The sequence below is a fragment of the Delphinus delphis genome, chromosome 2 (genome assembly GCF_949987515.2).
Source record: "Delphinus delphis chromosome 2, mDelDel1.2, whole genome shotgun sequence".
Classification (NCBI taxonomy): Eukaryota; Metazoa; Chordata; class Mammalia; order Artiodactyla; family Delphinidae; genus Delphinus; species Delphinus delphis.
Genome location: NC_082684.1, coordinates 69,604,102 through 69,665,049, shown reverse-complemented (window position 1 = coordinate 69,665,049; position 60,948 = coordinate 69,604,102). Strand labels below are relative to the sequence as shown.

Below are 60,948 nucleotides of genomic sequence, written 5' to 3'. Positions count from 1 at the left end.
TGGAACCAAATATACACAAATGGGAAATGGACCAAAATAGACCGAGACAGCTAGTTTAATTATCTCCTTTAAGCAGACTGGACATAATTTTATTTTCTTCGTATGAGAGCAGTTTCACCAGAGGTCCAAGTTTCTTGAAATTTAACAATTCTTTAGAGTGAAGCATGAAAGAAAATTCCACAAATAAATTAAATTGTTTTAGAAGCCAAATGTATGGCTGATATTTAAAATAGTAATAGAGTCCAAGTGAATACGGTTAGGCAAAGGAAATCCCCATTACACATTTGTAATCCAAAACAGCTCACAAGCATGTGTTTAGACTGAAAAAGGTGATGGTGTATTGTTCCCTTTTACCATGGATTTTATTAGTGGAATAAGAATATACTGGGACAAAAGAAATATAGTCTTTTGACTATCAAAAGTTAAAAAGAGAGTTGGACTCATATTGAGGTAAGGGGACATAGATATAGAAGAAAGATTTCCCCCTTGAGTATTTTTTTCTGTCCATATTAAATAACCATACTTACTTGTGATTGTTTGTTGCATGATTGAGAAATAGAATTTCAATGGCAAAATGTTTTGAGGTTGGGAGTAAAATTGACTTCTTTGAATTCATTAGGAACTAAGGACTGGAGTGGAAAAGTTCTACTTGGATACATGTCCAAGTTACATATATAACGATGTGATTAGAAGTAAGAATAGTTTGTTTAATACGCATACTAGATAGGAAGGGGGATATACAGAGAGAAAGAACCGTGTGAAGGCCTCCTGAAGCCCAATGTGAACGTTTCATTTATCTCAATCAATCCTATCATCCCTCAAGTTATCGTCTTCAAAAACACAGAAATCTAGCTTGGCATTTAATTGGTTTTTTTTTTTTTTTGCAACAAATTGGTTGTAATGTTGTGTTGATATTTGTTTTCCCCAACCTTTGCCAGTTAAAATTAGCTTATGCCAGAAAAACACTTTGAAACTTTTTGAAGCTTTTCTTCTTTCATACTTATAATTGTTTTTAATGAGATGAAGTTTGCTCTTTTTGAGATTTGGAACTGAAAGTGCTCAGTGATCACAACTTAAAACTTGAAATCCCAAATTACAATTTATTTCCAGGTTTAAAGTATTTTATTTGAGTTTGTCTGATACAAGTTAATACAAATTATTAATCTATAAAACATTGAGAAAACGACTTACTTAAGCTAGAGCAGTGAAAGGATTCTTCCAAATATGTTTCTTCCACTTTTTTCAAAATTGGAAATCAAGTGAACATGAAGTCCAGAACTAACAAGATTTAATACAGATATCTTTATGGTCATGGAAGATTTCATGTGGTTTCTATAACTCGCATAAAATCGAGGGTAGAGAGATAAAAAATGAGACTTGTAGTGTTGTGATTTAATTATGTATATGTAAATTGGTGGTTATTTCACCCAAGTAGGTGGATAAACCCAAAATATTTAGAACTCTAAATATATAAATGTGGTCTTTTAAAAGTGTGTTTTCTACAACATCGTTGAAGACTTTGCATGCATTGAAATAACTTTGCTTTTGAGAAATTAATTTTATGAATAGCTAAAGTGGCTGGTTGTGTTTGGGACTAAACGCCTGTTTGAGAAACAGGCTAACAAAGGGTGAAGGTGAAGACCATTAGAGGTTTTAGAACTGGCTGGGACGGGTTGCTGGGCTTGTGTAACCGTGCCTAGAGGGCGGGGTTCCTGTACATTCCCACTTCACCAGATAACCTGCCCCCAACACCACTCCAGCTTCTGCCAGACAGATGGAACTCTCCAACATGAAAATCTGCGCAGCCATTCCAACAAGCAGGGTAGGTGAAACTGGAATTAAAATTCTCCCTTCTTTTTTTTATTTTCCCCCCTACTCGAGGCCAGATCCTGGAGATATGGAAAGAATTGGGGTCGTCTAGATTCTCCTTTCGCGCATACACACGTCTGCATTCTTCCTAAGAGCTACCAACCTGTAAGAGTTCAAAGGCGCTATCTTTCACAGTACTTCATGCTTGATTTTCTTTTGCGTGCTTTTTTAAAAAAAATTTTTTTTAAGGCTTTCTTTTCTCATCCCAATCATTTCCCCTTCCCTACCCTCCCTCCAGGGTCTCCCCTCCCCCCAACCACGAGTAGTTAAAATAATCCACCTCTTAGTTTTCGGCCCCCAAACCGACCTTTTCCCCACTCCAGCGGTCAGTTCACCGGGACCGTTTCCCAAGGATGCAGGCCAAGGTGGCTCAGGGGAATAGATGAGGTAGTGTTATGTTTTGAGTCTCTTTTCTGCCTTCCGATTTCTGCTTTTTTTCCCCCCTCCATCCAAGACTGTGCCTGAGGTTGCCCGAAGGATGCCGAGGAAAAAAGACTTAAGGACTGAGAGCGCTCTTACCCCAAGATCGGTAAGTGAAAGTGCTTTACGGTGGGTGGGGTGCGGTGGGGTCTGTGCCCGACAGTCTCCTTTTGACTAAGGCTTAAACCGCGACTTTCAGGTCCAGAGCTAAAGACGCCTCTTTTTTTTTGAAAAATTTTCTTAGAGGGCGCGCTATCAGCAGAAGTAGCTGAAAGAATGCATGATTTTTTCCCAAGGCGGCAGTAAGTCAAGGTGGATCCCTAAGTAAAGAGGATGTAGATATGGCAAAAAGGGATGGAGAAGAAAGGAGATGAATTTATATGGAGCAGGGGTAGTGGGAAACTGAAATAGGTTACAAAGTGCAAAATAATTTATTTCGTGGAAGTAGGATTTCCTAGTCTTACAGAAACTGCGAGAATACACTAACGAGACTTAGGGTTCAAACCCGTAGGTATTTGCTCTCCCTATTTGAGACAAAGGTCTTTGCTCCAGAGCCAAGGACTTGCCTCATTCTAGAGTTTTCTTTTCTTCTCTTTTCTTTTTTTCTTTTTTGGTGGACTGCCCCTCCTCCCCTATTTTCGCACGAACATTGCCAACCTCCCCAGAGCTGGCCGTCCGCCCCCAGCTCCTTGGCCTGGGTCGGGCGAGGGTCCCTGCGGGATTTAGCGGAGCTGCTCCAAGTAGAGAGCGGCACGGGTCGGAGGTTGGAGGCTCTTCTTCCCTTATTCGAAGGCGTAGGGAAATGAGCTCCGTTCTGGCCTTGACTTCGTCCCTGCTGGGAATATCCCAGTTCCCGGCCTTGGGATCTCAGGCAAATAATTGATTCTTAATGCACACTTACGAGACGGCGGTGTAAGCTCCAGAGCCCGGCTGTCCCGAGAGGGCTGCGAGCGCGCCAGACAGATAGGTTGGTTCGGCCCGATGCGCGTTTGGGGCCCCCGCCGCGGTTTCCTGTTAGACTTTCCGACACCTCAGGGACTTCAGGCTTAAGTTGGAGAGGGGCACGATGGCGGGACTTGAAGTCGCGTGGTAGGGACCCGGCGGCGTGGTTTTCTCGGATTTTGGAATCGTGTAGAAAGGGGACTTAGGCTGCCGAGTCGCGGCGGCGCTAGCGGCGAGGTGGCCGCGGTGGAGAGGCGCTCCCGGGACGTTGCGGCCGAGATGCCCGCAGAGGGGGAGCCGGGCGCTGAGCAGAGAGCAGCAAGGTGAGGGCGCTCTTGCCCAGGACAAGCAGAGCTTAAGATTTTGGTAGCTCACACTGGCTGATGCCAGGAAAATTGACTCCAGAAGCTTGGCCGGCGCGCTTCCCCACCTTTTTCCTTTCTTCTTCACTCATCTCCACCCGCCCTCTTCCCCCTGAAAGTTGTTTCTTTTTGTTTACCTGGTGTGGTTTCAGACCTCAGCACTTATCTGCTAGTTGATAGAACTGGTTTCTCTGTAGTAGACATCTTTTTCCCTTTCCAATCTCTACTCTTCTTCTATTTCGCTTTCTACCCCATGTTCCTTTTCTGCCCAAACCTGTGGTCCAAGCTGAAGGATTCTTAGAGGAAAAGAGATAGCCTTGGGGTAGGAATTCCCTCAACACTTTATAAAGCTGGCCTTTATAAAGGGCAACCCTTTCCTGGGCTGGGGAAAGGGAGGCAGGGGGTTAGGTGGGCAGAGCAATCTGCCTGTGTGTGGGTTTCTCAGGCAATGATCTTCAGCCTTGGAAAGACAACAGGAAGGAAAGGACCATACAGAATAGAGCTCATCCTTTTCCGACTGCCCCTTTCCACATCCTGCATAGGACAATTTCCATGCTTCAACACCATCCTCACCTGGCCCTCTATCAAAACTTGAGGTAGGCAGAAATTCCAGAATTTTTTTGATCAGAAAAAGGCATTTAAAATAGCAAGTAACTCTCAAAATTATGTTTGTGAGAGTGGGAGGGGAGATAAGATGTCCCATGTCCTTTCTGTGGCGTGTGCCTGTGCCCTTGTCTTTGGCCTTTCGGAAAAGCTGCATGGGAGGAAGGCACATTGCACATTGCAAAGATTTGGAGATCAGTGTCCGAATGAAAGAGAGTGTTCGCCAGACTGAATGTTTGGGACATTCATTTTCCATTTAGGTTGAATTTTCCTACACAGCCAGCACTCCCTGAATTAGGGCCTTTTTCCTTAGTTTTATTCCCCCTTTTCTCCTCCTTTTATTATTTCATCCTTTGAATCAGAATGCATTTAAGGTGTAAACCTATCTTGCTCCCCACCTCTATGACAAGACATTGTTGATTCCGTTGATTAAGCAGGAAGACTAAAAACTGTAGTGGGGTTAGGGAGAGCTATCTCTCAGTTCTTTCATTTTCTCACTGCTCTGAAATTTAATGACCTGATCATTGTTGTTTGAAGTTAAATTATCTGTTAAATTAGCCCTAAACAATAACTGATGATATTTTCCTTTCGGGTCCGGTTGCCCCTGAATTCTTTTCTCTGGACGGAGAGGAGAGGAGTCACAGAGAATGCTTGGTCACATAATAATATAAAGATAATCAAAATTGATATTTATGTGCTGGTGATATGTAAGAAAAAAATCACTTTCAAAGAAGCTGAATTTCATAAATAAAAAAAAAAATTTAGAGTCCTGTGCTTCAGAAGGACCACACCAATTCAAGGATGAATGTAAATAAGCATCTTTGTTGATTAAGAAAAAAATATGAACACCATATTTTCATTACTCTACAGAACCTAAATACTTAAACTCATCATACACCGGTGCTAATCTAAATTAATTCTGCCCTCCATAAATATTCTCAAAAAGGAAATTTAACTTTAAGCAAAATCTGAAACGTTTCAGATGTGAATTTCTAGAAATCCAAAGTATATTTATTTCTTTGAGTCAGACACTTGTTTGTTTTGCAATCACTTTATGAAACAATTTTGGAATAACGCAGATGCTTTTCCCTCCTTCCTTGTTTCAGATTGCTTGCATATGCAGGCATAGGCATGAGAACTTCCAGGGTATATTGAGGAAATAACATTTTTTTCTCATTTATTTTAACAAAAGGCCCAAAGAACCTTTAAAGCCAAAGGTACTATAGTAGTTGAAAAAAATCTTTAAAAATAATGAGTACTTTGTGTGTTTTTCCCCCATTAAAATGTGCTGAATAATTAGAGGCTATGATGAAGGTTGAAAATTCAGAACATGAATAAGGTGGTAATTTTATTATTTAATACTTTTATAATTTTTATAATTAATGATGTAGTTTTAAGTTTGGCAAAGCTTTCTTAGAAAAAGTAGAGTACGCCTCCCACCCCATCAAAAATACTCTAGAAGAAATAAAGTAGAATCAGGTAGAAGTGGCAGCTGGGCTTATTTATTTATCTATCTATCTATCTATCTATCTATTTATTTATTTATTTCCAGTAGTAGTAGTAGTAGTAGTAGTAGTAGTAGTAGTAGTAGTAGTGGAGTTGAAAAATATACTTTTAATTATACATTGGTAGCTCTGATTGCAGGTTGGAAGACTAAAATCGATCATTCCTGCATCGATAGTGTTGTCTATTACTGCATTGATTTGTGTTTATTTATGCAGAGACTTTCAGTTATTTACTTACATATTTCAGCATCTGCCTCTTGATTATTATCGCAGGTTGGTTTTAATGAAAGAGCTTATATAGGAAACACATTTGACAGATGAATTTTATGTAAACTTGGTAGTGAATTGTGGTAATCCAAAGAGCTTATGAAATTACTTATTTGTACTTGCTTTTTAGCAATTAGGAACCTGTCTCTGATTAAAATCTCGCGCTACTCAAAAGCTTCCATTCTTCTCTTCAAACATTGTACTTACGTGTTTTAATAAACTAGGAAAACATGACTTTATGATGTTAGATATGATAGAATGAAACTGATGAACGCATATTTTTCCGTTAACATGACTAGGTTACCCTCATGACAATAAGGTGGCCATTGGGTTTACTAATGCTATCTTATGAAAAATCAAGGAGCAACGGGTTTTGAATATAGAAATGGCAATGTTTTCAAACATCTATTACCTCTAAGTTATGCCAGGGGTACTTATACTGAACAGGATATTCTAGGGTTCTTCACTACATATTATATGCATATATACACTCATATATTCTATTATTAAGTGTACATATACGATTATACCTTATGAAGATTGGCATTTCTCTTGAACTAACAGCTCACATGTGAATGTTATGGCATCAGGATTCTTTTGAACAAATACAACAACTGAAGACCACGGGTGTGCCTTTTATATGTACAAGGCAATAGTGGGAGATTGAGATGCATGTGTGTTTGTGCTTCTCTTACTGTCATTACAAAATGTTGAAAGATGATTTGGAAATAGAAAAACAAAAGTGGCTGAATTCATCGAGGGCTATTTACTTCTGGCTTTATAGGTCTTTTATTGCAATTCGGAGGATGAATCTTTCTTCACTAATAATTTGCAATTCATCTACCAAATACGGTTAACAGTTCTATTCTTCATCTCCCACGTTTCCCCCCTCCCCTGTATCTGCAAAGAATATAGAGAGGGAAATCAACCGAATTCTTTCTTAAGAACGAAAGGGCCTTGAGAAATGGAATTACTCTCCTCATCCTGGCGAGTTTTCCTGAAACTACTTATCCTCAGCATCCGCACTATGAGAGGTGGAGCCTGGCAGTCAGGCGGCTGCAGGCAGAAGGTGGGCGAGCTCCGGCTCCTTAAGCTTTGCAGAAGGTTGAAGGGAGGAGCAGAGGGACAGCTTTGAGTTTATTTGGTCTATTTTATTTTTCCGTCCCGTGCCAAGCCCTCTAAGTTAACACAGCGATATGGCCCGTTAGAACCAAGCACTCTCGGCATTCTTGCGAGACTGAGATTCCGGAGCAGCAGATGAACGGGACTGGGACTTAGAGCGAAGCATGCTCACCGACCCCTCCCTCCATCTTTTTACGCACGCACCAGCTCGTCTTCACGTGCATCAGGGTAGTGGACAGTGTTGACTTGAATTGCTCTCGCTCACTCCAAGCCTTTCCTGTGAATGAACCCGAAAACACTCGACAGGTCGTGAATAATCGTTTTAATGAGTGTGCAAAGCGTGTGACGGGGTGCACCGAGCTGTCGGGTTAAACAAACAACTTGTACCCTGACCAAATCCGATTGTTAAAGTGCAAAGTGATGTCAGTACCATTTCCATTGCCCTTCAGAAAACCACAGGTCTGACACGCGGGAGTCCAATTTTCTCCATTAAAGAAAAATAACAATATTTTCCAACCGTGTATGTGATCTTCTTTAATATTAATCTGAGCCAAACAAAACCTCATTTGCGAATCAGAGAAGTAGTCGTGTCACTGCCTCAAAAACAAATCGAAAGAAAGAAAACAAGGAAGAAATCAGAACAAATCTAAAAAGTCTGACGGAAGATTTCTTTTTGATAGGTCACACATCATTGCTGATCAGTGTTGTATAAATCTCACACACACACACACACACACACACACACAGAAACTCACTAGAGGCAAATATCAAGTTAACTGCATCTAAACAATTGGGATTGATAATTTAGTCCTGTATTAAGATGGAAGCTCCCAACCTGTAAAGACTCTTTTCTATTGAAAATTTAACTGAAATATTTGCTGTTTATATGTTAGCCTGAGAGGGAATGAAGGGATAAGTAGTTCCCACATTTGCTTTCAAGGAAAACGGTTTGGAGAAAACAATACTAAAGGAAACTTGATGGGCCACCACCCTCTAAAACAATAACACAAAGCACAGTGAGCTCGTCACAAATCACACTCTCCCCTTTTTTTGCACAACTGTATTGGGGAAATAGTTTTGTTTCTTTCGCATCTAGTAAAAAGATCTACTTACTTGAAATCAGCCACATGTGCTCCTTTCCTTGTTCATTCTTTTACCTTCTTTCACAATTCCAAACATCAAATACCACATGAAGAGTTAGACAATAAAACCTCAAAAGATTTTTTAAAAAATTCCTTTTACATATCCTCTCTGAAAATTTTGTGGAGAAGAGAAAATGTGTAAAATTTTCCCCCTGCCAGCACCTCATATACATTCACAAATCAAACAAAATAGCCCAGATGCTTGGAAATCAGTGAATCAGTTCCAAATAACTAGCTCCTTCAACTCAGTAACAATATAGGGAGATTAAGGTTTATATTTTCATTGGATTAAATATTATAGATTACATATTTTTCTTCAAAGACTGAAAACATATCATGTCCTACACTCTGAAAGTTTATTTGTCCTCTTATAGTTTTAGTCAGCTGGTAGAAATAAAATGTTAGGGATATTGTACATTTGAATATGGGAGTTCAGCAGCATTTGCTCACTTAACTGCTATTGGATATGTTGTCATCTACCTGTCTTTCTGACCATCTATTTCACATACGAATATGTCAATATACAACTGACTGCAATTAAATGAATTTACCCACCTAAAACATATAACTGAGGTATTTGACAGAGTAAGCAATTCCTTATGGAAGTCGTTGCAGTTTTGTTATTATGGTTGCTAGTTTTTATACATCTCTGTCAGTTTAGTCCCAGTTGGGTAAATGGAAGGTATTGAAATTCAGTTTCCATCATCAAAACTTGGAAAAGACAACCAGTAGTTTAGGACAGTGTTTTTGTTGATTTTGACTGTTATCTGGTGAATGTCTATATCAGAATATCAATTCAGAATATCCTTTAATTACTAGGAAATTTGACAAAAATGACTATCAAAAACTAGGGGCTTGCATTTTTTAATTGTTTTAAATATTTTTGGACACACAACAGACTGTGCAGTTATTACCTAAACAGATTTCTTCTCTGTGGGCTGACTGAGTTGAGGAATTTTTGTAGTGACTGAAAGAGCCACATCCATTTCTGTCTTAGATTCAAAAACAGCAAAGCTAGAGGGTATGTCTGTTTTTGTGTGTATATATGTAGTTAAAGAACTACACTATCAAAACATTAATTATATTTGAAAGAGAGCAGAGAGCTATTTGTGGAGAGAATTGCATTATTGAATTTATATTCCATGGAATGTGTCTGTGGAGAGGGCTGAAACTGTATACCTGTCTTATATGATGCACCCTCTTCAGTGAGGTGTGTAACAAGAGCAAAGAGATGAAGGAGGCAAACTTGGAGGGGAGGGATCTTAGACATTTGGATAGTCCTGGGCAGAGGAAATTCATGTGCAAATGCAAATCACATGAAGAACAAGCCTGGGGTCTTTGTTCTTTGTCAACAAAAACAAATATAATTTTTTCCTTCTATCAAACAAATCACAGAATGATCTTAGCTGAATTTGGAGCAGGGCAGGGAGAGAGATGGAGTGACTAAGAATATTCCAATTATCATGGTTCTGATCCCCAAGTCCTGTTTATTTCACAGCTGCCAAATTTTATATCCAAAATTTAGATTCTCTTCCTCCCAAATCCTGCATTGGTATGAATCATCCCTGATCATTTTTAGTTTTTGGCTTAATTACTAGTTTTCTACTTTAAATTACCAATAAACTAATTAATCTGACTAATCTTTCTAAACTTCTGTTGAGTAGTATAATAGCAGCAACAACAACAAAAATAAAAAAAACTGCAGCAATAATGACAAAAATAAAATGTTAACAATAATGCACACAATAATAGCAGAAACAATTTAAAAATAATTTCTCTGGCCAACAGGATGAAGATGGAATCCATTTCAGTCTGAAATTTGTGTTTCACGGCTGCAGTTGGGACATTCCTCTGATTTCTTGTTTCACTGTTAGATGGATGATCTGTTCCTGTCCAACTCGTGTTCTAATAGAGACTCCCTTGGTCTAATATGGTAGGTCTTTTTAATGTCATTGAGTACTTTTGTGCCCACTCCTCTTCATTGCTATGGGCATGTTCCCCTTGGACACTGTTCCCAAGTAAATCAACCTGGGAAGGAGGCTGGGAGCAGAGGCAGACATGTGAAGGGATTCTTGAGTAGAAGGACCTGGTGCCTTCTGTCTGGAGTTCTGCTGGTGAATAGGCAAGTTGTCGTATTTGGGAGTCACGTTCACAAAGCTAAGGAGTTTGAGAGGGGCAAAGTAACTTAGGTTTCATGAATCCAAAGAGAACACTGGCCCTGAGGAACTCGGGTCATTGGGCAAGAAACAAAACTTAGAAATTAGGGCCCCCTGGATGAACTCTTGATTCCTTTAGGGATGGAGGGATGGAAAGGGGACAATAAAGTGTAGGGAGTAGAAGTGGAGGGAGGAGACCAGGTTGAAGATGTTAGCAGCCAGTGGGACGCTAGCTGGTAAAGCTGACCCATCTCCTTAGGAGGAGGGAGATGTGTTTTTGTCAATTGTAAACTTGCCAAGGTTTACTGTTCTGGGTTCAAGAACAGCCACCAGTTCCTGAGACTAGGCTGGAAAGAATCTGCCAGTGAGTCTGTACTTGCAGGCATCTAACTCTCCTGTCAGCCCAATGTTCTCCCCATCTCCTGAGCCCCCTGTGCACCCCACCCCCAAGAAAAAGGAAATGAAAGAAAATAAAAAGTAGATGGGGAGGGAATTAGACTCATTTTTTTTTTTTCAGGCAGATGTTGGGGTTAAAGCAGGTTGTTTGGTAACTGCTTTCATTTTGAAGGGGAAAGAAAGCTGGTTAGGAGAGAAAGGGTGGTTGTGGGAGAGAAGAGCAGAGAATGAGATAGAAATTCCTCGGCAGCCCAGCAGCTAGGGCCAAATGGAAAACAACCTTAGCAACAGAAGGACAGTTTGAGAGGAAGGAAGGGTGATCATAAAACGTTTTTGCATTGTTCTGTTCCTGCAAATTAATGTAGCCCTGAAAATTTATAAGAAAATGAGATCTTCATACCTTGTTAAAAAACAATTACAAAAAGAAAGGCATAACTATCAATAGCCACTTTGTCCTCAAAAAAACTTTTTTCTTTAGATATTGCTGTATACACACAATCCATAACTAAACCAAGCGGTAGTTGAAGGAAGAAAGGGAGGGGGAAAAAAAGAAGGACGCAACTTCCCTGCTGGTTGTACTGTGCATCTATCTCTTCACCTTTCATAGCAGGGAGGTTGAACAATCTTTTTTCATTTCCGTCTAGTCTTTTCACTTAAAAATGTATGAAAATATTCCAGTTCATGAGATTGTTTTTCACGAAAGATCAGCAGAGAATGAGGAGCTTTCATTTCTAGGGATAAATTCACTGAGGTGATGCTCAGTCTGCAATAGAGAAAGGCAGCTTTGGCTGGAACTGTATATTGCTCTGCTCTTCAGTGGTACCCCCAGGCTTTCTCTGTGCACTAAAAATAACTAATAACTACTAAGTTCACTTCAATTCTTCTGGAAGTACAACTCTGCAACTTGAAATCAAACTGGTGATTTCCATATAAAATCCAACTCTAATTAAAATAATATTTTATGGAAAATGTTCTCAGTTACTGTTTTTTATTCATTTGAATTGTTCCTTTGATTAAAAGGCAATTATCATTTGTTTCAGTAAGAAAATTAAAAGAAATCAACATCACCAGTAAAAGTAGCCCTCAATCCTGTTATGTACACCCCCAAAGTATGGCTTTTAAGAAGTTTCAAACAATTTGGATTTAATTGTATGTAACTGAGAACCTCTGAGTCACTGAAGACATGCCTAACTAGAAGAAACTAAGTCAATACATTTGTAATGGGAATATTTGACAGAAAGTAAAGAAACAATAAAAGCAGATATTTCACAAAGTAGTAAAAGTCATGCAGACATTCACCTGCATTCCGTTTATGCACCCATTTAACAAAATTAGTAGGCTTCTGTATCCCAGTTTCGTAAAAACATCTTTAGCCAACCTATATTAATGCTTATGCATATGTATTTTATATACCATGCTACATATGGCTCAAATATACATTTATTTTTAAGTAGAAACTAAGAACTAAACAAATATTAGCATTTCTAACTTTTTAACCACCCATAATTGGTGTTTATTTGTGATCTGTACACACCGAAGGAAAGCCAGAACCACGACATTCTGCTTAGGCTGTATTATGAAGCAAATATAAGTTTCTTTCTGTTTTGGGGTGTGCAAGAGCGAGGAATTTTGGACTGAGTGGCACTAAGATCTATATATGTTTTCAGTAAGCCAAGATGTAGTAATTTCATTCTTTAAACATTCACATTCTATAATTAAATAAAAGAAATATACAGTTTCAAAGACAGGAGAGGTAAGTCCAAGTCAAGCTATTATATCTCACAAAAGGAATGGTTTCAAATGATGCTAACATTTTTTTCCAGCAAAGAATTTTTCAAGGCAGATACAGCCAGATCTGTTGCACAAGTGGCAAAACAAATATTTTAAAAATGGTCTGTGGGGGGGATTTAATGGACTGATACTCTTTGAATGTTTATGATGAGTAATACTCCTTTGAAGAGTGTTGTGTGACTATCACACTCCTTAAAAATGGGGGAGGGGGGAGAAGTTTGGGGGGATGGACGTGTCCAAGCCTCCTAACTATTGCTAATGGTGGAAGGATGTGACCTGTGTAGAAAAGGAAAGGATTCCACGCCAAGAGGGGAGCTGCAAAAGTCTATTGGTCCTATCATGTTTATTTTCTTTTGGGTACACATTTCAAAAACATAGCCTTTATATTAGGCTCTCATTTGCAGTTATGGCTTCACAGACAGTAGCCAGCTTGTATTAAAGTGCAATCCAATGCATCAGTCCAGTTTTGAAAAGAAGACGATGGACAGAAAAAATAAAGTGACAGTCTTATCAATGAAAGTCTCATTGGCAGTTGGAAACTAGGGAAGAAGGAAGCTTCAAAACAGGGTAGTGGGAGGAGAGCAATACTCTTTAGGTGAGTTTTGGGAAGATGCTAAGTAAAATACTGTTCAGAAATTGGGATTAATCGAGCAGTTTAAATACAAATCTGCCGGAAATCGTGCTCTGTGCAAATGAAAATGAAGAAATTTATGCATATTCTAATTTTCCCTCTTTGGCTGCTATTTTGGAGGAAAAGACTTCTTTTGCTGATGGTGGGACTTTTTTGTTCTGCACAGGAAATGTGTAAATGAACACAAATGTGTGTTTCTCCCTTTCCATTTCTCTCCTCCGTCCCTCCTCCCCCTTTTAGCAATCAGGAGTTGTTAGGGTCCTACAGATCCCAGGGTTTCTCCCCATTCCCAGGATGACCGAGAGCAGGCAGGGCAGGGAGGGGAGTCAGGGCTCCTCTGGGTCACTAACCTTTGGAAATTAACCTAGAGTTTCCGTTCCATCTTTGGACGTTCAAAGAGAGTAGAGAGTGAGGAGGAGTCCTACATTTAATGCGATGAAAAATCATCTCGAAAGCTATTTCTTCCCAGTGACGACTTGGTTGGGGAGATCTCAAAATTGAACTTACAAGCCATGTTGTGCAGATCCATTAACCATCAGCGCCGAGTTCAAACACTTTCCCTCTCGCGCCTTTGGGAATACAGAGGGCTGGTGCATTTTAATTATATTAAGACCAGCAAGAAACTCTCTAGCTCTCTTATTCTGATGTAAGTCGCCCAGGGCTGGGAACGAGTGCAGTGGAGCGCTCTAGTCGTTCTGTGTTCTGTGGAATATGTCAGGGATTCCTGAGACGGTCCAATGAAGTGTGTGGGATGAAGGCAGGGGCGGGGGTGAGCCGGTCCCTGGAGAGAGGGAGGACGGGCCGGGGGCTGGGGGTGGGGAATGGAGAGGGAGGAAAAGAGAGGTGCTCCCTGTCCTACCCCTCCGCCTTTGCAGGCCAGGCCGAGAGCTTCAGAATTAATTCGGGGTCGAGAAAGACCAACAGAGACAGACTCCGAGTTTCTATCTTCTTTTCCATATCCCGGATAAAAACCCTAGAGCCAACTTTCTTCTTAACAATTTAGTTTGAAAAGGGCCCCACGGTGCCCCCTCCGCCCCCACCGCCGCTCGCAAAGCGCCGCGCGAGCCCGGGGCGTTCGCCGAGGCCCGAGTCGGTCCTCTGCCGGGTCCATCAGCCGCTCCGCCGCCCCGGCCGGGGGCCTCAGAAAAGAGGGCGGCCAGAACAAAGCCCCCGCTACGAGCCCTGCCTCAGACACATTTTCAGTGGCCCCGTTGGAACCCCGGACCCCCAGAGGGCCAGCTTTCTAACACCCACCCCGCCGCCCACTCCAGTGTTCCTCCCCCTCGGGAAGGGGGCGCCGCGCGGGCGACGCCAGACAGGACCGCACCCCAACCCCGCCCGCGCGACTGGGGGCCCAGTGCGTCCGCTCCCCTCCGCGTACCGGTGTCGGGGGAGCTGATTTGCCCAGGAAAAAGCTGGGAGAGGAGCGCGGACCCTCGCTGCAGACCTCACGTCAAGGTTACCGCCACCTCTAGGAACCTCTTCGGAAAAGCTCCAAAATGCCTATTTTGCAGAAAGCCTGCTGTGCCGCGATGAGGCCTGGTGGTCAGAGAACCCCCTGAGAGGCCTCGTAAGGTCTCGGTGCTTGAGTCAAGCCCTGCCCAGGCCCATTTCTCCCGCGCCCTCCAGGTCCTGCACTTCCGGTTCCCCCGGGGGCCCTGAACCTCCTCTCCCCAGCACTTCCGTCCCGTGGGCTTCTGCGCTCCCGCCTAGTCACCGGGCTGAGGGACACCCCTGAGAGCTGTTTTCTATAACTTTCCCGTAGCTGTTGGGAAGTTTACCTGTTCCATTCATTTCTTTTTATTTTGACTTTAATTCTTTGCTTCCTTAAACTTGGGGGTGTGGGAGGGGGGCACAGTGGAGGAGGGCCAGAGGTTGAGAGAAAAAGCCCATTGAAGATTTTTTTTTTTTTTGTCTTTTCAGATCACCACCCCCCGCCCCCCTCCCCCCCTTTCTGAATTCCCTGCACCCGTTCACATCAGCTACTGAGATTTAGGCCAGTTTTCCCGAAGGGCCTAGGGCAGTGTCCGCACTTAGTAGGCTTGCAATAAATGCTGAAAGAATTACTGAATAAATGATGCTGCTCCGCTAGGTACATGGTGCTTAGGGATAGTAGGTATCCTCAGAAAGCAGCTGACTTTTGCCTTCCGGTGTTTTGTTAAATTCAGTTGAGAGGTTGATAAATAAATGGTTTTTACGGGCATTTTGATGTTTTTTAGGGACTCCCCCAAACAGTGGGAGGAAATCTCTTAAGATATTGAAAGTGTTTTCTTGAACTTTTTCATACGTAAGAGATAAAATGCTGTGATTTTTAGAATGTGGGGTTTATCAGCCCTTCTGTGGCTTTTCCTTTCCATTTTGCTTTCTTTTTTTAAGTTTTACTTTCTGTGGTAAGAGGTCAAGGCCTTATGAAGTTAATCTCTTATAGCTAATTTGAGGCAGAAACTAAGATTTCTCTTTTGCTTTCCTGCTATGTTATAGTTTAATCCTTGCCAAACAATTCAATCCTATGTTGTATCTTCTGCATCATTCAACTGTTCTTGTTCTTTACGATAACATTTTCTAAAAAATGCTATAAGAACTTTATGTAACCAGGAGAGAAATTTCATAGTTGTGAACTTGTGAGACTGGATTCAATCAGTCAACATATATTAAATGCATATTCTGCTAAGCACCAGTTGTGTAATCTATAGACTAGTCCCTAGGGCATTTAATGTCCCACTCTCATTGACTGTAAAATAGTGAAAATATATAACCAATAAGCTAATAACCATGAAAGTAATTTGAAAGGTTATAATTGCTAATCAAAGTTAAAGTGTATTTAGCATCATTATTAATAGGCATCTGAGGGATACAAATAAGACCTGTTCTTCTCATCTGGGAACTTACAATCTAGCTGGGCATAAATAATGTGAATGTAAATTGATAGAAACAGCTACTAAGCAGTATTCAGTGTCTGGAATATTGAAAACATTCAGTAAACAATTGCCTCACAAATTAATTTGCAGTCGTGTCATTCTTTTAACAGAAATATGATACTGATAAGAAATACAGGAAGGATTAATTAGGAAAACTTTCATGGAGAAAATGAATTTGTCCTTAATGTGCCACATAGAAAGATTGGAAATGCAAGCTGTTTGTGTTCAAGGGGGGTAAAGGTGGCATAAATGGAGAATGAGAAAGATATTTGATGAGATGGAGTTTGGTGGTAATTTGTAGGAAACCTTAAAGATCATGCAGAGGAGTTTGTATTTGATAGTAGAGGTGATGGAGACCTGTGGTGGCCCTGTGAGCAGAGGATGGCATGATTAAAATGGAGATTTATATTTAAAATGATTCTAGCCAGCAACTGAGCATAGTGAAAATTGAGGGAGAAAGAGTATGAGAAAAGATTTTGGTGCAGTTCTGGAATGGGACATTACTACAGAGTGACTGTAGACAGTCATCATTAAGCCCTTTCTCCCAAGTTTTTATACAATGGAAATTACATTTAAATGATAAAATCAGTAATGAGTCTTGAATAAAGTAAGAGCCCCAGACCACTGGAATAAGCATTACCACTTTAATCTTCATTGTTGGTAGTGCTAGGGGATGTTAGGTGTTGACTGATGGTGACTAATTTCAGGATATCTTCATCACCAGTTAAAGCTCAAGATATCTTTCTCATTTAACATATTTACCCACTATTCAGTTTCAGTGGTTCTCAACTGGGTGTGATTTTGACACACCTTCCCCACCCCCAGCAGGCACATTTGGCAATGTCTGGAGACATTTTTAGTTGTAACAACTGTGGGGCTACTACTGTCATCTAGTAAGTAGAGACCAGGGATAGATGTTACTAAATATCTTACAATTCAGAGGAGAGACCCCCATGACAGTGAATTAGCGGGTCCCAAATATCAATTGTACTGAGATTGAGAAACCTTCAGTTGTGGGAGTGAAGCCTGAGCTCTAACTCTGGAGAACTACACAAGGAGTCCCAGAACCTAACTTCTATTATAGTAACGATTTCGATTGAAGAAATGTTTTGTTTAGTGAGTCAAATGTACCTCTGAAAATGGCAGTGTCTCTTCTTAGCCTTGAGGCCTTAGAAATAGGAAAATCAGAAGGGTAACTGCTTGGATTTTCTACTTTTTATAAAATGGAGTTAAAAATCTTCCTTAAGGATTTGTCATCTAAATGTTATTTATTAAATTAACAAAATGTGCCTTTGAAGTTGCTTAGCAACTTACAGAAAGCTTGCTTTTTAGAAGTTCATTTGTTTGTTTAAAACGAGGGTAGGTTGGGCTTCCCTGGTGGCGCAGTGGTTGAGAGTCCGCCTGCCGATGCAGGGGACACGGGTTCGTGCCCCGGTCCGGGAAGATCCCACATGCCGCGGAGCGGCTGGGCCCGTGAGCCATGGCCGCTGAGCCTGCGCGTCCGGAGCCTGTGCTCCGCAACGGGAGAGGCCACCACAACAGTGAGAGGCCCGCATACCGCAAAAAAAAAAAAAAAAAAAAAAAAAAAAAAAAAAAAAACTAGGGTACGTTGCGTATTATTAGCTACATTACATAAATCAACAAAGAAATGTACACTGAAAATGGAATAAGATGTTTCAACACATTTTCTGCTCTCGTGTTTGGCAATTAAAACACTCTAATTGTCTCATAAAATTGCATCAAGTATTCGACAAACATTATTTATGTATGAAACTTCAAAATAATATTGAGTCTGTAAGAGAACCAAAGGGGGAAAATTCAGCAGGTTTGTCATAAAGTATGTGTTTATCTTAACCTTTCTTCTTCAAAAATCTTATCTACTAAGTACTTTTATCAGACACTAATTATACTCTTTCTGAAAAGAATTTCTCCAACACCCTTCAGTGCCTGCACTCTTTAATCATACCTCATTACATCTACCTAATCCATATCTTTTTCACATTTCCAGGGCTCATTAACAGTTTTAAAAGCTAATCTTAATCTTGGACATTATTATTCCTTGTAATCGAGATGAAAATAATGCCAATAATATTTTATTTCTAAAATGTAATGGATCATTTAAAATTTGTTCTGAAGCCATTTCTTCTTTAAATATTAATGAGAAATTAACTTTCATACATGCATTAAACTATCAGGAACAGTGAGATGTGTCTGAAAACCCTGAAGCACCTTTTCGAAGGAGAAGTTATTTTTATAAGCTGTTTTAACAGTGGATCATCAGTCACTTTGAAGGGAAGTGATCCTTGATTAACAGTTGGCTGATACTGTGCTTCCACAGATGTGTGGCAGTAATACAGGTGCTACCTATGAAACAGGACAGGTAATTCATAGTATCTGACGGTTTCTTTTCTGATTGAAAAAAAAAATCGTAAAGCCTTCATCTTTGTGTATAACCCCATTAAATTATTGTAGACAAGACAAACCAAGTGTCCCACTCAAATAATGAACAGTAGGCACCATGTTTCCCATAAATTTAAAGAAAAGATTGTGAGAATGGCTAGTACCTTATTCCTTTTGAAAAGATAATGGAAAAGAAAATGGATCAAATGTGCTGTTACATGACTAAAGTAGAGCCTCACGATGATGACTTTTTAGGACTTGAAAGTCAAATCCTGCCTCTCAAGAGTACAACTACATAGGACTAACATGTTATTCTCAATGGAAGATTCCTCCACTATTATAATTGAGATTGTTTCTTGAAAGTAATCTTTAAGCGTCTTAGGAAAAGTTTAATGGTCTGTTATTTATTTATGCACATACCATTTAGCTATAGTGTTTTTAAAAAACCACAAAAGTCATTGTCCAAAAGAAAAATTTTTGGACAAGTACCTCAAGTTATGATTCAGTGGTAGTGAAGATGTAATAAAACTTTAAATCGGCTCTGATTTTTTTCCCCATTCATTAGTTCTGCCAGACAGTACAGTAATTATCTCTTATTTCAGGTGTTTAATTAGATATTTCTTTCATTTTTTTCCTTTGCAATATATTTCTTTTTCCTTATAGAATTTTTGATTTCTGATTTCTCTCCATTTATATGGTTCAGGTTGTTGTTACCTATAGGAAAGTGTTATTAAGCAGAATCAAGTGACAGCTAGTGAGTTTGCTGTGTCTTATCTTTGGCAGTGGCTAAGCACTGAACTGAGTAAGATTTTTAGGATCTGTAAGATAATGTTTTTAAAATCACTCTTTTGACATTTTTTTCTTTTAATCTCCTTACTCATCATTTTTGGGAGGGTAACTTTGCATATGTTCAATTAAACACAGCAAGTTTTCACGTGTTCTTTTTTGCTTTACTGAAATAGCTTGAATATTCAGATCTTATCAAATTTTTACAATGACACCATAGACAATGCTTACTTTAATGGAATTTCCCTCCTTTCATTATGAATGCAATTAGTTCTACTAATAAAAATAAAATTTGGTATACAGTATACTATAACACCACAACAATTTTTAAAATTACAAATAAAGGATTAATATTGTTTAAAATTGTTTTTGCTTTTGTAAATTAACTTTTATCTTTGTCTATTTCTCTCTTATTATTAAGAAGTTTTGCCTTTTTTGTACTGATCATCTATTTTCTTGTCCTTTCCATGTTGTTATTTTCAGAGGTTTCTCATGGGTCAGTACAATGAAGGTTGATGGCACAATTGTTCACTTTGAATCAAAGGATATCTATTTATTGGTGTGCTGTTATCAATCAGAAGTTTCCAAATACGTGTTCTCCAATTCAATTCAAAGAAAAGTAGCTGGATCCAGGCAAAAATGCGTCTGGGACTCCCTGCACATGATGCATCTCCGGAGAAAGTTGCTTCAGCATTCTTTTTTGTTTTTGTTTTTGGAACACTTCTTTCTACAGTATACGCCAACTACTAGATAGGTTCCTAAGTTCATCCAGATCTGTCCCATGTCTGAATTCTTGGTCCTCTTCCCACCCTCTGACTCCACAGATAAAGAAGAAATAATAATAAAGGAATAAAAATCGTTTGTTTCTGTCTGACTGAATCATTCCAGTCTTGAAGCACCCTGGTAGGTTAATTAGCCTTATTACTGTATTTACTATCTCCCACACACTTATTTGTGGGAAACTGCTCCTCTTGGCATTTGCCTAGGTGGATAAGGGAACAGTAGGAATGCGGCACTGGACTTTGCTCTTGAAATGCATGGCACCATAGCAGCATAAAGCTTGAACGAGCTTAGTTTTTCATTGACAGGGTACAGGTGGCATAGCATCATCTTTCACTGACATTGTATGCCAGTTATGATTTATTCTGGGCCACACTTCCTCCCAGAGCTAAAGTTCTTAGTATGGGGTTTGGTACCATCATAAAGAGAAAAATGGTGCCTCTTGCAGGAAGAGTTTGGAGAGCTTTACCCCAGTAATCAAGGTGGTTAAGATGATTAACTGAATCCTGTGGATATACTGCTTCTACCCTAAGTGAAAGAAGAAGAGAACAGCTGCTATTATTTATTCTCACTCATTTCTCACAAATAGCCATGATTTTTCAGTGAGCATTATCTTATCCTGGAATTAATTCTTTCAACTCTTGTCATGGTGCTTTGTTCTTATAGATTATGATAGAGAGGTATTAGCAAGAAATCTGAAATAAAGGACACAAGATGAGATTGCCTTTCGATTGTTAAATTTCAAGATCAACACAAAACAAATCAGCATGAGTGTGTGCAAAGTTATCTTAAAAGAACAGACAAATTCCTGTGCAGCAGGGTTTGACATAAACTAATTGAAGGTATTGACATATCTGCAGAAAGAATTTTAGCCATGAAAGCAGATAAAGGAAAGCCAGAAGCAAAGTAGGCAAAGCCTATGCAAGTACGGTTCAGAGATGAGGGAGTGGATTCAATTCCATTGGACTTCAATCCCAATGAAAGGCCATTCCTGTTGTGAATGTGTATCAGGCTCTTTAAACTTGATGCTGTTAAACATTCTATCCACAAAAATATCTTCTTTCTGAATCCATGTCTTCCAAGCAATATTTGGATTATTATTTGGCTTCCGAAGTATCTTTGTTCTTAGAATATACACTAATCACATGAATTTCAAATATTTCACTTATAACAGCAGTTACCTTTAGGTGAGTAATTATATCCCAGGCCTTCAATGAAGATCTATTCATTTAAGTTATTCATCATAAGTGAATAATTTGATTTCTGGGTCAAAACATTAGTGTTTTGATTTGATGATTACTGTATATCTACCTTTGATAGATGAATACATTTTTGGCATGTTGATAAAATCAGAGTGTAAGGTTTCTACTATGAGGGGCAGATCCAGAATTATACCTTCTAAGGTCAATCCTTCCTGTCAGTCTTTCCTGTGACCTACAAAATGAACATATTCAATACAACTATCTGATTCTCTTTGTGTGAAGGATAGTAGTTGAAGTAAATTACAGTTGATCAAACAATAATTGGTTTGGACCAAATATTACCTTCAAAGTAATATTATATATTAATAGGAGTCAAAAAGACTTTTTGAGTCCTCACTTACTAGCTGTGAGATCATCTTTACTTTTATGGACATCAGTTTCCTCTGTAAAATGAGTATATTGTCAAAACTCCCTCATACAGTCACTCTGAAATTAAATGAGATAATTCATATAAAGTGCTTAGCACTCAGCCCGGAGTATGGTGTGAAATGAATGGTAGCTAATGCTTTAAGCATTTATCATTAAGAGTAATAATAATATCATAAAAAGATGACATAAGTTCAGCACACGATTGGGGAAGCAAGACGTTGACAGGGACCAATTGCAGAATACTTGAAATCATATAGTTTCTAAGAACTATGCTTACTCTAATATTCAGATCCAGTACAGTTACCACTTTTGCTTTCCTCTGAAGTACGAAATTTTATTTTGATCCCCTTTAATTCTTTATTATTCATAATATTTGAGAAACAGATTAAAAAATGAATGAATAATCTTCTAGCCTTTCTCAGGTCTCTGTGGCTTAATACCATCAAGATTTATTACTCCTTTATGTCATATTCCTTGCGGGTCGGGTAGAGAGCAGGAGTGGTTCTTTGTTCCATCCAGTTTCATTCAGTCATTCAGGGACCCATGAATGGCTCTGCCATCTTCTAGAGCCCTGGAGTCCTCCACTGGTACTCTGCATTGGGTAGGGAGGGAGGAAAGCTTTTGAGGATTCTAAAAGATAATACCTATTCCATTGGCCTGAAGTCAGTCATGTTAGGCCCAACCTAATTGCAGGGAAGGTTTGAGAATATAAGTTAGTATTGTGTTTAGGAGGAATAAGAAATGGGTTTGCTGAACACATAGCATTATCTCTGCCTTACCAACCAACCAAACATTTCCACCAACAAAACTAAGTCTTAGGATTCTTCTCTAATTTTTCATCAGTTAGTTAAAAATGGAGAGGAGCTCTTTGCCTACAAAATTTATTTGAGCATAATTTTATAGAGCTATGTATCTCCATTAGAAAGCCTTTATCAACAGGGATTGGTGTCTAGGAAGGCTTTCTACCACTTTTTGATAAATTTTGTTCTATAGGAATTCTCTGGGTTAACTTTTTGTGGAGCATTTATCCTACTTTATTTTTACTTAAAGCTTGTATATGTGAAAGAGATTATCCTCAAATGAGCATTTTCCTTGCTTTTATCATCTTGTGTCATTATCCCAACATTCTTTTATTATAGTTGTTATTGAGAGCATACTTTCAGATTTAGCATGGAGATTAACTGTAAAATAAGTAAATAGTAAATTGTTTTGTTAGAATGAAGTATAAAAGTCAATGCTTTTAAGAGGTTATTTTGTTAACTGCTATTTCTATGTGACTATGGTACTCAAAAAACAGCAGATTGACAACCTTAGATTTTAGAATTTTCCCTATGAAGAATTGCTGTGACAGTAACCTACGCACAGGGCAAACTTTGCTATGATACTCCAAAATATGCCTTTTTCTGAAGTTCCACTTTACTGATGAGAGGCTTCCTTATATTAAAACGCATTTAGCACGTGGATTCCTAGGCACTCTCCGAAAGACAGACTTTTAATGTTTTCATGATGGTGTTTTTCATCCTGGTTAAATAAATAGATTCAAACTTCCTGCTTACTTTACACTTTATCCAACAAGTCACAAATGATAGCAACTAGCACTCAACACTCACATTTTAGTAATACCAATAATCTGTTAGAGATTGGCTGTGTATATTAATGGGTTCGTTTCCAATAAGAGTACTTTTGATTATACTGATACCATTTTGGAAGGCATAAATATTTTACACATTTTCTCATAACTAATATGCATATATGAAATCGGTCTTATATTTTGCTATTTTTATTAGATATCAAACTATCCCTTATTATTCATGTTTAATCAAAGGATATGTTTGTGAGACATCCTTTTTTTTTTTTTGAGACATTCTTAAATGACCATTTTACTAATTAAATGAAGTTAGACGGACATTCTTTAGGTGATTATATATTCATGCACATACTTCTGTTTTTAGTGGTTATAACACTAATTAATAATTATTTCATGAAATATTTGTTGTTTTCCAACTGCTTTTTTAGTGTATCCTACAATTTTTCGTATAATTACCTGTTTGCAAATTGTATAAGGTTACAGAGTTCAAAATAACATCATAATTTTTGTTTCCATGCTAGCCTGACCAACTTTAGCCTTTATTAAATAAATAAATGTTGAAAAATGAATATCCATAAATACATTAGTTCTTTAACTGGAAATGCATATTATTTAATTGAACAATTCTGTGAGAGAAAATGTTTGCAACTACACATTAAAAAAGTAAAAAAAGCAGCTTTATTATTTTATTAAATAGAAATAAATTATTGTGTGTAGTCATATAAAGCCATGATTAAATATTTTAAGTATTATGCATTAAAAACTCAGTTGTCTTGCATTATCTACCTTTGCATATAACATTTCATTGATTATATTGTGTTATATAAATCATTTTCTTCATACTTTAGAATAATGATTGATGAATATGAGGAAGCATTTACTAAGAAAGTAACTTGAGTTATTTTAACCTTTACACAAACATCCTAAAGCTTTCATTTAATTTACTCTATTGAATGTGAGCCTCTTGAAGAATTTCTAAGTTTTCAGTCTACTTGGACATGCAGGTTATTGAATATTTATATCAGAAATTATTACCTTGAGTACTACATATTCTTTATGAGACTTCATACAATGTATTAAGTATTAAAAGGGTTTAAGTGCTCTAGACTTCAAACTATTTTGCTCCTTTTTCATAACTTAAATTGATATTACAAATTCTGCGTTTGTATCGCTAAACTTTTATATTATAGAATGTAGATATTTTAAGATTTTATGCATATTTGACAGAAATATTTTCAACCCTATAATAGTTAGGCAGAAATTGTTTAGCATTTGCAGTTGTAACATAAATGCTAATTATAATTCATTGTCAAACCATTAAAGATTTTATGTAAGTTGACTTCAAGACATTTTCTTCCAAAACATTTGTTACATTTCCCCATGTTTCCTGCATGGTGGATTTTGAATTTAGCATCTGACATGTTTTCTCAACTACTGGTTTATAATGAAAACATGTAGGTACTCGAGGGAATGTGTTAAAAGCAAAAGTTCTATGATCCTTGAAAGGTAAATGACAGCGGTGAGATTGTCACATCTGGATCAGAAAAGTTTCATCTGTTTATCTATCTAAACAAACACAAATAAGATAATTAAGATTCTAACAATTCATGTTTTAAAAAACAATTTATGGCTTTGATTAGGTCAGAACCCAGTGATTTTTTATTTTTCTTTGTTTGTACAAATGAGTAAAAATGGATTGACCTTCAGCATCAAATGCCTGTGAATGATTACAGCAAATCTACTATTTAATATTTTGAAATTTGAAGGCAAAATTAATCCTTGGCTTTCAAAAATTATAGATATATATTAAATATATATATTTATATACACACACATAAACACACATGCATATGCACATATGTAATCATGTACATTATAGTATGCCTAGTTATTCAGCTAAATTTACCTCACCATATTTTCATTCTTGTTAGAACAGAGATAGTATATTTCAGAATTGCTAACCTGCAGCTGTGAAAAAATCAATCCTATAGAAAAGTATCAATAAAATGAATCCCTTGGAAAATCACAATTGTTTATATTTAAAATGAGTTTTTAGCATCATAGTAAACTATCAATTGACTTTTAAATTTATTAGTAAGTTACAGAAGAAATTTTAATGTAAACTAAAATCTTCTAAACCATGTTAGTTTTAACTTTTAGAAGAAAACTCTTGATATCCTGAAGACAGGAACTTAAAATATTTTGTTTACATTCCAATTACGTGTCTTGATTTTAAATTAGTATAATCATATATTCTTGCTGAATTAAAAATGGTTTCTTTAAATTCTAGTCACATGGCTTTCTATTAAATTAATATAATCATACTCTCTTGTTCAGTTAGTAGTAAAGTAGTTGTTTAATTAAACATGCCATTTGTTTACAATGCAGTGTTTCAGAAATGCTAGTTCAAAAGGTAGGATAAGAATTTATATCAAACATTTCAATCTGACAAGTAAATTACATTTCTTCCACCATAAAGAGGTAAGCAGAAAACTGTAGCAGTGATGAAAAGACATATTCTTATTACTCAGAGATATGATATGGGCCAGCCTACAAAATATGACCTTTTCCACTTTCAAGATTAAGACAAAATCTCTACAAACACTAAAATAAGGATTTGTCTTGACTTTGGTATTTTAATATTTTATTAAAATTGCCACTCCTTTCATTAGTCAACCCAGAGGGTGAAAAAAAGCAGGATGGCTTTTAATATAAAAATCTGGATAAGATGAAATCTGTAAGTTATTGAACACATATGAAAAATTACAAGTCAGTAAATGCTATACTCAGGAGTAAAACATACAACATGTCTTCCTTTTGCCAAAGCAGAATTAGGAGGATTGTGCAAACTTTTTATATTTTGTTATTTTGTTAAGTAGTCTTTGTTGTAATTTCTCCTTTACACAAAGCTTTTGTTATTATAGCAATTACTATTGCTTTTACTACAGTGAAGGCATTCTCCTAACTTTTTGGTTAAACTTATGAAGTGAAAAACAATAACACAATAATAATTATATATGTAAAGTAAACATTTTCTATAATGCTCAATTTGCAAGGAAGTTTGAATAATTTTTTAAAGTCCTATAGAGCCAGAAGACAGGTTTTATATGTTGGTTATTTTTGCCATAACTAAAGTATAATACTTATTTTTGAGAAAACATATCTGGTTTTGATTTTCCCATCAGAACTAAAACATATGGGAAAGCTAAGATGGCTAATAGTTATGCCTCAACTTGTAGTTTGTCAGAAGAATGAAAACTGATGGTACTATGTCACAAAACATAATATGATTTTCTGTTATTTACTCAAAATTCAGCTACCATGAGCTTGTTAAATGTTTTCAAAATTACTGAAATATTACCTCTTTAGCCTATGAATTACAATTATAAACGTCTATTTCCTCAGTTTCTAATTGATTCTTTGTGCATCCCTCTGTTAACGTTTTAAAAATTATGATAGGAATATTGATAATAGCTAATAATTATTGAGTGATTATTCTGTGCAAGACACTTTACACGTGTTTATTATTTGCATAAATTTGGCCGCCTCAACATACACATACACACACATGCACACACTGTTATCCTCACAATATACTTACCTTTTATTGAGTAGATTAAAATTATATATGAAAGAGAAATTAGGAACCACTCTTTTATAAGTAGGTGAATGAAAAGGGATGTTAAAGTGTGGTAAACCAATCTGGTAATTATTTTATTTTGACAGTTATATTTTTTTTCTCCCCTCAGTGAACCACAAAGAAAGAAGATGGGTATGATTTTTACAGGGGTGAAATAAGTTGTCTGTCAGTTGGGTTTAGGCGACAGTCTGTCTGCAAGCCGTAAGATGATCTGCAGAGCGCCAGAGGAAAGCAGGCAGGATTCCTGGCTTGCAAGAATAGATATTGATCTACCTTAGCCACCTAAACAATGCCTCACCTGTTTGCCTTGTCCATACCTTATTTTACGTAGTCTAATGCTTGTTTTGTTTGACTTTTCTTTTATTTCTCTGGATCTGAGCTTTGATACACTTTGGGGAGTACATAAACATAGTGTTGTACTTGAACATCACCATACTTCTGAGTCCTCTGGTGGTTTAGGACCACCCCTCCCTCTTGAATAGCTCTGTTATTGAAAATTATGAGCCAGAGCTAAATTACTAGGCCTCATAGAGAAGTGGTTGATCCAGCAGCCTAGTGTCCAATAACACTGAATGTGAGATGCTGCTAATTACTGCCCTATGGACCTCGTTTAAAATTTCTTAAATTTCAACTTGTAAAAGGCTTTATTATTATTAATTCTTTCTCTTCCCAGCAGATAGTTGATAAGTTACTATAGTATTTAGAATTCTATTCACTTATTTTGGAGCACAACTATGTTACTATGTATTGCTTCGAGCACTAATGAAATACAAAACTACATTCAGCTTCCTAGTAAACTATAATATAAATATTTTACCAGCACTTATTATTAGTTTGCCATTTCCTGCTGACAGCTATTCCAACTTTGCCAGCAGGCACTGGGTCTCACAATTGTATTATGTTTTGAACAAATAGTGACAAACAAAACTTCTTGCAAAATAAATGAACAAGATTTCCTGGGGAAAGAAAACCTCTTCCAATGTTAAATGAATATTTCTTTCAAACTCTGACATGTAATATTATTTAATTTGCATATTGCACATTTCACTTTTACTGGAAAACAATTAAGTTAATGAGGAACTAAATAATGTGCGTTCAGGGATAATTTAACATTACTGTTTCTTTAATTTTAATTTTTTTTAACGTTTTGCTGTTCTAGAGAAGCCCACATCCTAATACATTTATTGATAATAAAGGACTGTGGTTTTCAAATGTTGCAGTTTAAACACTAGCAGAGCATAAAAGCACCTTTTCTAGAACCACAAAAGGAAAAGGTTCACATAAAACTTTGTGTTTTTACTGTCCTGCTAGGGAATACCATAAAACTTAGAATCGATGAAATCTAAAAATGCTAAATATATGTCTTATCTTTAAGCTGGTATGACATTCTAAAGCCCTTCTAACGATCAGTGATAATCTCTCACTAGCAGATACCATCCACTCCTTTGTCCCAGTCTTGATTCATTATGATCAGTTGGATAAAGCACCACCTATGTTAAATCAAACTCTAACCTGCTCAGTGTTTGCCCACTTGCAACTGAATGCAGCTAGAGAAAAAAAATCCAAATCAATGCTGACTAATTTCACCTTAAATTTAGGATCACTTTTCACTAGCAGGTCCTTCATACTGTCTAGAAATCATACTACATTTTCCTAGTTCATTAATAAGACTAAAAGGATTATTCTAAATCTTCTTGCCTCAAATCTCCAACACTTCTTTCCTCATACTCATCTTAAGCTGTTGACTGTGATTTCTACTCCACTAAGAAAACTGAAGCAAGTGGAAGGGACTTTCCCCTACCTCTACATCTCTTGACCTAACTCTCTGTGCAAATTTACTTGACCTTTAATTACCATACTCCTAAAGGCTAGCCCTCAACTGCTGTACTAGATTCTATCCCTTTCCCACTGACTCTGTGATGTGGGACTAATCATTCTCTCTTCTCTTTTCTGCGCCATATATATTTCCTTCGATACTGGATGTTTCACGTTGGCACATACACATGCTGCTATTTCTTGCTTTCCTAAAAAAAAAAACCTCACTTTTGACTCTACTTCCCCTTACAACCTTTCCTTTTCTCTCATTCCTTTTAAAACAAAACTTGTAAAAGAGGTTTCTACATGTGTTTCCCAATTTCTCCCCCCTCTTCTTTCTTTAATCCATTCCAAACAGATTTTTAGCCACAGAACTCTAGTGAAATTGCTTTTATCAAGGTCAACCATGAACTCCATGTTGCTAAATCCAGTGGTCAATTCTCAGGCCTCATCTTACTTGGACTCTCATTAACATTTGACCAAATTGATCACTATTGCCTTCTTATTTCACATACAATATCCAATTTTTGAGTAATTTATGTTGGTGCTATTTTCAAATTGTATCCAAAATTCACCCACTTCTTGCCACCCTCATGGCCACAGCTCAGGTCTAAGCCACTCTCCATATCTCCTTTGGTTTATCACAACAGCCTCTGCTTCTGCCCTTGTCTCTCTTTAGTTTTTATTCAACCAGTAGCAAGGAAGGAAATGTTCAAATCTAACTCATATAATTTCATTTTTCTGCTCAGCCTCCTCCTGTGTTCTTATTTTAGTCAGGCTAAAAGCCAAAATTTTCACAACGATATACAGGGCTCCGCATTACCTGTGCGCTTCCTTACCTTGTGACTTCCAGCCGTTTACTCTCTTCCCCCATCATTCTCTCTGTGCACACTAGTCTCCCAACTGTTTCTCAGTTATACCAAAACTGCTCCTGTCACAGGACCTTTGCATTTCCTGTTCCATCTGCTGGGAAAGCTTCCCTTCCCCCCCAGCCACACACACATATGCACATGGCTCACTCCTCACTTCCTTTACATAGATGTCAATGAGTCCTTACAGACTATAAGATCAAAAATTTCAACCCTTCCCCCATGATTCCTATGACTCTTCCCTGTTTTATTTTCCTCCTTACTATTTAACAAGTGCATTATATATTATTTTGCTTATTCATTGTTTGACTTTCCCACTAGAAAGCTCCATGATGCCAGGGCTTTGTCTTTTTTATCTTATTTTGTCTGTGATAATTTCCAGTGCTTATAACAAGGCCTAAGATAAGCTGATAAGTATCTTAGGTGATATAGTAAATATATCACTATATATTGAATATAAGTGAATAGATGGATGAATGAATGAATAAATAAAGATTTAAGGAGGGCTGTGTAAAGAAAACATTGTATTAAATTTTAATATTTTTAAATTGTTTACTAGTTGTATGGTGTCTGATGGATTGAGGAAATAATGTATTTTCCTCTCTGATTCTTCTGGGCTGTCCTATCAGTGTTATTGGGCAGTGAAAAAAAAATGAAGTCCTGATGCATGCTAACGTATGGATGAATATTGAACGCTTTATGCTAAATTAAAGAAGTCAGTCACAAAAGACCACATATTGTATAACTCCGTTTATAAAAACTGTCTAGAATAGGTAAATCTATAGAGATACTAAGTAGATTATTGGCTGCCAGGGTTGGGGAAGGAAGGAATAGGGAGTGACTGCAAATGCATATGGGGCTTCATCTAAATTTAGATAGTAGTGATGGTTGCACAAGTCTGTGAATATACTAAAAACTGAATTGTATACTTTGGAAGACTGAATTTTACGGTATGTGAATTATATCTCAATAAAGCTATTAAAAACAGTATTCTGTTTTTACATGTTTCTGACAACGTAAATTTTGTTCATGGTTTAGGTGTTCTTTTCCTTTGATTACATTAACTTTCTTGTACAACTTTTTCTTAGTTTGGTTCATAATTACATTGCTTTACATTTGTTTGTTACACCATTGTCTCAGAGCCAATTTTGTACCAAAACTGTAAAACTTGTTTCCATATATTCAAACACATCAGGCAACATATTCATTTCTTTTCTTTATATTTTATTTTCTTGGATATGTCTATTCTTCTGATCTAGCCTGTACAATCAGCAGTTTAGGACTACTGCATAGTTGTTTTCCTGGAAGATTTTTCATCACCTTGAAAATTACCTTGTTTCTTTCCTGAGTTTGATTTCCTGTTTGCTGAATTGCTGGACTCCATTTCATTGCTTACTTCTTGGAGTTGGTGGAGTGCATCTTTAATAGCTTCCTAAGAAAGGTTGACTAGAAGGTAAATTATTTTAGAAATTATCTAAAAAGTCTACACTTTACTTTCACACTTGATTGATAGTGTGGTTGGAAATAATTTTCTCTTGGAATTTTAAAGTTATTTCTCCATTGTTTTCCACTTTCTATTGAATGATGCTACTGAGTTGTTGAATCTTGCCTGTAATTTTGACTGGGTTTGTTTGTTTGTTTACTTGTTTAGACTTCAAAATGTAATTAATGCTCCTAATTTGTCTAAGGCAAGTCTACTCATTCAACATGAAGTGGAACGTTTCTACAATGATGAGGAACATAGGACAGTTTAGAATTCAATTTATTAATCTAGTCAATGTATAATCCTCAATGAATTCATCTAATAAGACTAATCTAACTTTTTAAAATTTTGCTAAGTTTACTGGAATTCCATTTAGAATAGTGGTTAGATGGTGGATCATCAACTAAAATGATGAAATCCTCTTCTGTAAAACTTTTTTTCTTTAAAATTATGACAAAGTCATTCTATAGAGAAACAAGCTTTCAGTCACCAAAGTATTGATCAGGAAACAAGCGACTAGAGCAAATACTACAAAGAGAAGATAATTTTTGAACTGACAACCCATTTATTTATATTCACCAGATAATCACTTCACCTCCTTCAACACTTTGATCATGAAATAAAGGACTGAGGAAATTAACTGGATTAATTCGGTCAAAAAAATTGTCAGTTTTTATTTAAATTGTTTCCAGCGGTTTTCAATCAGTTGGGAGGGTGGGCATGTGAAAAAATATTCTCTATCCACCTGCCCTGGGCATATATCAGAATCCCAGCAATGGGAGCTGGGAATATAGGGCTATGTGAAGAAGGGGAGAAGGGAGATGCCCCTGTTTTGCAAGAGTTTCCCCCTAGGGAATTCAGATATATCTCCATCCTGGTTTAACCAATGTAGGCTTGTATTTGCACTTTAGCCACTTTGCTGAGTCTCTCAATTGCCTTTTCTCTACCTAGCACTGCTACTCCTCCCTCCTCTCCATTTTTGGAAGGGTAGCTAATTGTGATAAAGTGAGACGTTTTGTGGTAAAGAGGATACAGTTTTAATACCATTAAAGCATTTCAAAAAGCAATACAATTAGCTAAGCACTTATGTTTTATTAGTAATAGCAAGCAAAATTAATAAGTAAATTCAACTAAAAATGATTATGTGTCAGAGTGTATAGTTTTTACATTGACATTTCACATAATCTGACTTTGCTTAGAAGAGAAATCACTCGGCTGTTAAAATTACTTTTAAAGAGCTGTCAAAATTGGAAAAACTGCTGTCAAAAATGTGATAAGAAAAGTTTAAAAATGGTAAAGTATGTTGACTTAGACAAAAAATATTATCTTCATAGAGGAAAACTTGAATATTTATCATTATCTTCAAAAGGGATGATTTTTTTCCCCCTGAAATTGGACATCATTGTTTTAGGATTTGTATTCTGACACATGATTTTTCACTTTAATAGCAAAATGAATGAAACCATTTATATTTGTTCCACAATGAGAACATCTCCAGGTCCTAGAAAATGCTAAAATATTGATGTCATCCCTACACCTTCTTACTACTATTTATTTTGTTCTATTTTTAATTGAAGAGGAATTTTATTTTATTTTAAAAATTTTTTTATTTTTATTTTTTTGCGGTACGCGGGCCTCTCACTGCTGTGGCCTCTCCCGTTGCGGAGCACAGGCTCCAGACGCGCAGGCTCAGCGGCCATGGCTCTCGGGCCCAGCCGCCCCGCGGCGTGTGGGATCTTCCCAGACAGGGGCACGAACCCGTGTCCCCTGCATCGGCAGGCGGACTCTCAATCACTGCGCCACCAGGGAAGCCCCCAATTTTTATAGTTTTATTCTACCTATTCAAATTGTAAACAAATCATATTATCTCCCACATGTCAGATACTTCATTATGTGTCTCAGTCAAGTGCCACAGAGAGTTTGAATTCCAGAATGGTTTAATTTTGAGACTTCACACTAACCTTCACTTAATGATTGATCCTTCTGTCTCTATCATAATGTAATTCAAAAGACAAATATTTGAGGACATTCAAATTGAGGATGGATAGATTGGTAAAACTAACACCTCTTTTAACTTGTTTCCATTTTACAATGAGCAAAATCTGTCAATAATTCAAACCTTGAAAAGTTGACTTCTCTTTGAAATAAAGAGCCACTAGGATTCTCCAGAATATTCTAAGCATTTGATTGAGTCTTAATAAAAATGAATAAGGATTTATATCTAGATGAATAAAATATGTAAATATGAAATAAAATACACGATTTTTCTCCTAGTTACTTCCACTTTCCATTCATATATACATATATAATATGTAAATTTTAAAGTTGTTTATGCTGAGTAACTATAGTATTTGCTCTTACTGTGTGATCTTGGGTTTTTGTCTCTTTTTCCATACATAAAATACAAGTAATTGTAGTTACCACCCAACTGGCACATTCACAAAAATTTTATGAGAATTAGTATACAAGTGACTGTATAAACTTTGTAAATGTAAATTTAAACAGTCCTGTTTTATTTTATAAAGAAGAAAAACAAAGTAAAGACAGCTATAATGGAATGGATTATTTGAGTGAGAATTGTAGAAGAAAAAAATTTTCCTTGAAGAAAGAGTATTAATACAATTGTCCATGTTGAGCAAAGAATACCATTTTATGGTATCTACTATTTTATTGCTGTGTGAAATAATTTAGGGCTAGCTATTATATTTCCTAATATTTATATAATCTTATATTTTAACACCACTACATTTAATCATCAAAGTTTCTAAAACACACCACAAAATATATGCATCCGAACACATGCAAGCTTAAATAATAAAGGTACTTACAAACATTACCACAAATGAGATAAATGTAATTTCATGACATTAACCTGAAATGCCACCATAAGTTTAGGGGATGTCAACTGTAAAGAAAACTAAGTGTGAAGCTTGCAAATTTAAACACATCTAAATTTGAATATATAAATCTTATTGTTCTCAGAACCATGTTGACATACCCTTATTACTCACCTGCATAAGAAACTACAAATTTAGAACTCTAACTGGTAATCCAAAATACAGTATGTGTACACTGGAGAAAAGTTTGTGTTGCTATGGGAACTTTGGCTTTTGTTTACATTATGTTGCAAACTATATTATGTGCCTTGGTTCACCTTAATGACTACCTTCATATATTGCTAATTATACTATCTTCCCTCATTCACTCTGATGATTAACTCCTTAAGGTTAACATTGCTCATCTTTATTGAGTTAGTTCATATTTTTCTTGAATACAGAAATACGAACTTAACGTTTACCTTCATTTGTGAAAATTGCATTATGCATGTCACCATCACCTGTTCATTACATTAAGTAAAACGAGTTCTGGCTTTTATAAAATTTGCAAAATTACATTTATGAAAATTATAAGCTTGACCTTGTTTGCCTATAGGAGTAACATATTCCAAATTGTAGAAAATAAAATTTGTGAACATTTTTTGTTTTGGATGTAAAAATATATAACTTCTTTATTCAAAATTTCTTGCAGCATTGTAAAAGAGGAAATCTAAGCTATTAAAAAATTGTTCACACTTTCAATACACAGGCAAAGATATGATGAAATATTCATTATGGTTATGCAGAATCCCCTCTGTGTTATTAGGACTCTATAGAGCTAAGTGAATGTGTTAAATTATAAATATGCCTATAGAACAGATATTGAATCTCAAAGTTTTAGTTATCTTTCTATATTTTTCAATTAAAAACCTTGAAAAATCAGAAAAATTTCAGAATGAAAACTATGTATTGGTTATTTTAATTAGGATAAACTGGTATTAATATATTTATTCCAAAATGGTCATTGGGTTCCTACTATTGCTAGGTATGTGCTGGGCATGGGTATTCATGATAAGACAGGTAAGCTCTCATGAGGTTATAAACATGTAAAGAAGTAATTACAATATGGTTTTTCAGATCCTATATTTTGTAGAGCTGCTGTAAAAACCCTTAATTTTTTTTTTTGCCTTCAGAAGCATATTTATTGTATTTGAGATGATATGTCAGGTGCTCTCTGAGCTACAAAAGGGTAAAAGAAAATCCTCTAATTACAAATTGATGAAAGTAAAACGTAAGACGTTTTTTCACAACAGTGTGAACCACATACTCAGAAATTGACATGGGTTTACTACAAATGATCTAATTCCTATATGGCTACTTTTATAACTTCATACAGATAATGGGTTAAGGCAAAATGCACTATAATATTTGGTAGAAATCAAGACCAGTATCTTTAGTGTATTACAAAATGCATTTTAATATCCCAAAGAAGCAAGACTTGCGAGTAGGTGTTTAAACATAAATTATCTACAGTTACAAAGTTCTATTCTTGACAGCATTTGCCCTTTGGGGCAGTCTCCCACTTTCCAGAGGATAAAGGCCCAGAGTAGAATCAGCAGCATAACACATACACAGAAGTCCATATTGTAAAGGCTATAAAGATTTGCTGCGCAGCGAGAAGATGCCTCTGCTCTTTCTCACTGCATACAAATTATGTGAATTGTGTTGCCTATCTCTTGTCATGTTCTTCTTTGTTGGTCAAATACTGAGCAGCTATGCTTCCAACCGGAGGATCTACAGAGTTGCAGTCTGTCAATGTCAAAGGGAACAAATTGACCACAAAATCTTTGAAATAGTAAAGCAGGACTCTAGCTGTCTTTGAGGATACCCAAACAGATGACTCCTTGACTGTTGATGTTGCAGTGATAGATTGTGGTGTGAAAAGTAACGTTTGGCAGCTTAAATGAATAACTGGATGAACATGTGATATTTAGAAAAAATACACCACTTTCATACACAGGACCTGATGGACCAAGTATAGTCAGTCTCTATTCATAGGTGCTATCTCTTTTAGGTCCAGCACTTCGGTTAGGAGGAGGGTCAAAGGTGATTTCAGCTGGCTCCTTCCGAATTCTTTTTGCACTACTGTAGTGGAAAATTTGCAGTGGTTTTGCTGGGGAGTTCAGACTTTTTCTTTTGCTGTGTGGTAAAAGGTTTTTCTCTCTCACGTTTTTGGGGTATGTATGTATGTAATGATTTATATTCTATGCTTTCACTCCACTTACAGTTATAAAATATTTGCTATATTCTCCATATTGTACAATATACCCTTGTATATTATTTTATACCTAATAGTTTGTACTTCTTAATCCACTCCCCCCTTTTCTCTCCCCACAGGTAACCATATATAGTTTGTTTTCTATATATAAGTCTGCTTCTGTTTTGTTATATTTGTTCATTTGTTTTATTTTTTAGATTCCACAGATAAGTGATACCATACAGTATTTGTCTTTCTCTGTCTGACTCATTTCACTTAGCATATTGCCTTCCAAGTCCATCCATGTTGTTGCAAATGGCTAAATTTCATTCTTTTTTTATGCCTGAGTAGTATTCCATTGTGTGCGTGCGTGCGTGCGTGCGTGTGTGTGTGTGTGTGTGTGTGTATATATATATATATATGCCACATCTTCTTTATCCATTCGTCTGTTGATGGACACTTAGGTTGCTTCCATATCTTAGCTACTATGAATAATGCTGCTATCAACATTGGGATGCACATATCTTTTTGAATTAGTGTTTTTGTTTTTTCTGGATATATACCCACGAGTGGAATTGCTGGATCATATAGTAGTTCTAATTTTAGTTTTTTGAGAAACCTCCAAACAGTTTTCTACAGTGGCTGCACCAATTTACATTCCCACCAACTTCCCATTTCTCCACATGCTCACCAACATTTCTTATCTGTATTCTTCTTGATGACAGCCATTCTGGCAGGTGTGAGGTGGTATTTCATTGTGGTTTTGATTTGCATTTCCCTGACGATTAGCGATATTGAGCATCTTTTCATGTGTCTGTTGGCCATCTGCATTTCCTCTTTGGAAAAATGTCTATTCAGTTCTTCTACCCATTTTTTAATCGGTTGTTTGTTTTTTTGATGTTGAGTTGTAAGAGCTATTTATATATGTTGGATATTAACCCCTTATCAGTCATATCATTTGCAAATATTTTCTCCCATTTGGTAGGTTGTCTGTTCATTTTATCAATGGTCTAATTAGGCCTCATTTGTTTACTTTTGCTTTCATCCCTTTGTCTTAGGAGACAGATCCAAAAAAACGTTGCTACAATTTATGTCAAAGAGTGTTTTTTCTTGTTCTTAAAGCTCTGGAGCAGCAGTGTCTTTATGGTCTGCATCTGAACTACCTCTCCTGGTTCTGGGGTTCTTATCATTCAATCTTTGCCTATCATTGGAAATCTTGTGAAGTTATTTCTTGAAAAATGTGATTGTGCACCTGGGCCTGCTCATGCACTCCTACAATGTGAGGGTGAGAGAGAGAGAAAAAACCCTTCCTTAGGTAATGGAGGTAGCTGGGGGAGGGAAGGGGAGGGAGCAGGGGGGAAAAAAGCCAAGGAGGCTTGTGCTGGGGAGTGTGGAACATTGAAAGTAGGAGGAGATTGTGCCCCTTAAGATTTCTTTCCAGAGGAGTTACTATTTTTTTGAGGGCATGGCTCAAAAAACTGACTGTGTTTGGGGGCAGGTTGGTTTGGGTTGAGGCAGGGGTTTGTGGAGATAAGTATTATGTATGATACTGGAGTGATGAATACATGACACTCTGCCTTTGTCAAAATCCATGGCACAAGAATGAACTTTAATGTATGCAAGTAAAAAAATCATTTAGAAGGTTGGTAGATTCCAGAATGTAATGTATACTGTGACAAAACAATCTAATTGTATAACATCTATAAAACAACCTCACTGAAGGAATGGGGAGAAAATTTCTGGGTTAAGTAGTTTTGGAAACGAGTGGAGACATTAGACTAAAGGCAAAGGAAGAAACTGCACATAAGCAGTGTACTTTAATTTTGATTCCCATGGGGCTATGGGTTAACAATTCTGAAGCCACTATGCATATATACTAGAATTGAATAGTGAGGTAGATGAATGGTGGATCATGGGAGGCAAGTTTCTCAGTGTTCGAGCTGGAGGATACAGACAAACAAAAAAAAGGTTTGTTTGGTAATAGAATATAGTTGGAGATATCAGCATAAACTCATTTTTAGCTTACTATAGATGCAGACAGAAACACAGAGAAATATTTATAAGTACAGGCATACCTTGTTTTATCGTGCTTCACTCTACTGTGCTTCATAGATACTGCTTTTTTACAAATTGAAGGTTTGTGGCAACCCTGTGTCCAGCAAGTCTATCAGCACCATTTTTCTAACAGCATTCGTTCACTTTGTGTCTCTGTGTCACATTTTGGTAATTTTCGCAGTATTACAAACTTTTTCATTATTATATAACTTGTTATGGTAATCTGTGATCAGATATCTTTGATGTCACTACCACGACTTGCTGAAGGCTCAGATGATGGTTAAATTATTTAGCAATAAAGTATTATTCCATTAAGATACATATTTATTGTTTTTTAGATATGTTATTGTACATTTAACAGACTATAGAATAGTATAAACATGACTTTTATGTGCATTGGAAACCCCCAAATTCATGTGACTTAGTGTATTTTGATATTTGCTTTAATGCAGTGTTCTGGAACTGAACTTGCAATATCTCCAAGGTATGTGACTGTCTGTCGGTCTCTGTCTCTTTCTCTCTCTCTCTCTCTCTCTCTCTCTATCTATCTATATATACATATATATACACACACAAAGGTTAACATACATCCACATATTTTCCTATTCTGTTAGCTGAGAGAGCCTAGAAGCAAGGACACCCAGTAGCAACAAGTACACTTAGCACCCAGATCTTGGTTTCTAGAACCCTTCTTTAATTAAAGGAACTAAGGCTCCTTGGAGAAATGGCTGATTCTAAGCCTGGGGCAGGAAATATACAAGATAATCTGGGAGAACCTTGTAGTGTTAAGAAAGAAAGTGCTCAACACACACACACACACACACACACACACACACACACACAGTGATGTGAGTATGTCAAAGGGACACAGAAGCCAAGTGAAAGACCCCCCAATAGACAGAGCTGGAATGATTTGAGCAACAAAATAAAATAGTATTGAATTATAACCCAAAGTACAAGATATATATTCATGAGTCCAAACTGATATAAATAATTAAGTAAATAAACAAATGGGAGAGAACAGACACATTTCCTGTGCAGTAGAATTTTAAATAATTTATTTGGATACTCTACCCTCAAGAAGATGGAGCCTAACTCCTCACTTCTTAAGTGTGGGCTATGCATAGGGACTTCCTTCCAAAGGGTATGGAATGGAAAGGGGGAAAAAAAGAGTAACTTTACAGTGGAGAAACCTGACACGCTACCTCAACCAAGTGACCAAGATTAATATCAACAGTGACAAGTCACCTTGATAATATGTATTCTCGATGTGATGTGATGAGAATGACACTTTACCTCTATGATCTTTCTCTCCAAAACACACAACACCAGTGTAATCATGAGAAAAACATCAGAAAAATCTCAATAGAAGTACATTGACCAATATACCTGACCAGTACTCCTACAGTCTGTCATGGTCACCAAAAACAAGGAAAGTCTGAGTAACTATCACAGCTAAGAGGAGCTTAAGGAGAATTGACAACCAAATTAATGTGATATCTTGGATGGGACTGTGGAAGAGAAAAGAGCATTTGGTAAACACCAAGGGTATCTGAATAAGATGTGGACTTTAGTTAATAATAATGTATCAATATTTGTTCATTAATTGTGACAAATGTACCACACAAATATGTTTATAATAGGAGAAATGGTATATGGTGTATGGGATTCTCTGTACTACATCTGAAACTTCTCAGTAAATCTAAAACTATTACAAAATAAAAACTTTATTTAGATAAACCCTTACTAAACACTCTACTGGATCCCCTTTCTGCATTCTACCAAGCCAGACTGAATTTTCTAATTTTTATTTCCAGTGAACCCTCTAAGTCTGCAGGTCTGGCTCAGTCAGAATAACTCTCACCAAGGGTAAGAGGAATGTGAAAGCAACTTAAGCTGACAGAGTCAACATAGATGGACCTTGAGGATATTATGCCAAGTGAAATAAGTCAGATGGAGAAAGACAAATACCTTATGATTTTATTCATATGCTGAATATAAAAAAAAATCAAAGAAACAAAATAAATGTACAAACCAAACCAAGCAAAACCAAACACTTAGATACAGAGAATAGAGTAGTGTTAACCAGAGGGAAAAGGGGTCAGGGAGGGAAAATGGGTAAAAGGGTGTCAACTGGATGGTGATGGATGGAAACTAAATTTTTGGTGATAAGCAGGCTGTAGTGTATACAGAGGTAGAAATATAATGTTATCTACATGAAACTTATTTAATGTTATAAACCAGTGCTATCTCAGTAAAAATAAGTAAGTATATAAATAAAATCAATCTCCTTCTTACCTCTCTGCATAACACCCACTTCTACCAATTCTGAATACTTTATTCTGATCCTTCTCATCTCAACCTCACCAAACACACTTTTATCATTCTATGTCTTGATATAAAATAACACAGTAATTTTTTAAACTCTTGATATGAAAGAGAAGGGATTTAGTGTAAGTACTCTACACCCCAATCATTGCCTCACTTTATGTTATATTTTTAGTTTTATTATAAAGGATGATTGTTGTCATCATAGTATTATTTGCTATATTAACTATTAAATTATTTGCTACATACTTGCCAATGTCATACTTAAACTAATATATTTTTTTCTTTTTTCTTTTTTTTTGGCTGCACCGCCTGGCTTGTGGGATCCTAGGTTCCACAAGGAATTGAACCTGGGCCCTCTGTGGTGAAAGCGCAGAGTCCTAAAACTGGACTGCCAGGGAATTCCCTATTTTTTCATTTTGAAATAACTTCAAACTTAAAGAAGTGTTGCAAGAATAGTACAGAAAACTCCTAGATATTCTTTTCTAAGATTTATTGATTTTTATTTTATTATTTATATATTTATTTTTTTGACCACACAGCATGTGGGATCTTAGTTCCCTGACCAGTGATCAAACCCGTGTCCACTACAGTCCTGCAGTGGAAGTGTGGAGTCCTAACCACTGGACCACCAGGGAATTCCCTACTGGTTTTTAAATGAACACTTACCACACTTTCTATATCACCTCTCTCTGTCTCTCTGTCTCTCCCTCTGTTTCACCCTCTCAGCCTCTCTCTGTCTTTCTCTCTCTATATAGTTTATATGTAAAAACTATATATATCTACGTATGTATATGTAGTTTATTTTTCTAATCCATTTGAGAGTTGGTTGAGTACATTAAGCATTTTCCTCCTTTAAAACTTGAGTAAGATTTTTCAAAATACAAGGGAGCAATAACTTAAGTAAGGTGAATGTCTATAAGATCCTGGAAGATATGTGTCCATAATTTAGGAGGCCAAGACACTTTTCAAAGAAGGAAATAAAACACTATAGCTTGAAGTTCAGAAGCTTCAGGAAGAAAGTCTATAATTGCAGTGTGATTCCCTAATAATAGTATTTTAGAGGACAAGTTTACAGCTACCTTTAGACAGTGGGGAAGAAGCTCACAAGTAATCTTCTCCCAAGAGATGACATTGAATGGAGTGGGGCACCAACAAAGATGTTGTGACTCTAATGAGTTTAAGTATTATATCTATTCATATTTAAGCTGTTAATCTTTTAAAAATAACATGATAAAATAGAGCATAATAGGAAAATAAGTCTTATTTTAGAAGTATAGCAAAGCGGGCTGTCCGATGCAAAATTGTGAGTGAGATAATTTGAAGCAGAGAAAACATAAATACAGTATAAGCCCACATACCATGAAAAGCTAATAAATAGGGAAGGGAAGCAGCGGGGGAAATCCCAGAGCTTTTAATCTTATTTTATGGTGGCATTCATGCACTGAAGAGAGTGAAAGAACAGCCCCCCACACTTCCAGAAATGAGTCAGTTTCATGTCTCAAGCTGATTATAAAGCATTCAAGGGTGGCGGCCTCCCACAGCTGACATTAACTGTGATTGGAATAAGAGATGGCCTTTAGTTTGGGCTTACCCTTCGTACCCTGAAGCCTTAAAACCTGATTAACAGGTAAACTTGGAACTTCTTTAGGACCAAAACATTGGCTTACAAATAACTTTTCATTTATGTATTCTGAAAAAGACAGCTCAACAACAGGCCAGTTATGTATGCTTAAACCATGCTCCATGGCATTCGGCATACATTTGGCACACTAGACCGATTTTATAAGTTTAGGAACTCCATCTTAATTTTAAATGCTTTCACTTCTCCATTCCCATTCCCATCACAAAGAAAACCACTCCATCTGATGAACGTTAAGTCATACTGTTCTGCATAAATTCCCAATCCCTTATGAGAATCAGATTTTTTTTTTTTTGGCCATGCCATGAAGCTTGTAGGATTTCAGTTCCCTGACCAGGGATTGAACCTGGGCCAGGGCAGTGAAAGCTGGGAATCCTAACCACTTGGCTACCAGGGAACTCTGGAGAATCAGAATTTTTATCAAACAGTGTGGATCCAGGACTATTTGTGGCCTAGAAGGGGAAATTTTTTTCTAGTTAATGTCATGGTCTTTCATGACAAAACAGTGGGTAGAGATGCTTTAAAAATTTTTTTTTTTGGTATTTTTTTCTTTTCCAATCACATGGGGTATTTCATATTTAGAGATTTCTTTTTAATTTTTTCTTCTGAATAGAAGCTTACTTAGAATACATATAATAAAGAAAAAAAACAAGATCGGCTTTGCAGAAGGGAAAGAATTTCTACATTTTTCTTTGACTAAAAACAGAAGTTCTGAAACTTGCTTAAGGTGTTCATATTTCTGCTACACGTTTTCAAGTGTGAAGACTCAGCAATGAAACCACCTTTTTGTTGTTGTTGTTGTTATATGATCAATTTTGGCTAAATTAATTGTGATAGCATCAGAGCTACAAGATTGTAAGTATTGATACATTCTCTATCATCTGGCAAACAAGGAAAACCACATATATTGGATATTTCATATTTGTTATATTCCAGTATATAGAACAGGTTAATAAATCATACAGAGGAAATTTAAAACACTGCAGGCTGTAATTTAAGAAAAATGTTTCTTTGTTCTTCCCCAAAAAAATCTATTTATTTAAAACAAAATGTGGAATATTTCCAAGTCTAATTTGTGGCTACTTTACATCAAACATTAGGTATTCTTATTTATTTGTGTGAAATTTCATTGAAAGCATGGTAGGTTGAATTTAAGAGAAATGGAGGTTAGCTTTTTAATCATCATCTTTTTCCCGAGCTCAATTTAACCTGTTAAATCTGGTTTTTAAAAATGATGAGTCTGAAACAGTTGTAGTGGAATATTTGGAACGAAAAATCCTTTTTTCCCCCACGCTGTAGAAGTGCAAGCCAAATTAAAAGAGCATACAACCCAAAGTTGCATAGTGATATTCAAAAGGAAATTTCACAATTTCAATATGTGTAACATAATATGGAAGCTATATATGATCATTTTTTCGCAGTATCTCCTTGGTTTTCTTCTCAGATGAACGTATCTAAAAAGTACATCGAATTATTAAGGCTCTAGGAGTTTTAAAACCCCAACTATCCCACCCATACCCCATTAACTTGACAATAATGTGTATAATGGAATCTACTCAAACGCAATTTACATTTCATTTCTTCTGGGAGGAGGTTTATAGCAAAATTAAATTTTAACTTATTTTCCATGTGAAGCGAAAAATAAGAATGGGCACTATACCACTCCATATTCCTCCCAAATAAAGATAAATAAAGCACATAATTAATCCAGGCCAAGTAATCCAGGATTTACATAAGTGGCACTACACATTTTTGAAATGTCCTCCAAACTAAAGGTTTATAATGAGTGAGACAAGAAATTATAATTCACTCTATCAAAAATCTGAAGAGGGAGGGAATATTTTTGCTATGCACAAGCTGAATCAAGTTAATGAGGCATCTAACATTGCAAAAAGAACGTTGTCTATAAATAAATTCAGTCTGATTGGGATGTATTAGTTGTCTGATAATACTCTGTAGCCTACAGATGCTTGGGGTGGAATGTAGATTTCTTAAAAAAGGAAGGCCAATGGCATTACTTCTGTAAAGCTCCAGGTCATTTATTGTAAGTGACATTAAAAGAAAATTTCCCTTTAAAATATGGCTTGGCATTCAATATAATATTTCCAAAGCAACAAATTTAGCAGAAGACAAAATGCGTTTTTCAACTGAAATCTACCTGAACCTTGGAATTTGGGAAAAATATCTATCCACTCATTTGTGGTTTTTTCCCATTGAAATCTGACTGTTAAGGTGCTACTCATAGACTACATACCTAAACTCTAGTGTCTAAGAAGAAGATATAATTAGATTCTCAGCTATTGCTCAGTCTATACCTACAACCATGCTCATGGACTTATGCTTATTGTTGATGGGAGGGCTGGACTTTTATTAATGAGTACATGTTATATTTTATTAGCTTCCAGGTGTTTCTACAGAGTGGTGTGAATCTAATTCTTCCAATCAAATTAAAAGTTCAGGTATCACGGGGCTTGTTTTTTGTAGGATTGTAGGGTTTAGAAGGAGAGTACATTTTATATTGGCTATCCCTTTGCTTTCCTCTTAGAGGACTATTTTAAGTTGTCATGTACTCAGATTTATAACTCTGAAGATACACGTCTCCTTGAAAGCATCTACCATATATTCAGTACAAATTTACTTCTACCACTTTTATCCTTCTGAAATTGTTTTTAAAATGTAAAATATATACATCTTTATCTAAAAATGTTCAGAGTAGGGAAACATACAAAGTGAAAAATAAAAGTCCCTACTTCCCCATCTTTCCACAAACCCAATTCTTACTCCCTAAAATTTTCTACTATTAGTGCTTTCTTGTGTATTATAGAAATATTTCAAGAATTCTACAAATTTTTAGGTGGCTCCTTTAGTTTTATTGACAGATTTTACAGGTTTTGACTTGGAATTCTGGGAGTGTTAGAGACTTTATTGATGATGAACATTTTTTCTCTAGTTTTTTTCTTTTTTTGTTTAATGTTAGTGTCAGAGTGAGGAGTATAATAAGAATATCTTTATACTGACACATTTTATTGGAAGTTCCTTTCCTTCATTTCATTCTTTCAAGTAATTCTCCTTACTCTTCCTTAATTAGATAAAAGGTCTGCAAAATTAAAAAAAAAATTGTTGTCTAAAATTTTCTCTAGCCACACCTACTTCTTCATCTACTCATTTTCCTTCCTCCAATCCTTTCCAAATGGAATCCCAGAATCTTAGGGTTGAAAGAGATTTTCAAAGTATGTAATCCAGGCTTTGATTGATAAATAAATGATATTCCCTATAATTTTATTGATCTCTGTTTGAAAACAAGTGATGAGAGATTTATTGCCTCAATGACATGTCCATTTTATTGTCTGCTTCTCTGTATTAGAATTCAGTGCTCCTGACTAGGAGCACACCTTCTTGAGCCTTACAAAGTCAGTCTAATTTGTCTTCTAGTATCACTGCAAACATTTGAAGGTTTGTGTCTTGTTCTCTGATCATAAATCTTCCAGATGGCAGGATGAAACATTTCGAGTTCTTTCAGACATTTATCAAATGTCATAGCTTTCCATCCCTTCATGATTTTAATCCATTCCACACATCATTTACTGAGTAGTTACTATGTCTATGCTAGGGTTTACAGTGTCTATGAAATGATTTCAGCCTGGAGGAGTTTATCTTGGTCATAATCAGTTTCTACCAGTGAAAGGGGGTCAACAAAATATAAAGAAGCATATGTTTATGAAAATTTCATGGAATAAAGAGGATTGTGACCAGATAAGTTTAATGTTCAGCTAAATCTTTCAGTGGCTTCTGATTCTATTGGGAATAAAAATCCAAATTTCTTTTGGTCATCCACTAATTCCTTGCCAACTTCTGCAACCTCATATCTTACTGTTCTCATGTCAGCACTACACTTCAGTCATATCAGCCTTTTGTAAGTTCCCCACACAAGCCAGTTTTTTTCTTGCCTTGGGGTCTTTGTACTCTTTCTTTTGCCTGGAATGCCCTGAACTTGGTAAAGTTTCAATACGTATTTGTTAAATGAATGAATGAATAAAGTTAAACAAAATTTTCTTCCTTCAAATCTTAGACTTCTCAGAGCTTTTAGTATGCAAATGTACAATCTAAATTTCTAAAAGGGTACCATAGTATGTAGTGATTACCAAATTTATTTGATCATAAACATTTTTTCATTCAGCATCTCCCCAGACTAACTTATTATGCACAAACTGAGAATTACGGTAGCACAAAAAATAGGATTTGAATCCTGGCTGCCACCAATAAACCTATGTGATCTTGGGCAAGATACTTGATCTCTCACAATCTACTGTTTGTGCCTCTGAGGGAGACCAGTAGAGAGTCGATTTTTAGTTTTCTAGGTTCTGAAAAAAAAAAAGGAGCAAGAGAGAAAGTACTAGGTGGAAATTAAAACATTTTATTTCTAATGGATATCAATGGGAGGACAGAGCTTAGTGTGAATGACAAATGAATCCATACACTGAACCCCAGTCATGGGTATTGATGGACCATTTCAAGAAGTGCGGTTTTTCCATTTATGATTTGTATTATCTGTGGGCAAAGGAAATGACCCATAGGAGGCTCTAGCCCAAGTGTAACATGGGCTCACCTTCCCATGGGTTTTCTTCACCCTACTTGGACTTACTCATTCCAAACAATTAGGCTTCTGTCTTTATATCTTGCTTAGCATATCATGACCCTTCTAGGACTGGAGATCTGTCCTGATCACTTTTATTATTGAATGCAGCTTTGATCTGCTTAATCTACATATAAGTAGGGGGTTATGAAAGATTTTTGAGAAGAAAATGACATGATTCAACTGTGACTTTCAATTGATAACTGGAAGAGTGCTAGTTGGTAGGTACTAATGGTGAGTAGTAGGCCTCTGTTCGAAAGTTACCTCTTCAGAAAAGTTTGCTGACCTACCTATCTACAAAGGTCATATCTTTTAAATTACAGTCACCTTCTTAGTCTGCTTTTTTTTTCTTTAAAAAGTGTTGAGAAACATGATATTTGTATTTGCTTTACTTTTTTATATCATAATCTGAGAATATATTATTTGATGTGTTTGTTGGTTTATTATCCCAATAGAATGACATGAGAGCAGAGGCTTTGTTTTGCCCAGGGTGTTATCTCCAGAACTGAAAAGAGCACCTGAGACGTGATAAGTGCTCCATAATATTGGTCCAATAAAACAGTGACTAAATTGATTGGAAAGAGGAGACAGTGGATAGGAGAAGCATAGGAGATGCCCTGATATCAATTTATCGCATCGCAGCTCCAAATTCACCCTTCAACACCTGCTCTGCAGCTGTACCTTCTCCAGTGAAGTCTGAACCTCACTCTTGCAGAAAGACCCTCCAGTCCAAGTATTTTTTTTTCTTTTAGGTACTCTCTCATAACCGTAGGGAGATTTACTCTTTTATCATAGCTTAGTAATTATTTATATTAAACTTCTCCTGTTTGAATCACTGTGTTGTTTCTATCCTGATTGGACCCAGATTGATTCAGAATTGGTATAAGAAGTGGAATAGATCTCAGGAGGTAGACTCTTGAAGATGGGATTTTGAGATTGTTTGGCCATGCCCTTGAGCTTTAGCACAGTGCTGAGCTCCTTGTCAATGGGAAATAGATGCTAGTAATCCATGGCTTGTAGTGGCATCACAATTAATTAAGCTACCAACTGCGGTTAATTGTAATGAAGTGCCAACTAAAGCACATTTCTTGGGAACTCAAGCGGCTGTTACACTTAACCAGATGGGAATAATGAATTCTATAATGACTGGAATGTGGGATGAAATACCGTTGTGTGCACCTGAGCAGTTATAGAGAGAAAATAATAATCTTAACTCAATTACTTCTAAATTTAACTCATAACTTCACAACCAGAGATTTTCTATGAAGTTCCTCAAACTATCTTAATTCTTGTAGTTACAGGAGTGATATTGGTGAAAATCAAATGCAAAATGTAATTGTGTGAGTTGCTGAATTACAATGACACTCTTGCTAGGTTTCTCACGTGAAAGTGGAAAAGAATGGAATTCTGAAACTTGCAGTGGGGACTTCTGGTTGGACCTAAGTGAAACTGACAATCTTGAACCCACATGCCATTCTGAGACTCCCTCATCAGGGAAAGTAGCTTGCTTTCTGGTGTTCAAAGAGGCTAGCCTTTTCTGCCTGAAAAATTGGTGATAATCACACTTGAAAAGATGCTTTGGAAGGGGATGCTTACTGTCCTAAAGATATACCACAACCTCCCCTGTTGCCACACTTAATTTTCAAAGATAAGGTGATTCTGTCAACTAGTAAAGACTCCCAATAAGAATGTGCTTCCTCATAGAGATCTTTCACAGTTTGCTAATTGATCACAGAGTCTCTAGGAATGAAATAGATAGCCTAACAGATTATTTCTTGATCTATACGATGGGAAAAACTCTAAGCCTGGTATCCAAAAACCTAACTTGAGTTACCACAGTCTCTCACTCAGTTTCAAGATATGTCAGTTCACAGACTCAAGGTCCTTGATTGAAAGGGAAGCCAGTTGCCACTGAGGAAGGATTTTGCATCATTGCCGTAAGGATACACATAAATCTTCCTTCAAGCCTTTTCCAACTGGACCAGCAGCATTCCTTTAGAAAAATTCCTTTAGAAAACACTCTTTTAGAAAACTCACAAGCTTACATGTTTGAATAACTGGAGGGCAGAGTTCAGGGCAACCATAGGCACTGGAAAATAAGGAAAATATCCTGGAAATAAGACAACCAGAGAAAGGATATCTCCAAATTTGTTTGTAAAATTTACGTAAGTCCTTGGCTGATTTATGCCCAGGGCAGACTCAAGCAAAAGTTGACAGAATTAAAAAGAGATAATGCCATAATCATAGTTAGAAATTTTAACAACCCTCTCTCAGCAACTGATAGAACAATTAGAAAAAAAATCAGTAAAGATCTAGAAGATCTGAACAATATTATCAACTGCCTTGACCTAATTGATATTCAACAAGAGTAGAATACACATTCTTACAACTGCACAGAATATGTTCACCAAGATAGAGCAATTGCTGGGATATAAAAGAAAGCCTCAATAAACTGAAAAGAATCAAAATATTACAAAGCATGTAAATAAGTAATTATGTAAATAAGTATAGTACCTGGGACATTTTTGTTACTTAATAACAAAAATCTGTTGATTGAGTTAATTTATGCATAAACAGATCATGGATCTTGGTTTTGAAAATAACCTCTTAACCATAAGACACAGTATATTGTGTTTCAACACAAACTGCAGGTGAATTGGTAATAGCAACCATGTAGTGGATGCTGTGATGTGATGCCAAGATCCTTCTTCTGGAATGAAGGCCTTACTCCTTCTGCTGCTATAAGTGCTACTAGCATCAAGCTCTCAGCTGTCAGCTACCTAAATGGAGGGATTATTTCAGGTGCAATGAGTATCCTTGTTCAAGGTCACAATCTTTACTGGGGCTGCAACACCCAGTAACTATTTGAAGTATAGATATAAAGACCTGAACCATTCATCCTGTCTTGGAATAAGGGCTATCCAGCTTCAGAACCCCCTGCAGGGCTGACTGAGGCCTTCATTTAGACTGTGTGAGAGCTCACTTTCTCTCACTGCACAATCCTTCTTCCTTCTGTTTCCTTCTGCAGTGTGGACACTGAGAGCACTTAATAAATCTTAATAAATCTTCTGAGCACTCAGTTTCATTTATTCCCAGAGAAACAACTTGCAACAAGCCCTTAGAGAGGAGTGCTAATTAGATTTAGCATATCTCCCTGTGAAAGTTTTCCATTTTCCTGGCTGTTGTATCTTCTTTTTTAGTTGTTATAAATTCTTTGTTGGTACTCTAGATTCTTGAAGTTTCCAAAGAATCAGTTTTAGACTGCTGCCATAACAAATTAACACATTAATATTCGTGGGTTAAAACAATATACATTTATTATCTCACAGTTGTATAGGTCAGAAGTCTGTTTGGGCTCAACCATTTTCTTTGCTTTAGGTCTCACAAGGTCAAAATCAAGGTGTCAGCAGGTCTGGTCTTATTTTTTTTTTTTAACATCTTTATTGGGGTATAATTGCTTTACAATGGTGTGTTAGTTTTTGATTTATAACAAAGTGAATCAGTTATACATATACATATGTTCCCATATCTCTTCCCTCTTGCGTCTCCCTCCCTCAGCAGGTCTGGTCTTTTATCTGGAAGCTATGAGAAAGAATCCAAGTCCAAGCTCATTTAGGTTGTTGGCAGAATTCAGTTTTTCATGGGTGTAGGGCTGAGGATTTGCTTCCCTGCTGGCTGTCAACTGGGAACCTCTCCGTAAGTCCACCCACATTTTTCATCACATTGCTTCTCCATCTTCAAACCAACAAGGGCACATTTAGTCCTTACAGTCTGACTTTTGCTATAGCTCTTCTGATGTCAGCCAGAGAAAGTTCTCTGCTTTTTTTTTTTTTTTTTTGCGGTACGCGGGGCTCTCACTGTGTGGCCTCTCCCGTTGCGGAGCACAGGCTCCGGACGCGCAGGCTCAGCGGCCATGGCTCACGGGCCCAGCCGCTCCGCGGCATATGGGATCTTCCCGGACCGGGTCACGAACCCATGTCCCCTGCATCGGCAGGCGGATTCTCAACCACTGCGCCACCAGGGAAGCCCAAGTTCTCTGCTTTTAAGGACTCATGTGATTAGACTGGGCCCATTGGAATAATCTAGGATAATATCCTTATTTCAAGATGTAACCTTAACAACACCTGAAAAATCTTTTGCATGTAATTTAATATATTTGCGGGTTGTATGGATTAAGGCATTGACATCTTTGGGGTGCCATGATTTGGCCTGCCACATGGGTTTAGTTGTTTACAATTTACCTCTAAAACAATGCATATCTTGCAACTGTTTACTGGTTTCCAGAACTTCCATGTTTTTCCCCTTTGCTAAGGAATATGGCAAAGAAATAAAGCCAAACTACTAACCAAATGTCAAAATAAAAATATTTTCCAAAAGGTGATGACTTAGAAATCTCAATGCTATATAGGCTTTGGGTCAGGAGGATTACTGAAGGATTTACTGCAGCAAAACAAACACACAAACAAAAATGAATGCAAGAAAAAGAAAGATAAAGATAAAAAATAGTTGGGTTATCCCAGGAATGCAACAAAAAGGAATAATAGCTTGACAACTATGTATTAAGCCTATAAAACAATCAAACTAAACTGGAAGTCAAATTGACATGAAAGGAATATCTTCCAAAAATGCACAATATCAAATAATATAACTACAAAGCTCTGGATGATCTTAGTAATGAATATAAAGACATGTTTCTTTTGACATATAAAAAAATAAAGAAAATTAATTGCAGCCTCCAGAATATTCCAGGAAAGAAAATTATTCTGCAAGAAATAATTTTCTAAATATGTAGCAAAATAAAATATCGTATGATTTTGAGCAATGGATGGAAATGTAGGGAAAAAATAATTGATCCCAGCGTTTGGAATATTCTACTTTGAGCAACAGAATTTTAGTAATCTAAATACATTTCCATAAATATAACTTCATTCCATGGTAGAGTGAACAATGTGTGTTACAATATCATAGCATATAATATTATATATATAAAGTTTTGAATTCTTATAATATATCTACATATCTATAAGACTATATACATATATGTCTAATTGCACTTTAAAACTTTTAATAAAAGTTACATAGGTTACTGTTTGTTATGTGTCTTTATTGAAAGATTGGGAGAACTCTAATAGGGTGCTGAAATTAATAAACTTTAATAAAATTAATAAATTGGAAATGAATTATTTGGCTTATTTTTAGCATCAGAATCAGGAATGTAGAGGAAGGAAATGTATGGAATAACTTAAGGAATCTATTTAGTAATAATTCTGGTAGGGGCTTTTGCTTCAAAAGCTTCAGATTTCTAGTTTGAAACCTCAGTTAGGGGAATAAAAGTTTTTTGGTTTAATTTAGAAAGTGTTGATAAAATTAACATAACATTATTTTATGGATCAAAAGTTCACGGCCTTATCAGTATCAGATTCAGAAATGAGTGGAAACAGTTTATATATAAACTTTCATTGGATGATAATACTTACTCCTTGGAATACGAATGTATAGGATGAGGAAGGTCAAGAAAATTTCAACGTCATTCACTTCAGCAGAATTTGAAGTTTGGACACTGATCATGTTGGTGAATGAGATAAACACTGGCATCTGAAAAAAAGAAAAGGAAATTCAATTGACTGGACATGTGCCCACTTGAAGTGTATTCAAAATTAAACCATTCACTTAATTACACTGTAGGTATTCAGAACATTAACCACTTTGTCTTCTTTTTGCTTCCAACTTCTTTTGCTTCCAACTGATGCCACAGTCTGTTGCTACAATGGTATGTTCACATAAATCAGTGTAATGTTATCTTTTAACACAAAAAACATTGATGGTACATACCATGTGAAACTTTGACATCTCAATATTTCTTTTTTTGTCCTTTTAAAGTGATAAACATTTTTAAGATTTTTCCAAAAAAAGTTTATATAGGTTCTTGATAGCTAAAGACAATTCAGAACAGTTGTCTACTGATGTCTTACTTTCCCAACTCATTTTTATTTAAAAATGCTCTAACCATTAGCTTTCCAAAAATCTCTAAAACAAGCACAAGAGCAAGGTGCTGAACTGAAAAAAAAAACACCGAGGTAGTGTTTCTTTTTACTTTCCCTCTCCCTCTCTCTCTCTCTCTCTCTCTCTTTTTTTCCAGTGTGCTTTTATTTAGCACTCTGGGAAAATATGGTCATATAATTTTCTATTCCCTCCATTTTTCTCCAAAGAAAGAAATCATTTCAGTGGATACTGATAGTCGATATATAAAAAATATATATAAACAAAATATATTCTAAGAATATCCCTTCTTTCCTTCCTTCTCACCTCATGAATTTTTTTTCTTCTTCCAAAATTCTAGGATAAGTACCATGAACTCTTTTGTCCTTTTGATTAACTGAGTTAGGTTGAAGCCAATTTTTGTGTTTCCATTTATATGATGAGGTACTACTTTTCCTGGAGCATATGCAGAGAAATCCTCCAGGAAAAGGAAATACAAAGAATGGGGCCATAGAAAATGGAGAGAGGAGATGTAGAGGAGAGATAGAGAAAGAGGTAATTACATAGAGCATGAAAAAGCTAGTTTAAAATTTGTAAAGCAAAGACTAATGGGTATGTGAGTTAGAGATGAAGAGTGATAGTTTATCTTTCTAAGAGATAATATGCCTTTTGTTGACATACACAGGTTATCCAGAACTGCTGTGAATATCCACTTAAATAAAGGTCCATACCAGATCCCCTTCCTCCCTCAACCATGAATATTTTGTGGCTACATTTGAAGTTTATTTTTAAACTATTTGCCTCCAGGGCTTCCCTGCTGGTGCAGTGGTTGAGAGTCTGCCTGCCAATGCAGGGGACACGGGTTCGTGCCCCAGTCCGGGAAGATCCCACATGCCGCGGAGTGGCTAGGCCCGTGAGCCATGGCCACTGAGCCTGCGCGTCCGGAGCCTGTGCTCCGCAATGGGAGAGACCAAAACAGTGAGAGGCCCACGTACCACAAAAAATAAATAAAATAAAATAAACTATTTGCCCCCAAATGACTTTATCCATTAAAATATTTATCCTTAAAAGTGTTCAAAGAAAAGATATAGATGATTAAAATTTTATCAAATTATATGATATGTAAATTCTTTAAAGTTTTTTTATATACCATTAAACTGTCCCCAAATAAGTTGGTCTTTTAAGTGTTTAACATTTAAAGTGTTAAAAAGAAAAAAATGATTAAAAATTCAAGTTACTCAAATTATAGGATATATTATTTCAAAAACATATTAATGCTTTTGGTACTCTGTATCCTTCAGGAAGCATATCTGAACAGATTTCTCCCTTTAATATTTACACACGTGCACAGAGACTGTTTTCTACAAAAAAGAAGAGGATGTGAATTTGCTTTAAACATAGTCACAGTCATAGTCATTCTTTTGCTTTAAACATGATGGTGTCATGAGACTTATGCAGTATACCATAGGGGTAATAGTGCACATGACTAGAAGCTTTCAGAATCTCTGGTGGGAGGCATCTAGCTGGGGAAGTCTCTGCCTGGTGCTTTGTAGGTCTGGTGAAACTGGTCTGACTCCCCTCCCTCTCTTTTCAGTGCCTAATATTCTCAGGGCCTCTTTAAAGGTCCTGCATGCCCCAGCCAACTTCTATTGCTCAGGAATGTCTTTTGTTCTCTGTTCCATTTGTCTGTATTTGATCTTATTCTATCAATGTTAGAAAGACTACATTCACCTTTAGTTTTGTTGGCGCTTCCAGGAGCCTCAGTTGTTGCCATGTGAGATGACTTCCTGAGAATATTTTTACTTCTTCTGCTTCAGCAGAGAAAAAGTTTTCCTGATCTTGGGCTGTGCAGTTTAGCTGGTCAAAAAATGCTCTATAGGGACTTCCCTGGTGGTGCCAATGCAGGGGACATGGGTTCGAGCCCTGGTCCGGGAAGATCCCACATGACATGGAGCATCTAAGCCCGTGAGCCACAACTACTGAGCCTGTGCTGTAGAGCCCGCAAGCCACAACTACTGAGCCCGTGTGCCACAACTACTGAAGCCCGTGTGCCTAGAGCCCGTGCTTGGCAACAAGAGAAGCCACCACAATGAGAACACTGTGCACTGCAATGAAGAGTAGCCCCATGAAAGTCAACCATGAGAGTGAGATACACATGCCCTGGAAGTTAAGTAGCTGTTGTTTGATAGAATGGGAACTGATTGTGAATCATCAGACAAAGAAAACACTAGTCTTGGTAGGTGGTTTTGAATTTTTCCAAACCTTGTAGCAAATATTTAGAAGTTCATATTTGGAACAAAAAGAAGTTGAAAGCCACTGTAGCTTTCTAAGAGAGGGAATGATGTTATCCAAACAACATTTATGGAAGATTATTCCAGCAGCTGTGTTGGACTTCTTTAGTTGCCTTTCAGTTTATTGCCTGATTGCAAGTAGCATTTCAAAATATGGCAGAAACATTTGAGAAGTTGATCTAAAATGTCTCTTCTGTAAAAAGCCATAACATACTGGTAAAGTATATTGTGTATATATATATATTATTTTAAGACAAACTAATATTAAACATTCAGATAATGTGATTATAATCTATGTATCTCAGAACAGAGAAGTAATCCAGGTGGTATTTCTGCAAGAGCTCTTACTAAATTACATGTATAGTAAGTAAACTCTCAATATGCTCCAAACATTGAGAAGCTGCCTGATATAGACCTCTTCTCCATTTTCAAAAGGAATTAATTTCCATGTATTCATTTAGAGGGAAATATCAATACCAGAGGAGTAACTTTGCTTTATGTGAGTCTTCCAGTTCTGAGTCTGGATAGACATGCAATTTATAGAGGCCTGTTTGGTTAAATGTATTCACACCTTTAAAAATGTTCAGAGTCATTTGTTACAGAGTGAATTGTGTACTCTCAAAAATACAAAAGTTGATGTTCTAACTTCCACTACCTCAGAATGTGACTGTATTTGGAGACAGAATTTTTAGAGAGGGTTTAAGTTAAAATGAAGTAATTAAAGTGGGCCCTAATCCAATATGAATGGTGTCCTTATAAGAAAAAGAAATTTGGACACAGACACAGGGAGAAGACAATGTGAAGATACAGGGAGAAGATGGCCTTCTATCAACAATCCAAGGAGAGAGGCCTAGGACAGATCCTTCTCTCATGGCCCTCAGAAGGAGCAACCCTGTTTACACTTTGGTATCAGACTTTCAGCCTCCCAAACTGCGGGATAATACATTTATGTTGTTTAAGAAACCCAATCGGTATTATTTTGTTATAGAAGTCCTAGAAAACTAATAAAATAATATAACTAATCCCAATTCTAAGTTTTCTCAATAAATAAGAAGGAATTCAGGCAGATTTATGTGCAACAAAATCTACTACAATGATATTTGCAATACTGAAAAATGAAATCAACTCATTTGTTCAACAATAGAGGGATAGGTTTATAATTTCTGATATATATAAAGTAATTAAAATTACATTTTAAAAGAATGCTAATGACATAGGAAAATGATCATGAAAAATGTTAAATGAAAAATCAGTCAATAATATTATTTACACAAAGATCCTACTTTAATAAAAATATTTGTTTAGACAAAAGAGTAGAAATAAATCTATCAAAATGTAATACGCTAATTGACATTGTCCTTTGGTGATATTTATTTTCTTCTCTTTATTTTTCTGTATCTTTTTGTATCTTTTGTGTATCTACGCTAATTGACATTGTCCTTTTGTATCTTTTTGTGTATCTACGCTAATTGACATTGTCCTTTTGTATCTTTTGTGTATCTATGCTAATTGACATTGTCCTTTGGTGATATTTATTTTCTTCTCTTTATTTTTCTGTATCTTTTTCTGTATCTTTTGTGTATCTACATCGAAAAATTTATTATTTTTTTCTTTTTGGCTGCATTGGGTCTTTGTTGCTGTGCATGGGCTTTCTCTAGTTGCGGTAAGCGGGGGCTACTCTTCGTTGAGGTGTGTGGGCTTCTCACTGCGTTGGCCTCTCTTGTGGAGCATGGGCTCTAGGTGAGCAGGTTTCAGTAGTTGTGGCACACAGGCTCAGTAGTTGTGGCTTGCGGGCTCTACAGCACAGGCTCAGTATTTTTGGCACACGGACTTAGATGCTCCATGTCATGTGGGATCTTCCCGGACCAGGGATCGAACCTGTGTCCCCTGCATTGGCAGGCGGATTCTTAACCAGTGTGCCACCAGGGAAGTCCGAAAAAATATTTTTGACATTATAAGATGTTCTTATTTAGATAAAATAAACAGAAATGGAATGAAGTTAATAGACCTAAGTTTTAATTTTAATAATAATAACACATTTTTACCCTTTTAGTGTAGGTTTGCATGTGTCTGTGTTTATGTAAGCATTTGTAAAATAACAACGGCTTCTATTTTTATTTTCAGTAGGTCATCTCTATTGGATTCAAAGTTTATGTGATGGAGGAAAATACCTTTTAGGACACTAGCACCAATTAAGATTGAAGTAATTACTATTGCTCTATCTTAAAGTTTAGTGAAACTCTCTCTTGACATCTACAATCTTTGACCCCATAGAGGGGATTTTAAATTTCAGACTCTGTACTGTTCAGTTTTAGAATTCCCATTTGTCTCTTTTTTTTAAATTTATTTTTTGGCTGTGTTGGGCCTTTGTTGCTGCACATGGGCTTTCTCTATCTGCGGTGAGCGGGAGATACTCTTCGTTGCAGTGCATGAGCTTCTCGTTGTGGTGGCTTCTTTTATTGAGGTGCGTGGGCTGTAGGTGTGTGGGCTTCAGCAATTGCACCACGAGGGGTCAGTAGTTGTGGCCTGTGGGCTCTAGCTCACAGGCTCAGTAGTTGTGGCGCATGGGCTTAGTTGCTCTGTGGCATGTGGGATCGAACGTGCCACAGAGGGATGTTCTGTGGGGATCAAACCCATGCCCCCTGCATTGGCAGGTGGATTCTTAACCACTGTGCCACCAGGGAAGTCCCAGAATTCCCATTTCTTGTAGTTTCTATTTTTCAGCTGAGATTCTTCATCCATTCACTTATGATCAAATTTTCCTTTAAATTCTTGAACCAATTAAAAATAGCTGCTTCAAAATTATTGTTTACTGATTCCAGTGTTTGATTCACCTTGTACTCTGGTTCTGTTGACTAGTTTTGCTGTTCACTTTTGGTCACTTAAAAAATATCTACTATTTTTTTAAAATAACAATGTTCCACATTGTGGCTGATACGTTGTAGAAAATGGATTCTGTTGTCTTCCACTGAAGAGGGAACTCTAGCAGTTTACATGGATGACTGTAAAGAGGAGAAAGGGGAATATGCAGACCTCTTATTCCTAATTTTGAGTAATGTTAGACCCAGAGTTTGAGTTGACATAAATATGTGGAAACTTAAACTTTCAGCAAGTTTCCCCTTTTAGAATGGAGACTTCAGAGGAGTATGTAATAAATGGAATCCTGGCTTAGAGGTCAACTCACAGTGTTTCCACTATGTTTGTGGATCTCTCCAGTACTCATTTTCTGAGTCTCTGAATGTATAATTTGAATTAATATACTTGCAGTTGGAGTAATCAACATATTTGTTCTTTGGCCTGTGGGGCAAGTGCTGTCACAGTGGAGAAGGCCAAGTGAAAACCTCTGAAACATTCCATGCCCTTCAGTTCTCCCCACCAACATAGTAAATTAAAAACAATATCATACTCTGTCGGATATGGTAGAGATAAATGCAACATTTAAAGACCTAAAAGATGCAGGTGAGGTTGTCCCTATAAGTCTATTTAATTAGTCAGGCTGGCCCTGATAGAAACTGGATGGGTACTAGAGAATGACTGAAGATGATTGCAGATACTGTGCTGGAGTTGGTATCATTGTTAGAACAGATTAACAATGCCTAAATATATGGTATGGTATGTGCTTAAAAATTTAGCAAACGCATTCTTTGCTCCTCTAATTTGCAAAGAAAATCATACATAGCTTGCATTCACACATTATGGACAACAGTATTGATTTACAGTGTTACCTCAGTGTTACATTAATTCTTCCACCCACTGTCATCATATAGTCCAAAATTATCTGGATTATATTGACATCTCACAGAACATCATGCTGATAAATTACATCAGTGACATCATACTGATTGGTCCAGACAAACAAGAGATGGCTAATAACATGAGACTTTGGTAAGACACTTATGTTCCAGAGGGTGAGATATAAACCCCATGAAGATTCAGGGACCATGCCAGTGAAGATTTCAGGTATACAGTGGCCAGGAAAAAGTCACAATTCCCCTCCAGGGAGAAAAATTCCTTAATGTTGCCCCCCTTACCACAAAGTAGGAAGCACATCACCTATTATTTTTCTTCGGTTCTGTAGGCAATAAATTCCACATATAGGTGTACTTCTCTGGTGTATATACTGGGTGACACAAAATGCCGCCAACTTTGAGTGAGGTCTGGAGCATTAAATACCTAAATGTAACACCCAAAACCATAAAACACCTAGAAGAGAACATAGGCAGAACACTGTTTCACATAAATTGTAGCAATATTTTTCTTGGATCAGTATCCTAAAGTTAAATAAACAAAAGCATAAAGAAACAAATGGAAACGAATTAAACGTAAAAGCTTTTGCACAGCAAAGGAAACCATCAACAAGAGGAAAAGATGACTACTGAATGGGAGAAAATATTTGCAAATGATATGACTTATAAGGGGTTAATATCCAAAATATATAAACAGCTCATACAACTCAACATCAAAAATACAAACAATACCAATTAAAATGGGCAGAAGACCTGAATAGACATTTCTCCAAAGAAGATATACAGATTGCCAACAAACACATGCAAGGATGCTCAACATCACTAATCATTAGAGAAATGCAAATCAAAACTACAATGAGGTATCACCTCACACAGGTCAAAATGGTTATCATCAAAAAATCTACAAACAATAAATGCTGGAGAGGGTGTGGAGAAAAAGGAACCCTTCTACACTGTTGGTGAGAATGTAAATTGATACAGCCACTATGGAGAACACTATGGAGGTTTCTTAAAAAACTAAAAATAGAACTACCATAGGACCCAGCAATACCACTACTGGGCATATACCCTGAGAAAACCATAATTCAAAAAGAGTCATGTACCATAATGTTCATTGCAGCTCTATTTACAATAGCCAGGTCATGGAAGTAACCTAAATGCCCATCAACAGACGAATGGATAAAGAAGATGTGGCACATATTACTGTAATGAGTAATAATGGAATATTACTCAGCCATAAAAAGAAACAAAATTGAGTTATTTATAGTGAGGTGGGTGGACCTGGAGACTGTCATACAGAGTGAAGTAAGTCAGAAAGAGAAAAAGAAATACCATATGCTAACACATATGTATGGGATCTAAAGGAAAAAAATGGTTCTGAAGAACTTAGGGGCAGGACAAGAATAAAGATGCAGATGTAGAGAATGGACTTGAGGACACGGGGAAGGGTAAGGGTAAGCTGGGACGAAGTGAGAGAGTGGAATGGACATATACGCACTACCAAATGTAAAATAGATAGCTGGTGGGAAGTAGCTGCCTAGCACAGGGAGATCAGCTCGGTGCTTTGTGACCACCTAGAGGGGTGGGATAGGGAGGGTGGGAGGGAGACAGAGGGAGGGGATATTGGGATATATGTATATATATAGCTGATTCACTTTGTTATACAGCAGAAACACAACATTGTAAAGCAATTACACTCCAATAAAGATGTTAAAAAAACCCCACACAATGAGATAGCATCTCACACCTGTGAGAGTGGCTATCATTAAAAAGAACACAAATAACAAATGTTAGCAAGGATGTGGAGAAAAGGGAACCCTCCTACACTGTTTGTTGGAATGTAAATTGGTGTAGTCACTATGAAAAACAGGATGAAGTTTTCTTAAAAAACTAAAAATGGAACTACCATATGATCCAGCAATTCCACTCCTGAGTATATATCTGGAAAAAAATCAAAGCACTAATTTAAAAAGATACATTCTCCCTAGGGTCATAGCAGCACTATTTACAGTAGCCAAGACATGGAAACAACCCAAGTGCCCATCAACAAATGATTGGATTAAGAAGGTGTAGCATATATATACA

General features: G+C 36.6%; 1 long non-coding RNA gene and 1 pseudogene across 1 annotated transcript; one reads left to right on the top strand and one right to left on the bottom strand.

Annotated features, from left to right (window-relative positions):
• The first annotated feature begins 1,754 nt into the window (after nucleotides 1-1,754).
• Nucleotides 1,755-20,151, top strand: LOC132419589 (uncharacterized). The gene is made up of 4 exons (XR_009518212.1): nucleotides 1,755-1,822; nucleotides 2,324-2,398; nucleotides 10,021-10,165; nucleotides 19,794-20,151. It is a non-coding gene; the product is annotated as an uncharacterized lncRNA (long non-coding RNA).
• A 15,510-nt stretch (nucleotides 20,152-35,661) lies between these two features.
• Nucleotides 35,662-39,660, bottom strand: LOC132418029 (ubiquitin-conjugating enzyme E2 E3 pseudogene; annotated as a pseudogene).
• Nucleotides 39,661-60,948: the final 21,288 nt, after the last annotated feature.